We start from the raw sequence: 72,089 nt of genomic DNA on the forward strand, positions 1-72,089 counted from the left end.
TGAGTGGCTATGTTTATTTAGATTCAGAGAACCAAAATTAATTGATCCCAGAGTTACTGACCCCATAATTACTGACCCCAGCTAATTGGGGTTAATTAATTGATCCCAGAGTTATTGACCCCAAAATTATTGACCCCAGAGTTAAGAGTTATTTCCCAAGAGTGTGATTCTTGTGCTCTAAAAATCATTTCTGTGGGGGTGTCTTATTTCATTTTGTGTTGCTATAAAGGAATACCTGAAGCTGGATAATTCATAAAGAGGTTTATTTGGTTTTGCAGAGTATACAAGAAGCATGGAACCTGCATCTGCATGTGAGGCCCTTAGGCTGCTTCTACTCACTGCAGAAGGCAAAGGGAAGTTGGTGTATGTAGAGATCACACGGCAAGGGAGGAAGCAAGAGACAAGAGTGCGGAGGTGCCAGGCTCTTTATAAAAACCAGCTCTTACAAGAACCAACAGAGTAAGAATTCATTCGTGTCCCCCACCATGGGAGGGTATTAATCTATTCATGCATCCACTCCCATGACACAAACACCGGCCATTAGGTCTCACCTCTAACACTGGAATCAAATTTCAACATGTGATTTGGGGAGACAAACATCCAAACTATAGCATTCCTCCTCTGGCCCCCCAAAACTCATGTCTTCCTCATGTTGCAAAATATAATCATCCCTTCTCAATAGTTCCCAAGCTCTTAACTTGTTCCAGCATCAACTTGAAAACCCAAAGACCCATCTGAGACTCAAGGCAAATTCCTTCCAAGTATGAAACTCTAAAATCAAAAACAAGTTGTTTCTTTCCAAGATGTAATGTTGGTACATGTATTGGATAAACAGTCCCATCCCAAAAGGAAGAAATCCGTAAAAAAGGAGCAACAGTACCCATGCAAGTCCAAAACCCAGGAGGACAGATATTAAATCTTAAAGCTCCAAAATAGTCCTTGACTCCACGTCCTGCATCCTGGGTACACTGGTATGAGGAGTGGGCTCCCACGATCTCAAGGAGCCCTACTCCCAAGGCCACTGGCTGCTCTCACAGGCTCGAGTTGAATGTCTATAGCTTTTCCAGGCTGAGGTTGCACACTGCTGATGACTATGCTTCTTGGGTCCTTGTAGCATCAGCCCTAATCCCATGGCTCCACTAGGCATTGCCCCAGGGGGACTCTCTGCTGTGGCTCTGCCCCTGCAGCAGACTTCTGCCTGAGCATCCAGGATTTCCTATACATCCTCTGAAATCCAGGTGGAAGCTGCCAAGCCTCCATGACTTTTGTATTCTGGGCACCTGCAGACTTAATACCGTTTAGACACCAGCAAGACTTATGGCTTATGCCCTCCAGAGCTTCGACATGAGTCCTACCTGGGGCCATTGAGGTCATGTGAGCCATGGCTGTGCCATCTGGAGTGGTGGAGATATGGGGAGCAGCAGACTGGTCACAGGGCAGCAGTCTCCAGGCCTGTCCTCCCCCCAAACCATTCTGTCATCCTAGGATTCTGGGCCTGTGATGGGAGGGTCAGCCTCAAAGGCATTTGAGAAAAAGGCATTCTGAAGTGCCTTCAAGGCCTTTTTCTCATTTTCTTAACTAGTAACACCTGGCTCTGGTTTAGTCACAATAATCTCCTTAGCAATGGTTGCTCTGTAGCACCCTCAGATTCCTCACACCCTTGGATTCCTTGCCTAAAAATGTTCTTTCCTTCTCTATCACATGGCTAGTCCATGAAATTTCCAAATTTGTATATTTTCCTTCCCTTTTAATTACAAATTACACTTTTCAGTCATTCCTTAGCTCCCATAATTTAGCATAGGCTTTTAAAAGTAGCCACACCACTTCTTGAGTACTCTGCTACTGAAATTTCTTCTGCCAGATACCCTAGGTCATTATTCTTAAGTTTAGCCTTCTATAAAGTCATAGGGCCTGAACACAATGCAGCCAAATTCTTTATTACCGTTTAACAAGGTGATATTTGCTCCAGTTTCCAGTAAGTTCCTCATTTCCATCTGAGATTTCGTCAACATGACCTTTAGATTTCTATCAGCATTTTGGTCACAACCACTCAGTCAATCTCTAAGAAGTTCCAAACTTCTTCTCAGTCCTCCAAACTCTTCCAAACCTCTGCCTGTTACTCAGTTCAAGCCACTTTCACATTCACAAGTATCTTTATCGCAACCTCCCGTCCTCAGTGCCAATTTTCTGTCTTAGTCTGTGCTGTGTTGCTCAAAAGGAATATCCGAGGCTGGGTAATTTATAAACAATAGAGCTTTATTTTGCTCATGGTTCTGCAGACTACAAGAAGCATGACACTGGTGCCCGCATCTGATGAAGGCCTTAGGTTGCTTTGAGTTATGGAGGAAGGGGAAGGGAACCTGGCATATGCAGAGATCACATGGTGAGAGAGGAAGCAAGAGGGAGTGGGGAAGGCACCTGCCTTTAGCAACTAGCACTGTCAGAAACTAACAGAGTCAGTAAGCACTTACCTTTCCCACACCCAGAGGGTGCTAATCTATTCATGAGATCTGCCTCCATGACCCAAACACCTCACATTAGGTCCCACCTCCAACATTGGGATCAAATTTCAACCTGAGCTTTGGGGAGACAAACATCCAAACTATAGCAGAGGGCAATGAGGTTTTGTCAGAGGAGTCCTGGGGAGATCTGTTTAGTTAAAGATAAGGTGTGCTACATGAGCAGGAGATGCAATGGGAAGGGAATTTGGACCATGTTTTGACCAAATTCTACCCCAGGATATTTTTTTCTGCCTACTGTGACTTAGTCAATTCGGGCTGCTATAACAAAGTACCACAGACTGGGTGGCTTATAGAAAAAAAAAAAAAAAAAAAACAAGCAGATTATTTCTCACAGTTCTTGGGGCTGGGAGTCTAAAATCAGTCTGGTCTAGTTCTGCTGAGAGCCCTCTTCCAGGTTGCAGACTGTCAATTTCTCATTGTATTACAGGATGGAAAGACAGCTAGAGAGCTCTCCGAAGTCTCTTTTAGAAGGGCACTAATCCCATTCTTGAGGGCTCAGCCTCATGATCTAATCACCTCCCCAAAGCTCCACCTCCTACTACCATCACTCTGGGGACTAGCAATTCAACATACAAATTTTCAGAGGGGAACACAAACATTCAGTCGGTAACAAACTAGTGGCAAATAAGCAGTATTTAATGAAATTGAAACAAAACATAGATTTAGTTTCACTTCTCCTTTCACCCATCTCAGATCAATCACAGATATACATTTTGCTAATGACTTTTCAAATTTAAAAAATCACTTTAAGCACTTGTACTATGAATGCCTTCATCTGTAATAAATGCTGCAAGAAGGCCAATGAATTTCATCAAAAACTAAGGTAGCAAGAACCCTACCCCACCAAAGCATCATAAAAAACGAATATACCTCTGGCAAATTCAAAGGATTTTTCTTTAACTCCACAGTTCAGGAAGCCCATGCAACTCCCCACAGTAAAAGAAAAAGAATTAAAGGTCAAGCCATCCAAATACTCTGCTCTAGCAGTAGACAGAGAGTCCACACCATTTGGCCTCTGTGTGCACATACTCCAATATCTGACACAGAGTAAAGAAAGCTTTTTTCCAAATTGACTAGGAACATTTATTGATTTTGTTGATGTACTTTTGAAAGTCTGGCTAACTGACATATAATTTACATACAGTAAAATTCATCATTTTGTGTGTGTCAGCCTATGAATTCTGACAAACTCATATCGTTGTGTAACCACCACTATAAAGACAGAAGATTTCTACCAGAATACTCACAAAGGGGATGCCATAAAAACATGGGGAAGGACATTCTTTGTTTCTTTATAGTAAAGACAAGAAACAATTTTATGTAGCTTCATGTGTACACAGAGGGCTCTACTAAAATTGGATAATTTCACTCCCTACTTAAATTTTTGAATGATTCACGATGCTCTGCATTAGCAGTTCTTGTCTGCGGTGTGTGGACAGAATTCAAGGGGCTCATGAATCTAGATGGCAAAGTTACGGTTTTATTTCCACTAACTTCTAACTACAGTTAATTTCCTTCAGTTATAAGGGCAGCAAACCATAAACCATACCACATTTATAGCACAATTATTAAAGTTATCTCAAAATATTGTTTATGCTAAGCACAATTCTGAAATTGCATTAATTGAACCCACTGCTAGATCCTATTATTTAATGTCATTAGTAAATAAACATTTGGCCAGGTGAAGTGGCTCACACCTGTAATTCCAACATTGTAGGAGGCTGAGGTGAGAGGATCACTTGAGCCTCAGAGTTCAAGACCAATCTGGGCAACACAGTGAGACCCCATCTCTACTCAAAATACTTTCTTTTTTTAAATTAGCCAGGTGTGGTGGTATGTGCCTATGGTCCCTGCTACTCTGGAGGCTAAATGGGAAGTCCACCCAGGAGGTCGAGGCTACAGTGAACCGTGCTGCCACTTCATTCCAGCCTGGGTGACAGAGTGAGACCCTGTCTCAAAAAAAGAGAAAAAAAAATCATTTACATTATTATATCACAAAGTTGGTTTTAATATATCACAAAGTTGGCTTGATACCAGCATCTCAATATAATTGGTTTTCTTTTGAATCTTATGCATCTTATCTATTCAACTAAAAACATTATTTTTTGAAAAGCGTGTGGGTTTCATTGGACTGTTAAATGGGTCCATGGCACAAAAACTAGGTTAAGAATCCCAGGTAGGAGGCTGGGGCAGGAGAATTGCCTGAACCCGGGAGGCGGAGGTTGCGGTGAGCCGAGATCGCGCCATTGCACTCCAGCCTGGGTAACAAGAGCAAAACTCCGTCTCAAAAAAAAAAAATCCCAGGCTTGGATAAAGACCATAATTCTCAACAGATCTTTCCAAAGTCATGTATTACTTAGTCTTCTCTGAGTCTTCAGCGCGTCTCCCATCACTCCTCCCCAACAGCTTCTTATCCACTCAACATCTGCACACAATACTGACTGAACTACTTTCAGTTTCTATGATAATGTTCTCTCCACTTCACCTGCCACATCCTCTCAATTCTCCAACCCCATCCCATCTACCCCTGCACCTGGATAATGTTCATGCATTCTTCAGGCTCTGGAAAGCCTTTCTGCCAGACACACGTACACACACACACACACACACACAAACACACACACGTATGTGCATGCCTCAGGTCATGCCATGCCTCCTCCATAGCATCCTCTAGATCCCCAGCACAGTATACCTTTGGTATAAATGATATCATCTATTGTCCTCAACAGACTCCAAGCAAGCTCTGTTAGGCTTGAGACCAAGACAGCCCTGCTCACAGTTATATTCCTGGAATCTAGTACAATCTGGCCCTGAATAATTATTTATTAATGATTTGGTGTTTGAACACATTTGAGGATGGTGATTCATTCCTTCCTTTCCTTTGCTCTTTGGGCTGCCTGCAGAACTAAGCTAGAATTCTCTTCAACTCCAAAATCTAAAATCATGAAACAGTCCTCAGTGTTATGCTTCATCCTGATTAACCAAACCACACTTGCCTTTGATCACACAGAGGGGACTTCCTCTCTATCTCACCCTTAACCTCCAATAGACATTGTCTAGAATTACACTGTTTATCAGCTCACTCTCACTTCCCTTTGATTTAGGTATTATCTCAGGCATGCCTAACATCCTAGACATCTACCTACTCACAGATTAACCAAGTGTTCCTGAAATCTCCCCTAAACTGTCAATTAAACTCAAAGCCATTACTATTTCTGCCCCCAGTAAAAGTCCTCCACAACACTATTAGGTTAGGCTTGACAGTCATCCTCTTAGATGTCTCACAGACTGCTGCAGACGGAAAGAACTCTGCCATCCAGAGAGGGCAGAGAGAGAGGAGAGGTTGGAAGGGGTGTAGAGGAGTAGAGTTCTCATTAAAAATCCTTTAGGGAAGTTTTTCTGGACTATGCCTGCTCATTATTCTCTCCCCTGCTCAATTGTGGCTCGATAGGTCTTAGAGCCAGTGCTGAGATCTGAATGTCCGAATTAACCTGTGATTCCTGATTCTATTGCTGGTCAATGATGTTCTAATCATTCGTTCAAAAAATATTTTTGAAATATTTAAAAATGTGTATATCAGGCCTTGTCTTGCTTAACTAGGGTTTCTGAACCACAAGACACAGAAAGCGATTTGCTTGACGATTTTCTCAGTTCTCCCAGGGATTGTATACAGTGCTATTTTAGATATACAGGAGACCAGGGAATTCATTACACACATAGATGCCCTGGAAAATTAGACTGAATTGTTTCATGGAACCCTGGATGGAAAAGGCTATAACACAGAACAAAGTCCTTTCTATTGTGAACTTATACATTGGCAAGGAGAGATGAAAATAGACAAACAATAAACAGGGACAGATTTTACAAGTGTTAAGAGGATTGCAAATGTGACGCAGTCACTGGAGGAAGGAATCAATGAGGGTGTCTTTTAGGAGATGATGACTGAGCAGAGACCTAGAGAATGGGAAGGAGGCAGTCCATGAACACAGCCAGGAAAAGAGCATCCCAAAAGAGCAGTGTATGTATGCACAGGACTCAGGCAGGTAAAAACCTGGGGTATCTGAGGAACAGAAAGAGGCCAAAGGAATGAAGGGGAGCCTAGTGAAGTATGGGGAGAGTGAAATAAGATGAGTGAGAGGGGTAGGTAGGGAGACCAAATTGTCAGGCCCTATAGGGAACGCTAAGGGCTGTGGCTTTTATTGCAAATGCAACAGGAAGCCAGCAGAGGCTTTTACACAGGTGAGTGGTGTCATAAAATTTGTTTCTTCATTGAAGTGATCATCAAACCAGGTTCCTATAGAAGAAATGCCCCCCAATTCCCCACCTAGGTCTGGCTTGCACAGGGCAGGCCACTAAGAAGGGCTCCATGCTTGGCTTCATGCTCTCCTGTCGCTTTCTTGAAATTCTTAATTAGTTTTGAATAAAGGATCCCACATTTTCATTTTGCAACTGGCCCTGCAAATTATCTAGCTGGTCCTGTGTTCTAACAGGGGAAAACAAACGTCTATTTGCATAGCAGAACTCTGGACTTTAGGGTCGTTTGTGTGCAGCCAAGGGGGCTGGTCCTCCCTCACAAGAGGCTGGAAGTTGGGAGCCAATGCGGTCGTCCCTTTCACACACTGGAGGGTCTAGGTGGGTGCCGGGTTCACCCTAAGAAGGCAGAGCCCCTTAAGAGGCGAACAGAGCCCAAAGAAATCCAGTCTCGTGCCTCATAGAAGCATTAGGTAAGTCACAGACATTACACAAAAGTATGTTTCCTGGGCCAGTCGAACTTTCGAAATCATTGTCCAGTAACTAAGCATTCTCCATTACACTTCTCCCACTTTCCTTCTGTTATAATCACCATAACTGAGAAGGCACGGGGGCGAGAAGACCCCAGAAGAAAGAGGCAAGCCCCACGCAGACCGAGCCTAAGGATGCCTACAGAAACTGCCAGCCCACCACCTCTGGTTCAAGGGCAGCCACACAGGCTGGCTGAGTGTCAGAGCTTACCAGACAGGAAAAGATCTGAGTTAGTGCGAGTGCAAACTGTGTAGACAGCGAAGTGAAGCGGGTAAAAACACCTATTCAGGACAAGGAAAGAAATAAACGTTGGAAGTGGATGAGTAAGGTTTCCAGCACCCTAGGTGCGGAGATCAGCAGAGGTTCTCCTCCCTCTCTCTAAGGTGAATTGGCAGCCACCCGCGCCTCCAACTTCCGTCGTGTGCGGGGCTAACACTCGCGAGTCCGGCCCGCGTGGACCAGCCTCTCTGGGACCGCGTCCCGCAAGCCAATATGCAGCCCCAGGGGAGCGTGCTGACAAGGGGCCCCCCCGCCCGGGGGGAAACCACTGTAAGGAAGTGGGGCTGGCTGCCGGAAAACCCCGCTGCGCCTGCGTACTGCCCTCCGGCTCTGACTTTCGCTTTTCGGTTTCCTCTCAATCCTTCTCCTTCTCGCTCCCGGGCAGTTTCCCCGAAAGCACGTGGGGCGGCTCTTCCGAACAGTGGCGTCCCTCCCTCCGCGCGCGCCTGGCCAGCTGTTTCCTAAACCATTCAAACTGCACCACGCAAAGCCAGCAGCCGGGCCTGGGCCGGCTTGGGCTGCTTTCCCTAGGTTCTAAACAAAGGCTCCTAAGTGTTCCTGAGCGGGTTTTAACCACGTATGTAATAGTGCTCACGGTAAACATTAAAAAAAGTTATATAGAAGTAATATACTACCCAGGAACATTAGCATTTTAGACTGTTTTTCCTCCCTTTTTCTCTGTTTCCATTTATTTACATTTCTATATATTATTACAATAATAGGATAATACTATGTTTTCTTTCTGTCATTTTCATTTAATTTTATACGTGGATATTTTCCAATGTGAAATTAAATAGTCTTTGAAAGCCTAACTTTGATATTCTACTATATGAATTGTGCTTAACTGTCAGTTGAAAAATTAGGTGGTTTCTGATTTTTCACTATTATAAATGAAGCTGCTATGAACACCACTCTGCATAAATCTTTCATCTATATCTGATCGCTTCCTTATAGCAGATTTCTGTAAGTTCAAGAATATTATAAAAACTTCTAAAAAAATGATTATGTTCCCTACATTATGATCGTTAATAGAATTCTGGTCCATGTGTTATTTTTCCTTAACGTGAAGAACACAGCTTACTTGCATATGGCCATTTTCCTAAAAGTAATCATAGCTTTCTTCTATGTTGGGATGAAATATGCCATGTACATACTGCGATTTTGTTGAAACCATGATATGCATCCCTGCATTTTAATCAGCTGTTACGTAGAAGGTCTCCTGTACTTATTAACAGGGAAAAAAATACACACACCAAGACAAGTAAGTGATGGTACAAAACCCAAATCCAGAGAACTACAAGGAATGACAGAAATCCTTTATTTCAATTCTGTTATATTACAGATGAACGAATACAGTTTACACTGATGAAGTGACATTCACAGTATAACAGCAAGCCTTACAAAAGGAGGAGAGGTGAAGCGGCATTGACTGGAAGTTTTAGAAATTCCTACTATCAGATATTTAGCTTATAACATTATTACAAACATTGGGAAAATATAGATGAAATGCAAAATAGTAGCTGGAAGGAAAATCTCTTAACACATTACTGTAGATTGGTTCATCAGATTTGTAGCTGTCATTTTGAAATAGATCAAGGCTGTAAAGAATGAGCAAAGAGCCAGTAGGTTTTTTGTTTTGTTTTTTAAATAGGAATGTGGTAAGGACACAGATAAAGTATTCCTTGAGGATGAGAGATCCCAGGGTAAATTCCCAAGGTTGGGAACGACAATGGACCTGTCCCACTTAAGTAAGTTTCACTTACTTGTTTTAGAATTCAGTTGTAGGATATTTTGCTTCATCTCATAAATTCCTTATAAGTGATCTATTGCTATATAACAGATGAAACTACTCCCCAAACTTTGGTAAAACATCAACCATTTATCAATACTTGTGAGTCTAGGGTATGCCAGGGAGTTCAGTTCATCTGGGTGAGGCCCACTTGATCTTGCTTGGGTTCTCTCATAAATCTGAGGTCTATACTTGAACAACTGCTCTGACTCAACTGTGATATGTGCAGTCTCTCATGCTCCTGCAGGCCAGCTGGACTTCTCATGGAGGTTGGGCAGAGTTCTGAGAGTGGAGTATATAAGGCGTCTTGAGGCCTAGACTCCAAATGTCACAATGTCACATCTGCTGCAGGGTGGGTAAATAACAGAGCAAGGAATAATGTGGTCATTATTGAAAATAATTTATCAGGAGAGCCTTCTTACTTTCAATTTCATTTAATGAGAACAACATAACTGATATCTTTTTGCCTTGGTTTGCAGGGTCCACTGTATTCTTTATTTATCTAGTTATTGTAGATATTTCTGTCATAAGTTGCTTTAAATGCTTTGTGCCCCAAGGCAGGTATAACTAAGTAAATACAACTGGATGATTTGGGAATGAAAGGAACTGTGGTGAAGAATAGGAATGATACTGTGTTTTCTCCAAGCAAAAATGAATTTCCTCCTAATGGGAAGTGTGGAGTAGTTCTTAAGTCTTTCTACTGTAACATCATGTGAATTAAGTGACTTCAGTTACTCATCATATGATATAGTTTCTGAATTCCTCACTGTCCTTGATTCTCCTTTGTCTGTACACCAGTTCAAGGGTGGCAAATAGTAAATTTCACCTTACCTGTTGTTTCTGATTGATTGTTGGTGACAAAGTGTGCCCTGTCATTTGTTGCTCTTTTAAATCCAATACAAGTAATTGCATTTATTGTTTTAAAGTTACCCAGCTGATGGGAGGCTGAGACAGGAGAATCCTCTGACTCCAGGAGCGGGAGGTTGCAGTGAGCCAAGATCTCGCCACTGCACTTAAGCTTGGGCAACAGAAGGAGACTTGGTCTCAAAAAAAAAAATAAAAGTGATCCAGTTGAGGGCGGGCACAGTGGTCCACATCAGTAATCCCAGCACTTTGGGAGGTTGAGGCAGACAGATCACTGGATGCCAGGAGTGTGAGACCACCCTGGCCAACATGGCAAAACTCTGTCTCTACTAAAAACAAAAAATTAGCTGGGCTTGGTTCCGTAGGTCTGTAATCCCAGCTGCTTGGGAAGCTGAGGGACGAGAATTGCTTGAACTCACGAGGCGGCAGTTGCAGTGAGCCTAGATTGCACCAATGCACTCCAGCCTGGGCGACAGAGCGACACTCTGTCGTAAGTAAATAAATAATATCCAGTTGGTTTCAGACCAGCAGCAGCAGCCTGTTAGAATATTTAGGTAATTTAGAGTTTTGATTTAGCGTGGGTACCTGAGGTATGCTGTCTCCTAGCACAGGGAAGGAGAATACAAGAACAAGTTATCACAAAGAACATGCAGTTTCAGGTCAGATGGTGTATACATCACTCTGTCCGTATTCCTTTATCCTGAAAAGGTCACATGGTCCAGTGTTAGAGTTACAGCACACAGAGAGGTATACTCTACCCTTAGTGAACCATCCATGGCAAAGGGTGGGAAGGGACAGAAGAGACTCAATCTACAGATTGAATAATACAATCTACAGACATAGTGTTAGCTGTTTTTTCTAGTTTTGTGTCTTTTGCAAGTTTGACGTTGTTGATATAGAGATATAGCTTCCCAAGTTGACTGTTAGATGACTGTCACGTATTTGTATCTGTCCAATTCTGGATTTCTAGGTTTTGTTTGATTTTAGTTTCATTGCTTTTTGAAGCGGTCAATATGTTATGTAGTAACAAATAAAATATAAATAGTTTATCCTCCAGGAACTTTGACTCTTGGAGGCATAAGGATTGGACACTTCAAAAACTGTAATGTTAGGGAGTGTATAGTTATTGTCAAAGTAAATAGAGACACATGTATTATTTGGTCATTCAGAGACCCCAGATTGATTGCTACAGGTTGAGGTGGTTCTAGAAAGAGAATATAGTATTTGGGCTGGGCTTTAAAAGGTGGGTAAGAATTTGGTAAGCGAAGAGAGTAAGATTTGCCATTTAATGTGTGCAAAGGGGCAGAAGTCAGGAAATTAAAAGCATGGGTGGAGGGTTGGAGATAGACAAGGTTAGTTGGGAAATGGGACAATGACAGAAAAGTCTGGAAAGAAGAAAGGGACATTTTGTGGAGGATCCAGACGAGCAGACATTTGTGTTTATCATACATGCAAGGAGAGTTGTTAAGGCTTTTGAGCAGCGAATGACTATATCAAGGCAGTATTTTAAGAAATTTAATTTGGCAAATATAGTGAAGGAGAAAGAGATAAGAAAAAAGTAATATACCTAGAGGTTAGCATAGCATTCCAATTCTCGACTGATGAAGGCCTATGGTAGGATATTGTCAGGAATGCTAAAATAAAGGGGGTTAAGAAAGGAAGCATCCATAGATCTTGACGATTCAAATAGGGATTTGGAGTGCCTGATAATCCTATTTGCAGTTGTTAAGATTATTTAATTCATTCATCAATATTGAAGCCAGTATCTGTGCAAGTTTTATAGTAAAATAAAAAAATATTTTTAACAATGTAATCTACCCTTTCTAGAGTTAGCTTTTGATATGGGTTGGCTGTGTCCCCATCCAAATCTCATCTTGAATGGTAACTCCCACAGTTCCCACTTGTCATGGGAAGAAACTGGTGGGAGGTGATTACATTATGGGGCGGCGGGGGGTGGGGGGTCTTTCCTGTGCTGTTTTTGTGATAGTGAATGAATCTCACAGATCTGATCATTTTAAAAATGGGAGTTTCCCTGCACAAGCTTTCTCTTTGCCTGCCACCATCCATGTAAGATGTGACTTGTTCCTCCTTGCCTTCTGCCATGATTGTGAGGCCTCTCCAGCCATGTGGAACCGTAAGTCCATTAATCCTCTTTCTTTTGTAAATTGCCCAGTCTCGGGTATATCTTTGTTAGCATCGTTAAGATGATTAATACAGCTTTTTTCAGAGAACAGTAAGTCATTGTCTTAGTCCTTAGGTGAGTACCCTTTTGGTGCCCTAGCAACTCTTTGCAGAGAAATCTGGTTTCACTGCTAACTTGCTTTGTGAGGATGTATGTGTGACAAGAAGAGCAAACAGATGTGCAGAGAATAAAAAATTGTAACACACAGCGCATATAGGCATATCCATGGGAAATTATTCAGCCTTCTCCTACCCCAAAGCCCCTAATTATTTAAGGCCTGACTCAAATCCCATCTACTTGAACGAACCAATTGATTTCTTTTTTGAGACAGAGTCTGGCTCTGTGGAGTGCGGTGGCATGATCTTGGCTCACTGCAACCTCCACTTCCCGGGTTCAAGCAATTCTCCTGCCTCAGCCACCCAAGTAGCTGGGACTACAGTTGTATGCCAACATGCCCAGCTAATTTTTTTGTATTTTTAGTAGAGACAGGGTTTCACCAAGTTGGCCAGGATGGTTTCAATTTTCTGACCTCGTGATCCACACGCCGCGGCCTTCCAAAGTGCTGGGATTACAGGTGTAAGCCACCATGGGCAGCCAGAACCAACTGAGTCTATAAGCATATATTTGAAGGTTTAATTTGTCTGGCTTCAGCAGTGCCTACCTTGGGAAGTGACATTTAAGTCGAGATTTTAAACTAAGATCTCAGAGATGAGTTAGCCAACAAAGAAGTTGGATAAAGCAGATGTTGACTCAAGGGGTTTTCCAAATAGCCACTGGTGAGAAGGCCCTGAATTTGGGGAGTTTGGTTTATTTGAAGAACTAAATGCTGAAGTAAGCAAAACAGAGTGGTACATTATGGGGTTAGAGAAAGAGATCAGGAAACCAGGGCTTTATAATATGTATTAAGAAACTAAATTTTATAAGAGCCAAGAAAAGCCATGGTAGGATTTTCAGGTTGGCAAATAACATGATCTGCTTTTCAATTAAAAAAACAAACAAAAAACCCAAACGGCTATATGGAGAATGGATTAAAAGGGAGCTAAGGGCTGAAGTGATGCAGCCATTTGGGAATCTACTGCAGTAATGGGAATGAAAGAAAAGGGAGGCTGCCGAAGAGATGTAGCAGAGTAAATGAAACTTGGGAATTAGGAGGACGAATCAACAAGGTTGAGGATCAGATGTGGCAAGGTGAGGAAGAAGGCAATGTCAACCATGAATCCTAGCTATCTGACACGTGCCATTTCTAGAAAAAGAGCATGTTTCAAGAGAAAGGTGAGCTTGGTTCTGAACACAGTTTGCAGAGCTCACTGCACATACAAGTGGCGAGGCAAGTGTGGGTTGTAGGTGTGAAGCTCAGAGGAAAGGTGTGGACAAGATAAGCATGTAGGAGCCCTCCATCTAGAAGGAAATTGAAGCTGTGGGTGAGGTCTTCACAACAGTGTTGAGGAGAAGCCTACAAAAAGAAGCTGACCAAGGTCTGGACCCTGACAACCCTTAACATACAGTTTGTTAGTGGAGGTGGAGGTAGAAAGAATGCCAGAGAGGCAGGAAGAAGTAAGGACGATGTGTTGTCATCATGACCAAGGAAGAAACGTGCCCAATGCTTACGAGCGGTCAAGTAAAGTTAGGACAACGGAAAAGCGTCCCCTGGGTTTACCAACATGGAGGTCAGTTGCTGAAGGGAGGTTCTAGAGTGACGACGTGGCCAAATCTGTCCTCTGCCTGAATTCTAGGTGAGGAAGCTCAATACAGAGACCTCCAAGTTTGGGCTTCTGCAAACATAGCGCGTCCTTTTAGTCGTTCTCTAAGATATGTAAACACAACTCGTCCCCAGCGCGCAACGCGGGACTGTGTTGCAGCGCGCCCACGCAACGGCCCCGCCCAAAGCCGGAGGAACCACCAGGCGCGCCGGAGGAACAGCGGCCTGCAGAGGGAGGCGGTAGCGCCCGCGGAACAGCCGCGTCCAATTGGCTGAGCGCGGATTCGCACGGTGATTGGTGCTGGCGGAAGGGGGCCGGGGGTCGGGGGCCGGCGCTGCCTTTTCGCTTGCAGCGTCGTTTCGCTTTCCAGCGCAGTCTGCGGAGGGGCTTGGGTGCACCGGGGGACCGCGCCTGGCCTTCCCCAGACCCAACAGAGGCGACCCGGCGCGCCCGGAGAGGCTGCAACGCCGCGTCCCCGCCTAGCCCTTCCGGATCCTGCGCGCAGAGTGAGTGGCCGTGAGGTTCCGGGTGCCGGGGTGGGACTCGCCGGGACCGAGTCCTCGGGCCGTGCATTTGGACGCCGGGCGAGGACGGGCTGTCTGTGCTGACCGGCGAATCTGTGATCCCAGAGAAAGAACGCGTCACAGTATTCCAAGTGCGAGCAGTGCCATCTGTTTTCGGAGATGGCACTGCTCAGCACGATAGCCCTTGCTAGTCGTGCTCTGGCAGTAAAGAGGACTTGTGAAATAGAATTTTCCTCTAGAAGTCACCGCACCTTCCCGTCTACCCTCACTTTCTCCCGTTTCCGCCCCTTTCCATCAGTCACATTTTCTTCTTTTCGCAGGAAGTATCATTTGCTGTATGCCATCCTCGAGAGCTGTCTAGGTTAACGCTCGCACTCTGTGCATGCACCCTCAACAGTCTTGGCACCTAACGTGCTGTACATAGCTGATCTTTTGGTTGAATCCCCAGGCCCTTGTTGGGGCACAAGGTGGCAGGTCAGTAAATGTTCATGGGATCCAATGAATGAGTACATGACTTCGGAATCTTAATTATGTATCTATGTTTAAAGATGGAGGAGCTTAATGTCTTCCTGTAGTTTAAAAGTGATGTTTAGTTTTTGCAGACCACACCCCCACTCCAAATAATATAATTACTCTTAAAGAAAATTCTGACCAGTATTGAAGAGTTTTGGGGTAGGCATGCAGATGTGTGGTCGATTGTGCTTTGAATGTTGTTTGTATAGATAGGGAGTTGTTTTTATAGAACAGAAATAGGACTTGAGCCTCCGGCACCATCCATTGTGCAACTGTTGCTTAATGAGGATGCTGGACCCACACTTGTGAGATCCAAATATGGTTGCTTTTTATTTTCTAATTCCATCTGAAATATACAAGATTTCAATTCAACAAACTGTTTTGAGCATATAGTATATGCAGGGCACTGTTCAAGGTCCAGAAGAGGTTAAAAGGAAAATACCCCCACTACTCCACCCCACCCACCTTCCCCGCTGCAGGCTCTGGAGGCATCATAGAACTTTGCAAGAAAAACTGGAACCAATGCTCTAATAGAGGTACAGAATTCAGTGAGGCACAAGTCAAAGAAAGCTTAATTGTGAGTAAGTCTCAGACAACTTTATGAAAGAAGGGGCTTTTGTACATAGCTTTGAATGCTGTAGGATTTAAAGATGCAACAACTTGTAGAGAGGACGTTTGCAAGGGCGAGTAGCAGCTAGAGAAAAGCAGAAATATTGGGCACACTTGAAAAACAGTAAATGATTTGGTGACTGGGTTGCTTTGTTGATGGATGAAGATGGGGTGGGGTGGAAATCAGCCTAGGAATGGACAAATCATAAGATTTTTGCACAGGAGAGTGATGTGGTCCAATTTGTATGCAGCAGAGGCTGGATTGGGAAGGTGGAGTGTTGGAGACAGGGAGGCAGCAGGTCTTGGGACTGGAGAGGAAAGAATCACCCCTTAATTTTGGATTTGAACTAGGTGTTTGGGAGTTGGCCATGCACCTCCCTGAGTTGGTAACAGGTTTTGTTGGAAGATGAGATTGATTCCAGATTTGTGAGCATGAGCTTATTAATTTACCTGTTCTGTGCCAGGTGCTCCATATGTGCTAGCTCATCCAGCCTTAACAACTGCGGCAGGGCGCAGTGGCTCACACCTGTAATTCCAGCACTTTGGGAGGCTGAGGTGGAAAGATTGCCTGAGGTCAGGTGTTTGAAATCAGGCTCAGAAACAGACTCTATAGAGAATCTGTCTCCACAGAAAATTTAAAAATTAGGGAGACTGGGCACAGTGGCCCACGCCTGTAATCCCAGCACTTTGGGAGGCCAGGGCGGGTGGATCATCTGAGGTCAGGAGTTCTAGACTAGCCTGACCAACATGGAAAAACCCCGTTTTTTCCCAAAAAAAAAAAAAAAAAAAAAAATTAGCTGGGTGTGGTGGTGCATGCCTATAATCCCAGCTACTCAGGAGGGTGAGGGGGGAGAATCTTTTTTTTTTTTTTTTTTTTTTTTTTTTTTTTTTTTGAGATGGAGTTTCGCTCTTGTTACCCAGGCTGGAGTGCAATGGCACGATCTCGGCTCACCGCAACCTCCGCCTCCCGGGTTCAGGCAATTCTCCTGCCCCAGCCTCCTGAGTCGCTGGGATTACAGGCACACGCCACCATGCCCAGCTAATTTTTTGTATTTTTAGTAGAGACGGGGTTTCACCATGTTGACCAGGATGGTCTCGATCTCTTGACCTCGTGATCCACCTGCCTCGGCCTCCCACAGTGCTGGGATTACAGGCTTGAGCCACCGCGCCCGGCCGCAGGAGAATCTTTTGAACCTGGGAGGCAGAGGTTGTGGTGAGCCAAGATCGCACTATTGCACTCCAGCCTGGGCAACAAGAGTGAAACTCCATCTCAAAAAAAAAAAAGTTAACCAAGCATCTTGTTTCTTGTATTAGTCTGTTCTTATGCTGCTACAAAAAACTCCCCAACTCTGGGTAGTTTATAAAGAAAAGAAGTTTCATTGCCTCACAGTTCTGCATGGCAGAAGGAACCTCTTCACGGGGCAGGAGGAGAGAGAATGAATGCAAGCAGGGGAAATACAGATACTTATAAATCCATTGGATGTCATGAGACTCACTCATTATCATGAGAACTGCATGGGGGAAACTGCCCCCATGATTCAGTTACCTCCACTGGTCCTGCCCTTGACACGTGGGAATTATATTACAATTCGAGATTCGGGTGGGGACATAGAGGCAAACCATAACACTTATAGTCTGAGCTCCTTGGGAGGCTGAGGTGGAAGGATTGCTCAAGTCCAGGGATTGGAGGCTGCAGTGAACTATAATCATGTCACTGCACTCCAGCCTGGATGTCAGAGCAAGGTCCCATCTACTAAACACACACACACACATGCACACACGCACATGACCACCTTGTTTCTAGGGGAGTAAGTTACTTGGGTTCACTTGGCTAACGAGGCATTACAGCTCCCCTTGGCCGACAGTCCAGCATATATCCTTTAGGCACATCCTTATTAGTTACCAAGCAGGGAGGGAAAGAGCCACAAATTTTTCTACTCCGGTAAAATAAAATTGAAGTGAAAAATCGAATTGCTACAGCTGGAGTGCCAAGGGGCTGGGCTTGGGTCTATTTCTTCTGGTACATATGATGATAAGTAGCTTTATAGTCCAGACATTTCCTCATGCTCCTTTGGAAGGACATTTGTGGAATAGGCATGACTTCATGCCTCCATACATGTGCTTGGTTACAAGTATGTGCACACACTCTTCCATGCCCTACTTGAAAATCCAGATCCCCTTCCCCAGAGGTCTGGCAGGACAAGATTCACTTATGTCTACTCTGCATATTGCCAGCTGTGTGCTGACATAAATCCTGTTACATGATGGTCATGGAGACTCTTTGTTTTCCTTATGAATTTTAGAACTTCCTTATATCAAGTTTTTATTGTGATTTTTTAATCACAGTATAAAAATGTGATTTGATCACTATATAAAAATGGACTTAACAGTTACTCAAAGAGATGTGTTACTTTATCCTTTTAAAATACATTTAATGATGTTTTAATATTTAAAAATCATTACTGGTTTATGTCAGATTTATTGTTTGCAGTGGGCAAAGAAGAAAATACATCTTTTTAAATGTGTATAACAAAAATAATGAATTTTACCATATGCGTCATAAATATAAAATAGTTTAAAAACACTTAAATTAGAAATGTACTGTTATTTGTAGGAGAGCAATTTTGGGAGAGTCTTATGATTTAAAGCAAATCTAATTAAAATAATGTTTTTCGTGTATTTATTTGATAAAATAGCAAATTCATTTTAAAGGTGTATTTATTGGATACCTACTACGTGCTTAACATTGTTCTGGGGATACACCAGTGCACAAAATCCTCCATCCATCCTTCAGGTGGTGAAAATAGACAATAATCAAAATTAAAAATGTGGTAGGTCAGATGGTGGTGTAAGTACTATGACGAAAAATAAAAATACACCAGGGAAGGGAGATAGCATGTTTACAGGGCGAGTATTGCAATTTAAATAAGGAGGCCAGAGAAGGCTGCCCTGATATATTGACAACAAGCAAAGGCCTGAAGATGTGTTTCATGGAGGACAAAAAAGGTTGATCCCCAAACTCAATTAAAAACAGGTTTTAGACTATAAATGCCATTTAAATAAAATATTCCTAGAACAAACTATGTTTTGGATTAAGCAAGATATTTAAAAGTACAACCTGATGCTAGGAAGGCTTTCTTTGAAGCTAGGGTCTTCCATATACATACAAAGAATGTATATTCTTTTTCTCTGTAGGATGTCTCAGTGGTATGAACTTCAGCAGCTTGACTCAAAATTCCTGGAGCAGGTTCACCAGCTTTATGATGACAGCTTTCCCATGGAAATCCGACAATACTTGGCACAGTGGTTAGAAAAGCAAGACTGGTAAGGAACTAAACCTTGTTGATTAAGTGACTTGGAAACATGTTTACTGGAAGGTGAATTTCATCGGTGGTCACTGGGATTATTTGTTGTAGAAAAGTTTGTTGATTTAAAAATGACATGTGTCTTGACAAAGCTAAATATATTAGTCATTAAGCACTTTTATGTAGTTTTGTCAAATTTAACTTATGATAGGTATTCCTAAATGCTTTTGACAAGTTAGATAATACTGACACCAATTATTTTCCAACTTAGGATCCACACTATAGAAAGAAGTAATTTAAAAGAAATAAAGCCAAATTAATGGTTAAACATTGATTAGAAATAAGAAGGTAGTACAATTAAGGGGATTTTTTTTTTTAGGTATCCTACTTTAAAATGTATTATTTGCTAATTGCAAATATTTTAAACGTCCTGAAAGTGTTTGGCATAGAAAGTGAAGGGTCCCCTGTTGATTTTTCCCCGACCAGAGATAGTCATCATGAACAGTGTCATGTACAATCTCTTAGCATTCTAGAATTTTTCATGCTAATTGCATATAAGAGAAATACCACATATACTGCTGCTAAAAGCAGTATCAGTTTCAAAAGAAGAAAATAAACCTAAGAAAATGCTTAAATTATTTTTAATAATTTCGATAAGGAAAGCAACATTTGTTTTGTCTGTTTCATGTAGACGTTTATTTCGAGAATGAAATGTGTAAATGTTAAATCTCCTAGGGAGCATGCTGCCAATGATGTTTCATTTGCCACCATTTGTTTTCATGACCTCCTGTCGCAGCTGGATGACCAATATAGTCGCTTTTCTTTGGAGAATAACTTTTTGTTACAGCATAACATAAGGAAAAGCAAGCGTAATCTTCAGGTATGACCCAGTTTTTGTATTTTAGTTGAAATGTTCTCATGTTTATGTAAGGCAGTTTTCTTCTTTCAGCAGATACAATTAAGCACACACTTACTGGTATTTAGAGAAGTAACAAAGACTGTAAGTAAGTCCCTTTGTTATTTACAGCATCAGTATGTATTTATAGCATAAGTAAAATAAGATATTAATTTATTTTATAAACACAGAAGGAATTTTCAGAGTTAAATGTATCACCTCTTAGGTGTCAGTAATTCTGAGAAAAATGTGATGCTATAATCTTGTTTTACTAAAAATTGTCAATATTTAAACCAATGAAAAGAGGCTACAGTTTAGGAGCAGTGATCTATAGCAATACATTAAAGCTGCAAGGAATGTTAGTGGTTAGGTTCAGGTCCTTGCCATACAAATGAGGAATAAGCCCGGAAAGGTTTGACCTTCACCTGAGGAAGTCAGGTGACTTCAGGAACCAGACTCCATCTTGCCTTGCTTCTGGTGGAGTTGCCCTCTCCTGGAAGCGGAAGTCAAAGATCCAGGCATGAGAGGACATGCTACAAAGTTTTAGGGGTTCTTCAGATGTGCTTCCAGCATGCCGTTAGCCTGGCTACCATATTTGTGTCCTGTAATAATGGAACTTTTCTGTTTTAATGGAGATAAAAGCTATCATTTTCTTCTTTTATACAATACAACCAAACTTTTCAGCTTATGTAATTGGAAGGTTTTTTTTTTCCTTTGTGAATGTATTTATGATTTTATATACCAGTGAGTGGGGAAATCAAATTAATTTTACAGAAATTTGCTGTCGTACAGACTTTGCTTGAATGTACCTGTATAAAGAGCCATTATTGCCAGTGTTTTGCAAACTAGCTTTGATAATGGCAACAGAAAACCCTAGATGAATATCTTTGGTGTAGTTCAAAGCTTAGACCAACAGATACACTCATTGAGGAATGTCATGTTTAGTTTATACATCATTTGCATTGTCTCGGAATCCTACCAAAAGATAATTGGCCTCAAGAAATATGGAAAGATATTAAAGTAAAAATATATGAACCATACATGAAAATACTTGTTTTTTAATCAAAAAGTACTTTAGGTACCTGCCCCTTATTAGAAAGTTAAAGCAATTTTTATCATAATTTGTGAAAGAAATATTTTGATTTTAACAAACATAGCTTAAGGCCGTGCGCAGTGGCTCAAGCCTGTAATCCCAGCACTTTGGGAGGCCGAGGCGGGTGGATCACGAGGTCAAGAGATCGAGACCATCCTGGTCAACACGGTGAAACCCCGTCTCTACTAAAAATACAAAAAAAAATTAGCTGGGCATGGTGGTGCGTGCCTGTAATCCCAGCTACTCAGGAGGCTGAGGTTGCGGTGAGCCGAGATCGTGCCATTGCACTCCAGCCTGGGTAACAAGAGCGAAACTCTGTCTCAAAAAAAAAAAAAAAAAACATAGCTTATATAGAATTTAATCGATGAAAGATGAGGTTTCTCAGAATATAAACAAATTCATATCAACTTATAACACAAAATAATTTAAACATTCTGAATTTTAATTTATTTTTGTTCTAACCACTTAAATCTAGGATAATTTTCAGGAAGACCCGATCCAGATGTCTATGATCATTTATAACTGTCTGAAGGAGGAAAGGAAAATTTTGGAAAACGCCCAGAGATTTAATCAGGTACTTTTTTCTCACTGAACACTAAAAATTGTAATAAAATAAGAATGTATTCATTCACCAAATATTATTGGGGGCCATGTCACAGCAATGGTGAATATCTCTCTATTTTCTAGCCCCAAGAAGTGGGGAGAATCAGATTTAGAGATTTTATAGAACCAGGCTTTAAGAAAAATCCTGATTTAATGGAATTCAGTTATAACAAGGAGAGAGACAAACAAGATACTTCCAGGTAGCATAAGGTGCTGAGAAGATAACATGCTGAGTCCATGGAGTGGCTGGCAGTGGGTTTGTTCCTTTAGGGCCAGGAAAGGCCTCTGAGTTGCTGGAGCAGGAATGGAAAGTCAGATAGAGGGTTCTTGCAGCTGTCCAAGGAAGAGGCAGTGGAATCTGGTACTCAGTAGAATCAGTGGAGGTAGGAAGGGGTGGGCAGATTCAGATTATGCTTTGGATGTGGTGCCAATATAGAAGGATCCTTATATTAAAGAATTAGATGTGGGAGTGAGAGAAAGCAGAAAGCCAGGGATGGCTCTATAGCGGCTATTAGAGGCCCTTGAAAACTGGAGTACTGTTCACGGAGCTGGGAAGGCAAGGAGGGGGCAGGGCCAGGAGTTTTGCAGGACACAATAGATTTGTGGAGAGAAGAGGAGGCTGATGGGAAAATCAAGGCCTTTGTTTTGAGCAAGATCAAGATACCTATTAAATATTCAAGACATCAAACAGTAAATGAGTCAGAGTTGTACTGGTATCAAGATTTTTGATCATTGTGTTATTAATCCTAATAAAAACCTTCCTAGCTGTCAGGTTCTGCAGTGTTTTGAAGTTGCTATGGCATTTACTATTCCTTCCTTGAGCAGTGGGGTGGTGGCAACAAGTCAGCAGGCAGTCAGTGTGAAGCCATCATGACTGGTTGTTCTGGAGAAGCCCATTCCAGTATGGATGCTAGAAGACACAGTATGCGTCCCGTGTGCATTTCACCAACAAATAACTACCAAAGTGAACTGTGGGACAGTGAAGAGGGAGAGAATTGAAATGTAGTAGAGGATGCTGTTCTCCACGCACTGCCTGAGCATTTGTCCCAGTCCTGTGATCCTGTCACTTCCTTAGGCATGTAGTTCCCATCTTCCTGTCATACGGATAGCCCCTTGCTGAACTGAGCATGTAAAGATACATATTGCTTATGCTAAATTCAAGATGGCTAGCTCATCTGGTACCCAGCCTAGGGACAAAGGTGGAGGAGAAGCAGTGTTGGGGGAAAAGCTGGCCAGGTGGTCTCCACTGAAAGAGGTATGCCTATCTCTAACCTGGCACATACCTGGGAGATTTTCAGCAGGCAGTTTTGATTATATGGGGCTTCCATCCTAAAAGCAGTATGCGTAGCCCTCCTCTGTATTTCTAATAGTCTCGAAAGGACAGACAGCCTGAAGAAAAGATGGGCAGAAGTACAACCTGTTTCCCCCAGCCACAAGTGTATCCTCCTCACATTTGGCCCCTTGGCCCAGAGTTGGCACTGGCAGCAGAGTAAGTGGCCTCTGCCCTCCCAGATGAACCCCATCCCCTGACTTTGGATCTTGAAGTTTTACCAGCTTTCGAGCTACTTCCCCATTAAAAATGTAGGTAACCTGGGGGTTGTTTTGAGCCTCTCAGAGGACACCTGACTCTGTGAACACCTTTGCAAGACCTTCTTAGCGTATGAGGGAAGTTCCTGGGTGCCTGGGGATGCCAGGGAAAGAGAAAAGGCACAATAGGTGCCGATTTTCCAAAGTTATCCAGTCAACTCTTGGCTAGGTAAGTCAGAAACATTTCTTTGCCATTTCCTTATTTATACAGTCATACATCACTTAATGATGCAGATACATTCTGAGAAATGCATCACTAGGTGATTGCATTTTTTGTGCGAACATTATAGAGTGTACTTACACAAACCTAGGCGGTATAACCTACTACACACCTACGCTATATGGTAAAGCCTGTTGCTTCTAGGATACAAACATGTAAAATATGAAGTTGTACTGAATACTATGAGCAATTGTAACACAATGTTGTTTGTATATATAAACATAGAAAAGGTACAGTAAAAATAGTGTATAAAAGATAAAATTGGGTACCCCCATATGGGGCAGCTCCATTCTAATCTTATGGGGCCACTGTCATATATGCAGTCCATCATTGACTGATCCATTATTATGTGGGACATGACTGTGTATATTCTGTTCATGCTAAAGTATCCGTGTATGGAATGATGTCATGTCTGGTATTTGCTTCAAATAATCCAGTTTGGGGACTAGAAGAGTAGGGAGAATATGGATAAAACAAAGGTGTCCATGAATGCTAATTGTTGAAGCTGTGTGATAGGTACATGGGAATTCAACAGATTCAATAAGTTAAAAACGTGCAAAATTCCAAGTCAGTTCAGAGCATTGAGAGAGCACAGAATTCTGCAGACCTGCCAAGATGGGAAATTATTGTTACCATTATTTTTTGTTTTAATATAAGAGGTTTTTAGAAAACACATTTAAGAGAATATTATGTAATACACACTCTAGTAGACTATAAATGTTTCGTGTGCTATCTTATAGCACACTAAATTTTTCTCTTTTTTTTCTTTGTGGTGAAAAAGCTAATTGCATGTCTGGACAAAAGTTAGGTCCATAGGGTCTGCAGGGATGGGAGAATTTCTTTCAGGTGGGAGAAGACGTGAGGTGGATTCTAAGCTTCTCTTTGCTGTTCCATCTCTGTGCTCTTAAGGACTAATAGTTACCATATGCTGAGTGCTTATCATGTTTCAGTCCCTGTGCTAAGCACTTTATAAACATTATTTCATTTACGTAAATACTTTAAAAACTAACATGAAGGTAGGTATTCTTATCCCCATTTTAAAGATCAGAAAACTAAGGTTTAGAAGTTAGTTACTTTGCTCAAGATGACAGAGCTAATGAGAAGTGGGTTTGGAATTTAAACCCATTATTGTCCAACTCTAAAACTAGTTCACTGGAGAAGTCACTCTTCAGTTTTCTAATCTGTGGAATGGGATGTGAGGGTATTCTGTCTGGAACTTCTCACACCCATGGAGTGCCTATTCCCTTACTTGGACAACTGCTTGTTCCATTGTAAAGGACCTCCTTTCTGAGCAGAAGACTTTTCTGTGGTCTGGGGTCTGTGAGTAACCAAGGTCCCATCCAAACAAGGTCTCTAGAGGTGCAGTAGTGAAATGAGAAAATAAGAGTCAGTGACAGCTAAAGTCCCTTCCAACTTCAGTGTTTGATGTTCTTGTGGTTTCAGTGCTCCTGGTTTCTTAGAAAGTTAAAAAGTTAAGGACTCACTGTGAAAGTGGTATCACTACCAGAGTGTACAGGAGCAGCCAAGGCAGCTGCTTAGCAGGAGATGGGGCAGGGTTCAGGGAAGCAGGGAGGGATGAAAGGAAGGGGTAAGAGAACACCAAGGGTTTGAGTGACTTGGAGCGACCACTGCCCAAGTTGGAAGCAGAAGGTTTTTTAGGCTCTGCCACAGTCCCCAGGTATTTCCACCAAGCCTCTCCCAGCAAGTCAGTAGAAAGTGGATGTAGAAGCTGGGGATGTAGTTGCACTCTTACAGCCATTGTTTATATCCCTCTTCTCTAAACCAAGCCTTGGTCATTTGGGAGGAAGCCTGGGAAGTTAGAATTCTCCATCGACCTGGCCCCTCTCTCTAGGTCTAGTGTCCTAACTGTTACAAAGCCCACAGGACACAGTGCCCACATCCTGCTGGCTTAGAAGTTGTATTAGTCGGTTCTTGGCTGGCTATAAAGAAATACCCGAGACTGGGAAATTTATAAGAAAAGAGGTTTCATTAGCTTGTGGTTCTGCAGGCTGTACAGGAAGGATGGTGCTGCATCTGCAGGCTGTACAGGAAGGATGGTACTGGCATCTGCTCAGTTTCTGGGTAGGCCTCAGGAAACTTACAGTTATAGCAGAAGGTGAAGGGTTAGCACACACATCACATGGCCAGAGCAGGAGGAAGCCGGGCGGAGGTGCTCCACACTTAACCAGATCTCATGAGAACTCAAGATCACGAGGACAGTACCAAGAGGATGGTGCTAAACTGTTCATGAGAAACCATTCCCATGATCCAATCGCCTTCCACCAGGCCCCACCTCCAACGTTGAGGATTACGATTCTCGAGATTTGGGTGGGGACACAGATCAAACCATATCAGAATTAGACAACAGCAAAGATTTCCCTGCGCAGGCATAAAGCTATATGGAACTGCTCAAAGTGACAGCTCATTCCGACTGCCCAGAGAAACCACTTTTGTCAGTTAGTGATATGTGGCACCTTGGACTTCCAAAGGATACCAGTAACGTTCATGTATTTCTAATACACACTTTACAGCTGATACAATTCACGTGCTTTGAACTTCTGCTATTGGAGGATATATAAAATGAAGGAAAACTTCTTATGAAGAGAGAATAACTTTGATGGCATATACCTGATAAACATAGAACAAAAAAATTGTGGACCAATTTTATTTATGAGTATCAATTTAAAAGTCCTCAATAAGATATTAAAGATCAGAATTTTACTATATTAAGAAAGTCATATACCATGACCAAATATGATTTATTGTAGGTTACAAGGGTAGACCATGACTGGGCAACCCATTAATGCAATTCACTGAATTAATAGCTACAAGGAGAAAAAAGCATTTACTTCCCTCCACAGAAGCTGAAAGGGTCTGACAGAATTTAATACTCATTCCTGACAAAAACATTCAATAAAGTAGGAATTGATGGATACCTCTTTAACATACACAAATATATATCTCTCCATTCTACAGACAGTACCTTTCTTAACTAGGAAAACTCTAGCAAGTCAGAAACACAGCAAGGATGCTCGCTGTGCTGCCACTGCTATTTAACATCACATTCGTGGTATTGGCCAGGGCAGTTAGAGAAAACCATTAGAAGCATAAGAATTTAAAACAACAACATAAAGATATTAGCTCTCCCCGAGTTAATTTGTAATTTTAATGTGATCCTAATAAAAATACCAAGTTGTTTTCTGGAGCTATGCAAATTGATTCTGAAATTTATAAAAATAAACATGGAAAAATAGGAAACTTGTAAAAAAGTAGAGCAATTAAATGGGACCGGCCCTATTAGAGAGACTATAAATCCTCTGTAATCAAACATCCTTCAAGGGTTCAGGCTTATGAATAAACAGGCCAATGGGAAAGAAGAGAAAAACCTAGGAGGAAACTCATGTGCATATGGAAATTTATTTGATAAAGCTGGCAGCTCAGAGCACTGGGGAAAATAATGAACTTTTCACTGAATGTTGTTAAGACAAATGGAAAGCTAATTGGAAAAAAGTGAGAGCCAAAAGTGGACCCACACTTCACACTGATCATAGGAATGAGCAACAAATATATCAGCGATCTAAAAGTTAAAAAGAAAAGAAGGAAACCTTGCAAGTGCTAGGGAAAAAATGAGTGAATGCCATAATGTCAATAGGGAAAGGCTTTCTAATATAAGGAAAAGTCTAGACATAATGAAGAAAAGATTGATACAATTAAATATGTAAAAAACACCCCTGTAGAATCTGTGCTGTATAGGGCACTATGTAAGAAGGGTTGACAAGCACAGTTTTTGCTGTGTGGGGGATTTAACTCTAAGAAAAATCACGTCTTCTAGAATTTAATCTCTGTGAGAACAGGAACCATCGGTTACCACTGTAATACCTGGGCCTAGAACATTGCCTCATATTTACTTAGTACCTAGTAAGTATGTGCAGGGCACATCTGGTGTTCTGCCACATCCAAGTGTTCTGATTATCAGAAATAGGACTGAATACTCCCAGGCATGTTTGGGTTTATATTCATTATTGACTTTATAGTAGCAGATTTTCACTGATGCTCTTAATGGAATGCCTTTATATTTCAGTACACCTCTGAATCACCCAAGATTGTGTTAAAATAGGGTTTTCTGATTCCATAATCGAATTAGCCCTTGAGATTTTGCATTTCCAACAAGATCATAGGTGGTGAGATGCTGCTGGTATGAGGACACACTTTGAATCAGAAAGCTTTAAGATAAATAAGGACAGGGTTAATAAGAGTAATCTTGTGTACAGTATTTGAGAAAAACTCTGAACTGAATTCTAGTGTGATACTGTGCAATTGTGTAAATTAATGGAAACTCCCAGAAATAATTATAGATGTGAATTGAGCCTATTTATTTTGCAGCCTTGTTAATGGTTTGCCAGCATTTTCCAGGACCTTGGGAAAAAATTCTTATTGACACATAAGTGGGAATCCTATCGTATGTGTCAGAGGATCTGGGAGGCAGGTGGGGACTTTGGAGTGTAACTAGCAAGGACACACCCTGGAGAAAATGATGTCTGTAATCATGCCCTTCCCATTACAGGCTCAGTTGGGGAGTATTCAGACCACAGTGATGTTAGACAAACAGAAAGAGCTTGACAGCAAAGTCAGAAACGTGAAGGACAAGGTTATGGTAAGTACTGAGTAAACACCTGCATTTATTCTGGAACTTTCTGTAGGGAAAAAATTGTTTCAGTCCCTTTGGGTGTAAGCCTAGTAATTGAGTTCAGTCTTTTAAGTAGTTGGGAAGAAAAATGTTGCAGAAGTCTCAGGCTATAAGTAAACAAATTGGTAAAATCAATGACCAGATAGACTTTTTAATAAAATGGCCCCTTATTATAACTGCCAAACATTGAGCTTATCTTTATCTTCCTTGAAAGATCATGCAGTAAATGTTGACTTTGTCCCAGTACCCAGTAAATGAGATGTTGTTGCTCTAAATAGGCCTTTAAGTCCACACCTTTCAAATCACAGTGCCCAGGATAAACATGGCCCATCTTTCTCAATCGCCTGTTTTATCCCAAGACTTGGAAGAGGAACAAAAATACATGTTATTGAAATAAATTTTGTTACATTTCTGATTAAGACATCCACAGCAATTTTAGTATAAAACTTCCAAGTCAATTTATGGCAGCAAAGGGCTGCTCTGGCACCCTCTGTGGTGTACATTTATTCCTTTCCACTGTTAAGGCTGGTGCGGGGAGAGGTTGAGGAGTTCTTCACAAAAGCGTCTATTTGTGGAAAAGGCCTTCCGACTAAGGGGTATGGTCCTCTGCAGATCTCTGGGTAGCACCAGTATGGCCTTGACTTACATGCTTCAGACAGCATCTTTCCAAACTCCACATTCTTTAGAGTAACTTTATCCATTCTTTGGAGCAAATTCTCCTAGGGAAACATTTCATTAAAGTAGAAACTAAGAGAGCCCAGTCCAGAAATAGCCATGGAAATCCAGAGAAGAATATGTGGAAATGTGACGAAATCCCAAACAAATGAGGCTTATTTGTAGAATGAACATACAATTTATTGTCCAGATGGAGTTGCATTTGAGCCACCAGGAGGCCACTGTTTATAGCAAGTATGAAACTAGGTCTATCCCAGTAAAGCAGGGATGTATGGTCACTTTTCTTATTGGAAAGGAATGAGAAGATTTTCCATGAGCTTTTTACCCCTGTGAGTTCTTAAATCGTGTCTCAGAGGTACTTAAATCGAGTTACTTAAGTATTTAAGTAACTCAGTTTACTGAGTTAAGTATTCAGAGGTACTTAACTCAGAGTTCTTAAATCGTATCTCTCAAAAATGATGAGGAAGAATCAAAATTTAGGCCCTGGAACCAGGTTAAGGACATAAAAATCAGTTTGAGAATTATTACACATTTGCTTTTTTTTTTTTTTTTTAAATGTTATTACATACTTGTTAATGAAATAGAAGTTATTTCATGTATGTGATTAGACTTCTCCAAGTCAGATCTCTTTTTGAGGGAGCTGGAACTGTTTTCACGTTTCCCTGGGTTCCATAGGAGCAAAACCCTGTTCTCTAAAGTCTTTGGAAGTTGCTGATCAGTAGAAAACATGTTTACGTCTTCATTTGTAGTGTATAGAGCATGAAATCAAGAACCTGGAAGATTTACAAGATGAATATGACTTTAAATGCAAAACCTTGCAGAACAGAGGTAAGGGTTCACATTTGAAGTGGTGCCCATTGGCTGTAAATTTTTCTGTTCACACTAGATAACAAAGATGATTGCTGCTTTTTATTTGCCAAGTATTTTTTGACTCTGAATTGTTCCTTGATAACCCAAGCCAGGGTTCCTTAACATCCGGTACTGGTGATGTTTTAGGCTAGATAATTTGTTACGGGGCTGTCCTGGCATTGTAGAGTGTTCAACAGCATCCCTGACTTCTACCCACCAGATGCCAGTGGCACTACCCAGGAACCCTCACTAGTGACAACCAAAACTCTTCAGACAATGCCAAAAGTCCCTAGGGGTCAGTGACCCATACTTGATAACCACTGGTTACGTGTTATTCACCTGATGAATTGCGCATAGCCCACTGATTGATACAGAGTGATAGAATGAGGAGTTCCCCTGCCCTAATATCTGAAGTTTCTTCAAACATTGCAGGTCCATTGTATACAAAGCAGATAAGCTCAGTATTTTTCACATGTTTTAAAGCAGTATTACTCTATTTTGTTACTGTTGCTTTTTTAATGAGAGTAGCAACCAAAAATAACTCAAGATTGTGTATTGTACAGAATATGTAGGGTACTGCTGTTACTGTATTCATCATCTGACCTATACCATGGTTCATAGGCAGAGATTATCAGTATGATTTGGGTAAAAAGTATGAGAGACAGCGACTTCAACTACCACTTTATAATCATCTACTTCTTTTCAAAAGCTATAGATATGCTTTGCATACATTTTTTTTAACTGAAGTTTTGAATTTTGTTATGTATGTTTATTTAGGAAATTATCTGCCAGTGACTTCAGTGGCAGATACTACTATGTCTGATTTACATGGGTCACTGAAAACAAGTGTTTTGTTTCAGTGTGTCTAGTTGTTATCCTTAGGACTTTTTTTCATGTTTAATAAAGATGAAAAGATGAAATAAAGATGAAAGCCAAACTTTGACCTGTCCCTTGGCGACATTTGTATCTATTTATCGTAAGTTTATATTGATCTTGGCTTTTGTTGGTTTTGTCTTGTTTATGTAAATACATTTACTGGCTGTCTCTCAATTTATAGAACACGAGACCAATGGTGTGGCAAAGAGTGATCAGAAACAAGAACAGCTGTTACTCAAGAAGATGTATTTAATGCTTGACAATAAAAGAAAGGTAGTTATTTACTTTCCAGAATAGCATGCTGCTTTTGTTATAGACTATGAATAATGTATTCAATGTTCAGAAGAGAGGAAACATTATTTTTATAACCCCCTTGCTTAGAGCCCCAGTTGAGAATGAAATACTTGCTTTTCTTTTAAAAATATTTTAAGATTCAATGATTAAAAATGAATATATTTCACTTTATTTCTTCTTTTATAACCACTTGGCTTAGAGCCCCAGTTGAGAACGAAATGATACTTGCTTTTCTTTTAAAAAATATTTTAAAATTCAGTGATTAAAAATGAATTTATTTCACTGTTTCTTCCGCTGCCTTTAGGAAGTAGTTCACAAAATAATAGAGTTGTTGAATGTCACTGAACTTACCCAGAACGCCCTGATTAACGAAGAACTAGTGGAGTGGAAGCAGAGACAGCAGAGTGCCTGTATTGGGGGGCCACCCAATGCTTGCCTGGATCAACTGCAGAACTGGTAAGATTCTCCAAAGTGGAAAACCAGCAGCTGACTGGCTAACCACATAAGCTCATCAGTGCACCTTTGAGCTGTGTTGAATGGACCTTGTCAAAACGTTGATACAGAGTTTGATGTAGTCCAGCTTCTGCTTACCCTGGAAGCAGTCTCTTGGAAAGCACAGTGTTATTCATGACTCTTGCCACATTCAGCCACGTCTGCTTGGTTTGGAGCACTCCTGTGCCATGGGATGTGTCGTTTGACTGTACAACACATTAGTGACATGGTTGTTATAGAACACATTTAACAACTTGACTCCTAATGTTTCATTCAAAACAAGATAACTTGAGGCATTTTTCTAGGCTTACGTGCATAGATTGTCGGGAGCCATTCATTCAGTCATCCATCCAGCAATACTTATTGAATGCCTACCATGTGCCAGGCACTGTACTGGGACCTGGGCACACAAGGATGAATGATTCTTGGCCCTTGGCAACAAGGACTTGTCAGTGTGGAGGAGGGATGTAGACATGGTAATAATTCTGTGCAGTAGAAGTTTCCAGGTGCCCTAACAAAAGGCTATCAGAGTTCTGAGGAGGACAAAGGAAAGCATCTCCAGAGAAGGTTTCATAGAGGAAATGGCCTTGCACGGACTCAAGAGTGACTAGGCTTTTTTGACATAGAGGAGAAGTGCTTTCTGGCACAGAGAACAGCATGTGCAAAGGCACACATGTGGGAGCCTGAAGGGGCTGTCTGTATTGGGTGGCTGGAGAGTGATGTCAGGTGAGACGGGAAGGAAAGTGGACCTGGCAGGAGATGCTGGAACCTAATGGCGGAGGTTCTCACACCATGCTAGGAACGGAATGGGGGCCGTGTGTACCCATACTGCTGAGGAAAGGCAGGCTTTTTTCGTAAGCAGGATGTTTCTCTGATCTTTGATTTAGAAAGGGCACTCTAGCTACAGCCTGTAGGATAGGACAGAGACAGAAAGACCAGTTGGAATACTATTCGCATATTAGTGTGGTCCAGGTAAGAGGCAACAGCAGTTGCACTTGGGATCACAGAGTGAATATGAGGGAATGGTGGCCTCGGACCATTGCAAAGGGTCCAAGGATCAGAGACCTCACGAGGTTATTTTCTGTATTGCTAATTTTTTTTTTAAATCACAATTAATATTCAGCCATTTATTTTTATTCTGTGAATTGCCTGTAGGTGCCTCAGATTTCTTGTGGGTTAGAGCAGAGCTTCTGAGCCCAGTACACCCCATGTGTCTTGAGGAATGCTGACACCCCTAAGCCTTCTGGGTGGCCAGAGAGGCCCTGGGGTATGTAGAGCCCCCTAGTGGTCTTCTTAGACCACAGGAGCCTCTTCTAGGGGACACACCTGCCCTCTAGTTTTCCCACTGTGCTGTGTAAGGATTGTCGTTTTCTCTGTGTGCAGAGTTAGGGACACTGGTTTAGCGTCTCCTCTGGAACTCAGGCAACCGTTATCCTGCCTTCTCTTTTCCTGACGAATGGCTGCTGTCCCAGGGCTTTGAACTGGAATCGAGTAGAACCAGAAAGTGAAGTAGATACTTTTCCCAGCGAAGAAGACACTTGTAAAAAGTTTTCTTCTGTCATTACTGCAAGCAAATAAAACTGTGTTTCCCCTGCCTGTTTTACTGTTAGCAGTTGACTGAAAGGAAGGAAGACTAAGAGCAATCACTAGGTGTACTCACTGGCTTTATATTTTTAGGATCGAGGCTGAGCATATTGCCTTCTCCTTTCAGTTGAGTGAAACCAGAATCGTTGTTCCTTCCTCTCCTCCTGTCCTCGGCCTTGCCTCCCCTATCTCCTGCCCTGTTCCGCGTCTCTGACTGGTCCTGCCAAGACACTGTTTGCTGATGCTACTCTCTGGACAGAACCTGCAGTGGCTCCTCGCTGCCTCTTGCATCACCTAGAAGCATCTGCTTTACTGTTTTCCCTGCCTCTGGCCTCTTCTTTCCCCTGCCTCAGTCACACATCACCCAGAAGCCCAGCCCACACTCACCTCTCCTTACTTAGACCTCAGTGGTGTGCAGAAGTTTTTGATCTAGGCTGTAATCATTCAGTCATGTTAGATTTTCTCCTCAAATAACAAAGCTGCTAGCACTGGCACAAGCCTCATTTCCCTTGTTTCTCCCTAGAGCGCAGAGCACAATATCCTGGTAACATTTTGTGTTGCACATAACAACTTGTTGGTTTCTATGGGATATGGTTTGGCCATGTCCCCACCTAAATCTCACCTTAAATCGTAATAATCCCCATGTGTCAAGGGCAGGGCCAGGTAGAGATAATTGAATCGAGAGGGGTGGTTTCCTTCATACTGTTCTTGTGGGAGTGAGTAAGCCTCATGATGGTTTTATAAAAGGGAGTTTTCCTGCACAAGCCCTCTTGCCTGCCTCCATAAAAGATGTGACTTTGCTCCTTATTTGCCTTCCGCTGTGATTTGGGGGCCTCCCCCAGCCATGTGGAACTATGCGTCAATTAAACCGCTTCCTTTATAAATGTCCTAGTCTCAGGCATGTCTTTATTAGCAGCATAAGAACGGACTAATACACCATGATTCCCTTTAATCCAGGCTGCTTCTGGACTATTTCTCATAAAGACATCTGTGTCTTGTACCTTCCCAGGTTCACCATAGTTGCGGAGAGTCTGCAGCAAGTTCGGCAGCAGCTTAAAAAGCTGGAGGAATTGGAACAGAAATACACCTATGAACACGACCCTATCACAAAAAACAAACAAGTGTTATGGGACCGCACCTTCAGTCTTTTCCAGCAACTCATTCAGAGGTAACTGGAGGGACATTTATTTGTACCTTCTGTAATCACTTTATACAGAGGAACGTTTTACTGTAATTCGGATGATTTAGAAAGGTTTAGTAGGTTATATAAAATTTTCTTAATGACAGTGACTCTTCCTGAATTATTTGGTTATGCCAGTGGCCTTTCACTCTTGTGGCCACCTAGGCTGGAATCTGTAGACACCTTTCACTCCTCCTTCCCCTGTGACCAGGTCTCTGCCATAACCCCAGCATGCCTCACCTCCTCCCCTGTCCTCCTCATGTCTCAGGCTCTTAAATCCTCTTTTCTGGACTCTTCCCCAGCCTCCCTACCCTTCCCCAGTTCCCCATCCCTGTGACCAGTGCTGTCCCTGAGCAGAGTTCCATTCTGGTTCCTCATCACCCTCTGATCCAAGCGAAGCCCCTCAGGTGGGCATTCATGGACCTCCTTCTGCAGCGTGGACCTGGCTGACCACTCCATGCTTCATGTCCACAAACGCCCCTTTCTAGGCAAACGACCTCTTGCTGATTCCTATAGGGGCCATGCTGCAAAGAAAGGAAAGAAGATTTTGAACAGTCATCTCCAGTTATTACAAAGGAGCCAGTGGCATCCTGGGTGTGTATAATGTGACAGATCAGGAGTCCTTCAATAATGTTAAACAGTGGCTGCAGAAAATAGATCGTTATGCCAGTGAAAACGTCGACAAATTGTTGGTAGAGAACAAGTGTGATCTGCCCACAAAGAAAGTAGTAGAATACACAACAGCAAAGGAATTTGCTGATTCCCTTGGAATTTCATTTTTGGAAGCCAGTGCTAAGAATGCAACGAATGTGGAACAGTCTTTCATGATGATTGCAGCTGAGACTGAAAAGCTAACGAGTCGTGGAACAACAGCTGGTGGTGCTGCGACCAGTGTTAAAATTCAGAGCACTCTGGTCAAGCAGCCAGGTGGAGGTTGCTGCTAAAATTTGCCTCCATCCTTTTCTCACAGCAATGAATTTGCAATCTGAACCCAAGTGAAAAAACAAAATTGCCTAAATTGTTCTGTATGTAGCTGCAGTACAACAGATTCTTAACGTCTCCCCAAAGGTCAGAGATTGTAAATGGTCAATACTGACTTTTTTTTATTCCCTTGACTCAAGACAGCTAACTTCATTTTCAAAACTTTTAAACCTTTGTGTGCTGGTTTATAAAATAATGTATTTTCCTGATACCACACTTTCTCATGGTTGGTTAGAATATATTTTGTTTTGAGGTTTATATTGGTGTGTTTAGATGCCAGGTTCAGTCTTCTGAAGGTGAAGTTCAGCCGTTTTGTGTGAAACAGCACAAGCGGCATCGGTCACTTTCCATGCATGAAGTTTAGTGAGATGTTATATGTAAGATCTGATTTGTTAATTCTTCCTTATAGAGTTATAAATGAAAAGATTACACTATTTGATCAATAGTTTCTTCGTACTCTACATATAATTTGTGGCTGCAGAATATTGTAATTTGTTACACACTATGTAAAAAAACAACTGAAGATATGTTTAATAAATATCGTACTTATTGGAAGTAATATTCAAAAACAACATACTTGGTTCCCTGTAGCTAATGTTCAAACAAGAAGACCTGTATGTTGGGTTTTTTAAAAATTAAAAACATTACTTATACTTTGAGTACACATTTTTTTCTTAATGCTGACTTGTAAATGAACATAATTAAATACAGGGTTTTTATTTATTTATTTATTTATTTATTGAGACAGGGCCCTACTCTGTCATCCAGGCTGGAGCGCAGCTGTGTGATCATGGCTCACATCAGCCTCTACCTCCTGGGCACAAGTGATCTTCCTGCTTCAGCCCTCCAGTAGCTGGGACTAATTAGCCATACCTGGCTAATTTTTTTTGAGACGGAGTTTTTTGCTTTTGTTGCCCTGGCTGGAGTGCAATGGCGTGATCTCAGCTTACCGCAACCTCCACCTCCTGGGTTCAAGTGATTCTCCTGCCTTAGCCTCCTGAGTAACTGAGATTACAGGCATGTGCCACGATGCCTGGCTAATTTTGTATTTTTAGTAGAGACAGGGTTTCTCCATGTTGGTCAGGCTGGTCTCGAACTCCTGACCTCATGTGATCCACCCGCTTCAGCCTCCCAAAGTGCTGGGATTACAAGTGTGAGCCACCATGCCTGTGCCTGGCTAATTTAAAAAAAAAAAAAAAAGTTGTAAAGATAGGGTCTCACTGTGTTGCCTAGGCTGCTCTTGAACTCCTGGGCTCAAGTAGTCCTCCTGCCTCAGCTTCTTAAAGTGCTGGGCTTACAGACATGAACCACTGTGCCTAGCCTTCATTGTTGAATAGTTTCACAGATCATTACAATTACTGTTTCTGTTAAGTGCCAATTAGGTTTTGGGATTTCTTTACTGATTAGAAAATACCACTTTATTCATCCAACTTATCAGAATCTTTCAAACTATTTTTTGCGTTGTACTCTCTAACTACCTTTTTTCTTTAGGGAAAGTCATTGGGACTGCCTCAGCCTTCATGGAAATGCTAACTTATCTATCCTTTGCTGGGTATTTGCAGCTCGTTTGTGGTGGAAAGACAGCCCTGCATGCCTACGCACCCTCAGAGGCCGCTGGTCTTGAAGACTGGGGTCCAGTTCACTGTGAAGTTGAGGTAACCAGGGAAACGTCATCCCATACCTCGCCTGTCATGTACTTTGTGGTTTGTCCCCCTAGCATTCTTTTATAAAAAACTGTTATATATGGTGCTTTTGAGGAAATAATTTTTCAGGGGGCATTTTAATATGAACTCTTACTGAGAATATCTGAGAGTCTTTTGTTAATATATTCATAGTAGAAATGTAACTGATACACATATAGGTACACACTCCTGATTTTTCTTCAATCATAGATGTAATGCATGTTCACAGTAAAACAGAATTCCAAATTGCAGAAATGTGTGTAATAGTAAAAGTTCCTGGCTCCCTTACCTCTCTTGGGCATATGCTCATAACCTGAGCCTTATGAACAGAAACTGTGTGAATATGGATTTATAACGTGCACATTTTTCTGATGACTGAATGGTTTAATAATTTTCATCAGATTCTCAAAGTAGTCCATGATATAAATATCTGTGGACACCACAGTAAATGGCCTAGTGTCTGTCCTCCCAGGATTCTGTCCATGTCAACCCAAAAATGTATTTCATACAGAAACACACACAAATATGACATATTTCCTTTTTAAAAACCTAGGGTTCCATGTCTACACAAATATGTATTTCATGCAGAAGCGCACACACACACACACACACACACACACAAATAAGATGTATTTCCTTTTTTAAAAACTAGGCTTATGCTGCATATGTTGTTTTGTAGGCTTTCTCCTCGATAATAATTGTAGAAGTGTTTCCAGGAACATGTGGCTCTAGTTGAATGACCACATTGCCTTGAGTGTTCTTCTTATGATGAGTAGCTAGACTCTGAAGAACTGGACTGACCTTTGGAGTTGGCTCTGGTTCTTTTTCTTGGGTGCTGCTGATTTAAGTCTGGATATTCCTCCCTGGCTGGTAGTGTACAATGCCACACTCAAGCCCTTGTGGAATTCTGGAACTCACAGCTGGAAGGGACAGTAGAAATCTGATCCCATCTACCTGCTCCACTGAATGGAGTGGACAGAGCCCTGGGGTCTCCTTCCCAAGGTCTCCAGCTCCATGGAACAGAGGTACACCCTCTCACCTGCCTTCCATCTTTCCACGCTACCCTGGTGTGACTATATGTGTGACACTAATTTTTCTGATTATAGGCAATAGTTTTTATTGTCTCCCAACAGGACAAAGATTAGATACAAGTTTTAGTAGAAAGTAATGTTTGCTATTTTTCACCCATATACATTGGCCAAAGGTAGAAATTTTGATGAAACCCAATATTGGCAAGGTTATAGAGGGAAACAGTTACTCTCATTAACTGTGGGTGGGAATGTAAAATCAGGACAGCATCCTGTCAGAATTAGTGTTAGAATTTTGCCTAAGCAATTCTGTAGCTAGGAGTTTATTCTTCCAAATACACTTAAAAAAAATTGAAGTAGATCCACAAAACTGCCAGTTTTGTTGTGGGTAACACTCTAAAACTGGAGGGAGAGTGGTTTATCTAAACGTTAATAGGGAATTGGCATAATAAATAAATTGTAACAGGTAATTTTTTTAAGTAATGGCTTTTATGTTTCTTTCCAGACTGTTGGTGAAATTGCAAGAGCTGAATTATAATTTGAAAGTCAAAGTCTTATTTGATAAGTAAGATATCTTTAATAATATGTAACACGTACTATTGAAATGTTGATTTTGTTACGCAAGTACAGACTCCTCCAGTAAATGAGCAGATTCACCAGCTGTGGAAGGGTCTACACTGGGGAGACATTTCCCTTCCTGGGGCCCCAGGGCTGAACCCAGAGCCTTGATGATGCTGCGCATGAGCAGAGGCTACTAGTCAGATCTACCAGGGCCATCACAAATTATCCCAGCAGATTTAAATCAGCAGCTCCCTTGCTGGATGTTGGGAGCTTCCCCTAGAGCCGATATCAACATTCCTGTGCCTTTTTAGACTGTAAATGAACAGGAAAGTGAGTGTCTCTTTATGCATATGAGATTGTAATCAGCAAGTCTGAAGTGGCTGGACTTGGCATGCCACCCCTTCCTTCAAGGTCAGCCCTGGAGGAAGAGGCCCCTGATCAAATCCAAGGCTGAACATTCAGGCTGCCCTGATTCCGTGGTCATTTGGGGGTTTGTTTGTAGAGTGAGGTCAGCAGCATCTTGAAGAGACTGTGTGGAGCCTGTGGGATTCACCCTTGTCTCTTCTGGGCAGTGGGACTCGGGAATAGGCATCTCTCATGGGAGTCCAAGTGGAGGAGCCACATCCTGTTTTGTCCTGAGATCCTAGACCTAGACTGGCACTGACCCGGCCACTCACATTTAGGAACAAGATGGCTCCTCCCCCCTGCCATATTTAATGTTTTTGTTAGCTTGTGTCACATACTGGTATGGCAAGTTTCAAAAATGATTTATGGTCATTCAAATCATTTTCCTCTGGCTTTGTGCTTCTTCCCACTCCTATAAAAATATTCTTCCTTATAGCCTGGTCTGTGACTTGTCTTCCCTGCCGTCATCTTTGATGTATCAGTTAGCTTTTGCTCCCTAACAAACTATTCCCAAAACGTAGTGACTAGGCCAGGCGCAGTAGCTCACACCTGTAATCCCAGCACTTTGGGAGGCCGAGGCAGGCAGATCACATGAGGCTGGGAGTTTTAAAACAGCCTGGCCAACATGGCAAAACTCTGTCTCTACAAAAAATACAAAAAAATTAGCTGGACATGGTGGTGCGCACCTGTAATCCCAGCTACTTGGGAGGCTAAAGCACGAGAATCACTTGAACTCGGGAGGTGGAGGTTTCAGTGAGCTGAGATCATGCCACTGCACTCCAGCCTGGGTGATGGAGTGAGACTTTGTCTTAAAAAAAAAGTAGTGGCTGAAAAACCCAAAAACAGTATTTGTCATATTCTGCGAGCTGTAGGTCGTCCTGGTCTGGCTGGCGTGGTTGTAGCCAGGTGGTCTAGCAAGGCCTCATCACATGTCTGGGACTCAGCTGGGATAACCAGGACCTAGTATGGGTAGATGGAGTCAGGGAGTGAATGGAAGACCACAAACCTACAGGGGTAGATTCATTTTTTATTTATCATTCACTTACACTCTTACATTCTTTTATAATTTTGTTAAAGCTTATTTCAAATTTTAAATATCTAATTATATATATAGATATATATAGATATATATATTTTTTTTTTTGCAGAGATGTGAATGAGAGAAATACAGTAAAAGGGTACGTGATGTACTTTGCACTATACTGTGCTGTATTTTTGCTTATTTGTTTGGTAGTTGGAAGCCTTTTCAGTATTTCTTTCCTGTATCATATAGATTTAGGAAGTTCAACATTTTGGGCACACATACAAAAGTGATGAACATGGAGGAGTCCACGAACGGCAGTCTGGCGGCTGAATTTCGGCACCTGGTAGGAACATCAGTTTCCTCTCTTTATGTTGTCTGTTTTTTTTAGGGCTTTTGACAACACAGCGGCCCTTTTTGGCACTTTGTCATGTGGATGACACCCCACCTCCCTGGGCTTTCCAGACTTTGTGGCTGGTGACTTCCTGTCACCAGCACTTGAGGCATTTTGGTTTCTCCTCCTTATCCCAGCACTGTTCACTGTTTCCTGGGCTGTATCACAGTAAAAATATTTCATAAGCCCGTGTTCATGTAAACGATTTGCACTTGCTGCCTGCATGATCTCCACGGTCACTCACTGTAGATGCTTGCAGTTTTCTCAAACGTTTTGGCTCCTACGTCCTGACTCTGATTTCTCCTGCCCTCCAGGTGTGGTCCTGTACTCTGGGGTTCACTCCTCAGGCCCTGTATTCTCCTTCCTGGTGGCCTTGCCCACAGTCCCTGCCTCCACAGGAAGCTGACTCTACCACCTTCTCTCCAGAGCAATAGCGCTCATTCCCCAGGCAGTAGAGACCCAGTGGGGTGCTCTTTGTGGGCTGTCCCTTATTTCCTCCTCTGTGATCACAGGGGCTGCCAGTTGGGAGGCTCTGTGGGTGCCGAGTCCGAAGCTCTCTCTGGGCCCAGAACCTGTAGGAGGTTAAAGGCATCCTTTTTCACCAGAGACCACTTTGCAATCCAGCAAGCCTCATAGCTGGGAAGCTCTACATGACTCAAAAGCTCAGCCCAACTCGGATGCCTGAGGGTATTCAGATCCCCCCTGTCAGGGCCCCAGCCTGCTCCCTTGACGGCTCCAGGATCGATGTCCACTTGAGGGCCGTTGGGCCTGGAGTCACTGGGCCCAGCCTGGGGGAGTCTGCTGAGGGAAGGGGGAGGGAGAAGCTGTCCATTGAGCTTTGGGGCATGAAACAGCTAATGAAGGTGCATAGGGAATCATTCAGGGAAAGTTGGAACGCAGGAGAGGAGCCGGTTGTGACTCTAAGAGATCCCTCCAGACTGTGGCATCTGCACCGTCAGGCTGCTGGGGACGTGTGCTTCTGCTCATGGAGCCAGAACGAGGGCCATTTTGTTTCCTGTATTCTAAAGATAATGTCACGTCTGTCATTCTTCTTAGTCCTAACTTTGTTCTAATTTGTAAATGAAGATAGCAACTTTGACCATTACCATGGTGTTTACTAAGATGATTATTTGTTTTATAGCAATTGAAAGAACAGAAAAATGCCGGCACTAGAACGAATGAGGTAAGAGTCTTGTTATGTGGTGAATGGGCCCGAATCAGGCAGGTCTATCCAGCAAGGGCGGTTCAGTTGGTGTCTGGGGACACCTCACAGAGGAGCTCAGACCCAGCAGGGAAGAGTAGCAAAGGAGCTGGGTCTATCTGTGACAACAGTAAAAACACCACGTTTGTGCTTTACTGTTGTCAGATGATTTTGTACATAAATTCATTAGACACTCATGGACAACCCAGTCGAGCAGCTATGTTGGGCTTTTGTATTCTGCGCATCTGACAGGTGAAGAAATTGAGTCACAGGAAGTTTGCAGGATTTAGCTAAGAGTGCACAGAGTACTGTCATAGTTGGAATGAGAGGCCACTTTTATGACTGCTTTGCTGTGTGCCAAGAGGGCTTTTCGGCCATGGCATCCCCTACTGGAAGCATTGCCTTTGCATCAGTTTCCTTCTTACAACGTGATCCTTAGAGTTGGGTTTGTGATGTGTTCAGAGATGAACTACGGACAACAGATAAAATAACTGGAGGTGTTTCGGTTTAGAACATTTTCGTTCTCTATGCACACACAGCATGCATTTCTACCACACCAGGACAGTGGAGGTCACGTGGAGCAGCGGGACAAACACAGGCCTAGGCGGTGCAAATATGCCTTCTAGCCCTGGTTTTGCCTGGACTGTTTCAACCTCCCTGGGTCTAGCAGTTGCACCTCTCTAGTTCTAAGTTATGAGGTTCACGTCTATGAAGGTACTTTGAAATCTATACATTTCTACCAAAACCAAGACACTTCGTGACCTGCCAGGTTTACACGAGTCAGCCCTTCCCGTAGGCAGTAGCCGATCACAAGTGTGCACTTAACTCCCGGCGCTCTCACCGCCCCCCCGACCCACCTTCACCGAGATGTGCAGCCACACTGGGCAGGCAGGCAGAGCTGAGGATCGAGGAGCCTTAGGTCACAAAGCCATTAGTCGCTATTTTCCCATTGACATTTAGTGCTCTGAATCTGTACCCCTTGCCATAACTTCAGACATTTATCTTTCAGAGCACACTGAGATACTCAGAATCATTAAATCTGGGAGAGATTGAATGTTGAGTCTTTGGACTTGCCGCTGGTTGCGTCCAGGATCTCTTGTGGCCTGTTGTAATGTTAATTGGGCTTTTGGAAAGTTTCAGGATCTGTGAATAAGTGGTTATATTCTTTTCTTCTTTCCTTTTCTTTTCCAAGGGTCCTCTCATCGTTACTGAAGAGCTTCACTCCCTTAGTTTTGAAACCCAGTTGTGCCAGCCTGGTTTGGTGATTGATCTCGAGGTAAGACGTTTTTGCTCCTGAGTTGGAAAACTTCATTATTTTTACTTTTAATTGTTACATGTATTTTTATTTCTCAGCTTTTGTTTGAGAGGTATTTACCTAATTGTTTTGAAAATGATCTTTTTCAGCTGATACTATCTTAACCTTAATTTATGGTCCAGAGAGCTAGAGAATTGAATTAACCTTCAGATTCTATTACTTAAACATTCCAGTTGAGATAGCTGATTTTAATTTTATAACATTAAGCACTGAACTTATTTATTTTACTCTGCCCTCCCCTTACATTTTGTATTTTCAATGTGACAATTTTTATCTTCTTGTATTGCATATCCCTTAAGGAATTATTGTAGCTGTTATTATTTTTGGGGACTTATTTCTTAACTGAAAGATACGTCAAAGGCAAATTAAACTGGACAAAAAATCAGAACTTTACATTTCTCATTTTCAAGTATTAAATATGTGCAAATTTACAAATAATCCCCTGCTTTTAGTTGAGGCTAAGCAGTTACCTGAAGGTGATGTTTCTGTGATTCGGAGGATTTCAAGGTCTCTGTCATCCTTTAGACGACCTCTCTGCCTGTTGTGGTGATCTCCAACGTCAGCCAGCTCCCGAGTGGTTGGGCCTCCATCCTTTGGTACAACATGCTGGTGGCAGAACCCAGGGTATGGAAAACACATTTGCTTTGGTCCCAGGGTTAAGCAGAGACCCCTGTGCTCTCACTGCTGCATCTTTGAAATAGTCCCAATTGCCAGGTGTTGAGGGAGTAGTGACAAAGCTCCTATGGTGTTTCTAAGGCTCTCGAGTAAATCTGGGAATGTGAAGCCTGGCAATGTGTTCGAAATGAGAATTATGATTTTTCTCCCATGTGAGTAAGCTAGGGCAGTCAGGGATTCCATATCACTTTATTGTGATTCTTTAAAAATGTATACATCTACTAAACAAGCATGCTCCATTCTTAGAGTGTGGGTACTCACTATTAATTAGTTATAGTCAATTATCATTATTTGAAGTACTTTTTTAAGGTCACCAGGAACACTTAATCAGCAAATAATGAATTGTTGCCCCAAAGGTAACTACAAGCCTAGGTTCCTGCAAGCCTCTGGTCACAATATTTATGTCAACCCATCAATACATAACCTTGTTTATGTGTGTTTCTGTTTAAAGACACCTTATCTAATATACTTGCTGATGCATTAACATTACACCTACAGTCAGATCACTGTAACTCATGCCTGAGTGAAGCTTACCCCACACATGTATTTTCTCCATAAGGTACATCCCAGCCTTCCCATGCTTAGGGACAGTAGACCACACTGTGGCACTATGCTTGGGCACCATTTTAAACAGTGATGACCAACAGCAGTCACAAAGTGCAAAGAACATGGTACTAAATAGACTTCAAAAAGGACACATTTTTGTATGAGAGCTGAAAGAGGAAGCCAGCATGTTATTTTGCTTGTCTTCAGTTGGAAACATAAGTGTTAAGAGACTTGAATTCTTTGCTGCTGTGTGCATGGGTGTGTCTTCAAATGACCGCAAAGACACCATGTGTTTAGATTTTGGAGTTATAAGTAAATTTTAGTGAGTAAACAGGTTCACAAATGTGCATCTGTGAATAATGAAAATTGACTGTATTTCTCTTCCCCTACTGTGAAAGCATCTGTGTGTCATATAAACTAGGACTGAACATTGGGATGGACATATGTTCTAGTGTCTCACTTGTGACTTGTGTCTCTGTAGTAACCCATAGATTTTGGATATTTTCTCTCTAGAATCTGTCCTTCTTCCTGAATCCACCATGTGCACGATGGGCTCAGCTTTCAGAGGTGCTGAGTTGGCAGTTTTCTTCTGTCACCAAAAGAGGTCTCAATGTGGACCAGCTGAACATGTTGGGAGAGAAGCTTCTTGGTATTTGCATATTAACTTCTTATTAACGTTTATAAAAATTGAAATTCATAAAAATATCTCTAATTGCTCTTTTCTCCTTTTTGCTGTCACTTTTGTTAAAGGTAAAAAAGTATTAAAATCTGTCAGCTTTTCAAGCTACAGTTTATTGTAGCTAAGTGAGAATCATATATCACCTTAAAAAGAAATACAGACCTGATAACATTTAAATGAATCCTTTCCTCATTGTCTCATATTAAGATTTCTGAGATGCATTCCTAAGGGAAAGTTTTTTTGTTTTTGTTGTTGTTGTTGTTGTTTGAGATGGAATCTCACTCTGTCACCCAGGCTGGAGTGTAGTGGCACGATCTTGGCTCATTGCAACCTCCGCCTCCCAGGTTTAAGCAATTCTCCACCTCAGCCTCCCGAGTAGCTGGGATTACAGGCATGTGCCACCATGCCTGGCTAACTTTTTGTATTTTTAGTAGAGATGGGGTTTCACCATCTTGGCCAGGCTTGTCTTGAACTCCTGACCTTGTGATCCACCCACATCGGCCTCCCAAAGTGCTGGGATTATAGGCATGAGCCACTGTGCCCAGCCCCCTATGAGAAAGTTGTATGAATGATGTAAAATAGATTATTTGTAGCTGAAATAATTTCCTGGATGAGAAAGATGAAGGCCTGTTAACCTTGGGGAGCAAAAAAGGAAGTCCCTGACATGATAAGAATAAAGTTTTTGGGCCTGCCCACTGCAGCATAAATCCAGGGCACTTGCCTCAGGTGGGCCCAGGTGGCAGGGGATGCTGTTCCTACAAGAGGATGCCTCTTTGGATCTGCAGTTTTGCCTGACTGGGCAGAGTGTAGATGGTGGTAGATAATTCCCTTTCGGTGGTTAATGTCAGTGCATTTATTAGTCTTCCATACTAAGCAAATCAAAGATCCACTAGTCTCAAGGTCAGATCTTTCAGTGAATGGGGCTATCTGAACCATTTCTTTAAAAACCCGTGGACAGCTTGTTTCCAGATTTGCTTTCTGTAGAGCAGCACTGCATTTACTACAAATAGCAGTAGGCTCTTCCTAACCCAGTGGCTTTGAACAATGCCTCCCCTTGGCCATGCAGCTGTCACAGTGGTGGTCTTGTGCTATTTAATAAAAAGTGTAAAATCACCTTATTCCATTTTCTTATTTGGGGAGCGTTAAGAAGGGTATCTTTCCTGCCTGTAGTGGCTTATTTATAGTTCTCTTTGAAGACAGATCATGGGCTTATCACCTCTTCTCACCCGGGCTGCTTTAATTTGTATACCTAATAAGCTCTGGGCTTCTTTCATTTCTCTCACTTGGCTTTTGATTCACATCAAACTCTGAGCCCATGTCCTCTTTGGAGGAGCGCTGAGGGAAATGTATAAATAATGTCTAAAATAAATTTGTAAAGTCAAGTATCAGTTACACTGAAGATCTAAGAGTGATCTTGGGCACAGGTTGAACTTTGACAAAAATTCTTTAGGGTCCTTGGAAGAGGGGGCTCTGCTGAACAGTAGGGGAAGGCAGTGGGGAGAGGCATTGGATGGGGAGGCTTCTCTAGGAGGCCCAGCAGAGCACCTTTGGTTTTGTGCAAAAGACAAAGTCAGCTGATGGTCTTGGAAGGAAGTATAACATGAACAGTGCATTAAACAGACTCTCCTCTCAGAAAAGAGGGAGGGGAAAGGGGCTGCTGGGCAGGGAGAGAGCAGATGGTAAGGCTTTTTGATGTTTCTGCTTTCCCTAAAAACTCTCATATCATAGTGCCCAGGAATCTGGCATGGATTCCTCCCTGCCATTAAACTCAAACCAATATACACATATTTTAGACTATTTAAATTCTGCCCTTTTCCAGCACGTGATAATTGCTCAGTTAATTTGGCATTAAGGTCTCCAAAAATGCCAACTGTGTACATACAATCTTTGTTGGGCGTTTGGCTCTGTTCCTTGAGAGCAAATACAAGAGCCATCCTCCAACCAAAGCTTCAGAATCAGTTTCTGTTTGCTGAAAAATCTGGTTTTTATTTGTTTAGGTCCTAACGCCAGCCCCGATGGTCTCATTCCATGGACGAGGTTTTGTAAGGTGAGGACTGTCTGGGTTTTGTGCTCTCTGAGTCCTTTCTGCTGTTGGTTGAGGTTCTCGTATTTCTTACTGTGATAGTTACCTGTTTGCTTATCTTGGCACGTTCTCTGACCAAGGAGCCTCTCGGGCAAGTTGTTTACGTTTCTTCAGTGCAGGAGGTTGGTCTCTGAGCGGGAGTCTGACAGGAAGCACCTGCCTGAGTGATAACATTCTTTTATATCTGAAATGAGTCTTCTCACGCTGGCTGGACCCCTGCCCAGCAGTGTCTCAGCCATTTCTGTGTGAAATGTATGTTCTACGCCAGGTGGCACAGCCTGATCACCCAGAAGAGCTTCATGGCCTGCTCAAGCAGAGAGGCCCACTGCGAAGAACATTTAGATCCTGCCAGGGTCACCAGACAGTGCGGATCAGCTCGCACTGCTGGATTTTGTTAGTGTGGGCAGCTGTGTTTCCGTGATTCACACTGGAGGTCATCCCCGGGCTGGCTTGCTACTGTTTGGAAAGGGAAGCAGAGCCCGGCCCAGGGAAATGGAAAGCTCTTGGTCTGAATGGTGATAAGAGGAGGGAGGGATCTTGATATTCCCCACCAAAGAAGGGATCCCACTGCTGCGCTGAATGGGACAGTTCCATCCTGGCACCTGGGGACTTGTTACAAATTAAAACCTGATGGCGGGAAGGGGCCATGGTAAGTCACTGTTTTAGATTTTTGTTCATAATATGTGCATTTGTTTACTTTCAGGAGAATATAAATGATAAAAATTTTCCCTTCTGGCTTTGGATTGAAAGCATCCTAGAACTCATTAAAAAACACCTGCTCCCTCTCTGGAATGATGGGTAAGGGCCACCGGTGGATGTATTTTGAAACTTATTTTTAGTGCTTCAATGTTGAGACAAGGCCTGAGTCCAGCTGCAGTATTTGACTAGATGTGTATGAATCTCACAAAGGTGCACATTTACAGGAGAGTGGAACCTCATAACATTAATAACCTTACGCTTTCTTAGTTACGTGTATAAGTACTGGCAAAGCTAAATAAAAAGCAAAAACAAACAAAAAACTCTGAGTGCCATGCATGCATTCATTCACTCAACAAAAATTTTTTGAGCACCTACTATGTGGCCCCTAGGAAGGAAGAAAAACCCTTTTAACTGGGCAAATCATTTCTCTCTGACTTATTGCCAGAATCAGCTGATATTTCAACAAAAGCTTTAACTCCATCAGAAGGGCTAGAATATGAACATATTCCTCTCCAGTAAAAAAGATGTGTAAATTCAGACATTTTCATGGCCTTTAAAATAATCAAGGAACAATAAAAGGCTAATTAATCTAACACATATTTATTGAGCATCTGTAGCATCCTACTGACACCATGTTCATATTGGTTTTTTTAAACCTTAGTATGTACATGTAGAAGTGAAAAGCTTCCCTAAGTGTCAACTGAATAGATTTTAAAATGATGTATGTTTAACATAGGTTCTTTGTCATATTCCAGCCATTTTCTTGGTAAGTTAGCATGAAAATGGAAATCACAATTGATCTAATAAAAGCCCCTCTGCCCATCTCTTCAATATCCAGGTGCATCATGGGCTTCATCAGCAAGGAACGAGAGCGCGCCCTGTTGAAGGACCAGCAGCCGGGGACCTTCCTGCTGCGGTTCAGTGAGAGCTCCCGGGAAGGGGCAATCACATTCACATGGGTGGAGCGGTCCCAGAATGGAGGCGGTAAGTGGGAGATTGAGCACATGGTCCCACCATTCCATGTGCGTGAAGTCCCTCTTCATCGCCGCCAGTGAGCTCATACAGATGATGTTTGGGACATGAAATTGCAGATCTCATACTTCCCCTGAATGAGCCCCTGATAGGATTTCACAAAGCACCATGAATGTTTGTGGTTCACTCTCTGGAACATATCATGGAAATGGTGGTTTTGAAAAGACAAGGCCAGATTCTTTCCTTTGCGTCAGGTTCGTTATCTGCAGATCAAGGATGTGAGTCAATATAATCTGCAACCCATTCTTGGAAGGAATCACATTTCCCACAGGTGTAAGCATCCAGACTGTCTTAGGGTAATCCCAGAGTAGAATATGTGGATGGGAACAGGCTTTGGGAGAAGACTTCATATACATCGTTAGCCAGGGAGCGGGTGCAGGGCCTATTGGGACAAGTGGCAGCCTCTGCCCTGCCTTCAGACAGAGCAACTGCAAGTTTATCTTTGTCGTATATTGGGTTTCTATTTAATCAAATGAGTCCATGGCTGAAAGACTCTGGAAACCTTGGCGTTATGAAGCAGGTTTCTGAGGATAAAGCTCAACAGCGTACATGAAAAAATCATAAAGACAAACTGATTACTTTTTGCTGTTGTTTAGAGTTTGGTCTATTTGAAGGGCAGGAGGAAAAACTGATTTGTTTTAGTAATTTTTACACTTTCTATGGGTAGACACAAAGTGGAATACTCTTCATATTCTATTTATTTTTCTGGAATACTCTTGTGCTATTTTTCTGGATTCCTCTTGTTCTATTTTTCTGGCATACTCTTCTTGTTTCATTTTTCTAGAATACTGTTCTTGTTCTATTTATTTTTCTGGAATACTCTTGTTCTATTTATTTTTCTGGAATATTCTTGTTTATTTTTCTGAAATACTCTTGTTCTATTTTTCTGGAATAGTCTTCTATTTATTTTTCTGGAATAGTCTTTCTTATTCTATTTATTTTTTCTGGAATACTCTTCTTGTTCTATTTGCTTTTCTGGAATATTCTTCTTCTGTTTTTCTCCTGAAGAAAACTCAGCGGGGCTGAGATGAGAGTCTGGCATGGGCAGTAGTCACTGGAGCCTGCCCTTTTCCTCTTATCCCTTTCCCTTCTTGAACCAGCTGAGGGACAGAGCTACCAGACCAAGCAGAGATGAAGAAGGCCCTTGGCAACCAGGAAAGGTCAAGTAGGGCAGTACCAGCCAAGAAGGGTTACAATGGCAGTGTAGTCTCATGTTCCAGAGCAGGCTCCCCAGAGCACCTGAACCGTGGCCTCTGGAAAGTGGACACCCGAAGATTCTGTATCAGCTAGGAAAAAGGATCTGAATTCAGTCTGGGAATAAGAACAGGAGTGAATTAAACCATGGTTTATTACATTAAGGGTTAGAGGGAAATGTAGCAAGTAGGATCTTTTTTTATTTCAAAAGCTGTTTTCTATATATCATCATCATCATTTATTTTAATACAAAATCAGATTTTTCAATATGAAAAGAAAACCAAAGTGAATTTAGCTTTAGTACTTTAAATCTATGGCTTGAGCCAAGATAACCCACTTAGTAGAGAGTTATTTATCTGCCTCTTGGCAGCATATCATTAAAGATGCAAGCTTTTAAATGTTTTTAATAAATCATTTTTGGCCAGATTTATAAATCTAAGCAAATAATGTCAAATGCAATGTTATTGAGAATAATGCCTCCTTTTATTTTTCTTAAGACAGGATTATAATTTATTTAGAAATAAAGCAGTCTACTACATATGTTATAACTCTTAGATTGTGATTAGTTCTTATGAGGTTCACTCAAATCTGTCAACTCTGCAGTGTTTTATTTCTCCATCCTCTTTCATTTTGGGATATTCTGTGGGATTCACTTTTCTTTTCTTTTTTTTTTAGAACCTTACTTCCATGCAGTTGAACCCTACACAAAGAAAGAACTTTCTGCTGTTACTTTCCCTGACATCATTCGCAATTACAAAGTCATGGCTGCTGAGAATATTCCTGAGAATCCCCTGAAGTATCTGTATCCAAATATTGACAAAGACCATGCCTTTGGAAAGTATTACTCCAGGCCAAAGGAAGGTAAGTAGGGCGAGCAGGTGGTAGTCACATGGCACAGTCCTTCCTGATGAGGGGGTGATTGTTCTCAAACTCTCCACCCATGCAGTGGCATTAACCCACCACTTGCTTTTGAATTGGTAAGTTCAGGCTTTTGAAAGATGGTATAAACTCAGAGCAGTTGAAACATAATGCATTATTTGACCTGATATAGCTATAAAAAATGAATGGATAATTTCCTATTTTAGGAGTGTTGGAAAAATCCATTGCTGGTCTTCTGTATTTGTTACTATCACTGTTTCCACATGAAAAGGGGTAAAGAATAAGGAACTGTGGCCAACCAACAGAAGGCATCTTGCTCATGTTAAAGTTGAGGAAACCAAGGTGCAGAAGCAGTCAAGTGGTTCATTTAGGGTGGCCCAATTACTTACTAGATCCTATTTTTATTAGATAATTATTAAGAGGAGGCCTCATCTGAGAACACAGGTCTCTTGCTTCTCAGTTGTCAGTGAACTGCATTTGAGAAAGCTCAAATTAGACCTGTTTTGTTTGGAACACAACAACAAAGCTGTTTTTCAGAATCAGAAATCTCAATATTAGGAAAATTACTTTGGAATGAAAATGCCTCCAGCTTACCCTGAGAGCTGTGAATATTCATTAGCCAGGCTAATGCCAATAAACCAGATAGAACTTCACATATTTTGGGCTCCAACTCCCTGTAAAATTTCAAGTTGTGTAAAGAGAAAGCTCCTAGCTAGAGTCCTGCTGAAATCTCCTCCTCCTTCTAGTTGCTTCTGCATTCCCATTAGAATTTTAGGTAACTCGGGGAGGGAGGTTATAGCCCCTTAAAGTTTTAGGACACTAAGCTGTCTAGAAACACAGTATAACTTTAATCCCCCTGAAAACTTGATGTTCTATTCTTAAGTAATTTCTGTTGATTGACAGTGTGCATGATGTGTTTTTTCTAGCACCAGAGCCAATGGAACTTGATGGCCCTAAAGGAACAGGATATATCAAGACTGAATTGATTTCTGTGTCTGAAGTGTAAGTGAACACAGAAGAGTGACATGTTTGCAAACCTCAGGCCAGCTTGTTCCTGGCTGGGGCCTGTTGAAGATGCTTGTATCTTACTTTTCCATTGTAATTGCTGTCGCCATCACAGTTGAACTTGTTGAGATCCCTTGTTACCCGCTATCAGCATTTCACTACCTTTTTTAAAAAAAAAAAAAAAAAAAAGCCAAAAACTAAATTTGTATTTAAAGTATATACATTTTCCCAAAACTGATACTTTGAAAAAGTATAAATAAAATGAGCAAAAATTGATCAGAGTGGGAAAGTAGTTCTTTTCAATCTAGAAAAGGCCAAAGTAATGATTGAGATACATTGTCTCCACTTGCTTTGATTTTGTTGTTTCATTTTATAAAAGGTAGAAAAAATTTTGGAAATGTCATTGTCAGTTATTTGGCCTGCAGCACTGTCTTGGGGTGAATGGATGTAGCCTTCATGTAAAAACACTCTGTGGAGCAGCTTTATCTGCATTCAAACCTCAAGGTAGGGATGAGGGACTCCCCAGACTTCTCTGGTGCTTTTCTGTCCAGGGTAAGCCAGGAGGCATCGTCATCTCAGGGTAGTGCACTGCACACACTCACACCTAGGCTTACCCAGGCAGAAGCGGCGCAGATTCGTCTGGCTATTGCCCATCATATCCCTGGAGTGTGAAACGTTTCGCAAGGGGCTGGGCTGGGGACATGAGCCTCCCATGAGCTATGCTTTTAAAAATGTATTTTATAAGTGTATGCACTTACCCAAAATAAAAATGTAATGATTATTCATACAGACAAAAGATAAAGTATGTAAGTATGCACTAGTGCTTTCATCACTCAGATGTTGACTTCCCCTTTTCTTTTTCCCCATTTTAGTCACCCTTCTAGACTTCAGTCCACAGACAACCTGCTCCCTATGTCTCCTGAGGAGTTTGACGAGGTGTCTCGGATAGTGGGCTCCGTAGAATTCGACAGTATGGTAAGTACCACGGCTGGCATGTGTGTAGCTCTCAGTAAATACGTGTGCTCAGAGACAGAGGGCACCATGGCAGATCCTGGGCCTGTCTGCAGGAGATAACCCTGGCAGAGCCAAGGGGAGTGCAGTGTTCAGATGAGCTGTGACGTATTGGAGCTGCTGTATTTAAACCACCTACATCATCAACAGGATTTTTATTCCTGGCATTCAGCACCTTCCACAAAACAAGTGACGTTTCAAATATTCAAGTTTCCTCCTCTGCCTTTGAAGTTGTCCATGTAGAAATTTCATATATTAAGGAACTAAGATTTCTTTGATAAGCAAATGTTTTTCTTCAGTATGCTGCTTCGTCACTGTGTCTAGGGGAGGGAGTGTTATTTTTAGAAAGGGAGGGACTAATGCTTGGTAGTTACAATAATTAGAGAATTATACTTTAGTTAGCAGCAATGAAATTACTTCATCTGCTTTATATTTGAGAGCTAATTTGTACAACTAGTTCCTGGGGCTGTGAAGGGCTTGCCAAAAGTAAAAGGTTCAAGGAATGAAATAGTTAATGAGATTCATGATAGAAATAGGAAGATAATTGTCCACAAAAGATAGCATCTTCCTTTGGGAGGGTGTTTTTTAATATGTCAACTAGTATTGTTTGCCTTTCAGCCTGAAATCTTTCCTCTTAAAGATTGTGCTTGCTTGGCCGAATTTTTGCTGATGCTGTTTAATTTTAAGCTCTTTTCCACATGGAGCTATTCCAGCTCATACTTAAAAATTTGTTTAATGCTTCTAAAAAATATCCTCAGTCTTTACTGGCCTTTCTTCCTTACTGTGTACCTGGTGCCTGGCAAAAAGTATGTGCTTAACAAAGAGAAGAAGGCAGGGAGGGGAAAGGTGAGAGAGAATGAGAGGGCGTCACTCTTCAGACCTTTGGGAAATGCGTTGATAAGGCCTCAGTAAGATCTGCCTGGCTTCAAGTTTCTCATGTGTAACTTTTTGACTTTTTTCCTCACCTTAAGCACGGGCTCAATCATTAGAGATTGTACCTTCTTATACCTTCCTGATTGTCGATGATGAAATAGGCCATTTAGAAAAAAACTTAGCTAGTGTGGCAGCAAAATAGTTCCATTCCTATTGGCAAATGTAAAATGAGCCTTTTCTGGGTGTAAGGGAGATCCTGTTAGAATGTAGCTCCCAACACTGCTATGAAGGTATAAAGGGCATTATAGGCCTGGGACAAGAATGGAGCAGATACAAACCCCTATTCAGAAAATATGTTATATCGCAGGAACTGTAAAATGGGGGGATCTTCTTTTATATACCTCCTTTGTCGTTCCTGAGCAAATTACATCATCACCACCACCATTAATAGGTGACATTAAGCACCTACTATATACCATGTACTTCACAGGTAGTAAGTCATTCAGTTCTCACAGCCACCTTCTGAGTTAGGTATTATTGTTACTGCTCTTTTGACAGATGTGAGAACAGAGCTCCTCATCCCCCCATAGCCCCTTTTATGTAACTTGACTAAGATCAAGCAGTTAGTAAATGATAGAAAGAATATTTGAATCTACCTAATGAGTCCCTAGTTCATGCTTTTGTCCAGTATCCTGGAAAGCCTCCCACAAAAAGCTAATCTTTGCCCCATTCAAAACATGTACCCTGAAGAAGCTGTTTGTACAGGATTATGTTTATTCTGTTATTAAGACAAAGGCAGCATGGCCTTTGGGTGAGAGGCCTGTGTGTGTTTGGGATTTGGCAATCAGTATTCCGTCTCTGTCGTCACCATTATTTCCCGTGACATTGAGAAAATAGATGGATTGGTTCCCTCTCTGCAGTCCTGTGCAAGCAGTTGGACTGCTTTCTCTGTGCTCTCAGGACGATACTGTGAGAGCAATTTAAATATGCTGAACACATGTCAGGAAACAGTTTTGTGGTCTTTGGATGCCTGCTTGTAGCCATTCCATTCCATTTCAGATGATTTCATTCATTTCATTTGTAGAATAAAATAAATCCATTTTACACACACACACACCCTCTGCACACCACTGAAGTCTCTCATTAAACCCATAGAAGACATAAAGAGCTAAAGAGTCTATAATTTAAAAAAGAAAAAAGAAAAAAAGCATCTATAATACAGGCAGTTGAATAGTCTAGACAAAAGTTGAATCAGTCTCTAAATTCGGTTGACTCCACAGTGGTTTGCTATTCTGCCCCTTGGCCATGACTTCCATCCAGCATCCACTCTTAGAATCAGGGTGTACACTCTGAAACAGAAGCAGCTCTCCCCAAGCTGGCTGTCTTCTGCCAAGTCTGGAGGTTGCAGCTCTGGAAGAGGGTGGCATCAGGGACCTACGCCTGGTGTAGCCTCAGGAGCAACAGGACCATAGGCTCCTGAGGAAATTGTCCAAGAGAGCCAGAGCACCGGTGTTTTCTGCAGTGTGACTTGGGCATTTGTTTAGTCTGGATTTCCTATGTAATCAGTGTTTTCCTCCGGGACTATAATAGAACCAGTCTACTCTGCTAGAGGCTTTAGCCAAAGTTCGTAATGATAGGACTGTCAATAGACAGTCTACTACTTTTCATCTACTATAGTGAACACTTTACATATGCCATCTAATTTAACAAGCCTATCTGCTAGGTACTATTAATCATCTTTTGATAGATGAAGACTTTGAGGTTTAGAGAGGGTAAGTCATATGCCTTGGCCACACAGTGACAGGATCTGAATCCAGGCTTTCTCCTTTCCTCTATCTTTCCCTCCCTCCCTCTCTTTACCCCCATAGTCCACCATATTAACCACACATTTGAAACATCAGCCAGACTGAAACATAAGGGCAACACTTTCACTGTGCTTTTCAATCCAGAATAATTTTCCTAAGAGCCCACTATGTACCACACACTATTGAGCACCTGGGATTTAAAAAATGTTCTCATGAGGCTTTCCAGTCTAGTGCCGTGTGTCTCAGTCTTGGTGCTACTGGTATTTGGGGATGCAGAAGTATTTGTTGGGGATGGGAGGTCTTTACTGTGCTTCATGGGAAGTTCAGCAGCACCTCTGGCCTCTACCAAATAGATGCCAGTAAGCACATGCACTCTCACAGCCAGATGAGACAATCAGAAATGTCTTCAGACATTGCCAGGGGACAGAATCATCTTTAATTAAAAGTATCTGGTCTAAGGGGAAAGACCAGTGTGGAAGTCAGACAGAAAGTGACTGGCAGGCTAGTATTCTTTGGATGAGCAATTTACCACCATGAGTTATCCTGGTCAAGGCAGCTGGGCAGAATGTACCGGTGGGGAGGGTGAAAGGATTCTTGGTAATTCTGCTTCTCTAGCCTGTACCTGAAACAGTCACTGATTTTACCCACTGAGTGGCCTTTAGGGGAAATGTATCCTTATCCTTCCTCTCTCCCTCTGGCATATGGCTCAGCATTTCCTCACTCTTGTTTCACATGAGCAGATTTGCCACGTTGCTCTCTGTCCCCAGACCTGCATAACAGCAAAAAGCTTTATGTAGTCTGGATGGATTCACAAAATTAAGCCAGTGGGCTGCAGAGTAATAATCCATCAGCTTAGGTAATATAAAAGGTCTTGGTTAGCCCAGGATAATAGACAGTACATGCTGAAGGCCCTCTTATTCCATGGTAGTTATTTCCCATTGGAAGTATCTTCCTACTATTTCATTCTAGAATAGACAGTAATGTTTAATGTATGAATCTGCATTTCACAACATCAGTATAATAAACTTAACCACATTTTGTCTTTTTACAGATGAACGCAGTATAGAACATGAATTTTTTTCGTCTTCTCTGGCGACAGTTTTCCTTCTCATCTGTGATTCCCTCCTGCTACTCTGTTCCTTCCCATCCTGTGTTTCTAGGGAAATGAAAGAAAGGCCAACAAATTTGCTGCAACCTGTTGATAGCAAGTGAATTTTTCTCTAACTCAGAAACATCAGTTACTCTGAAGGGCATCATGCATCTTACTGAAGGTAAAATTGAAAGGCATTTTCTGAAGAGTAGGCCTCACAAATGAAAAACATCCAGATACATCCAAAGTATCGGACTAGAATGAGGGTCCTTTGGGAAAGGAGAAGTTTAGCAACATCTAGCAAATGCTGTGCATAAAGTTAGTGCCCAACTGTTATAGGTTGTTGGATAAGTCAATGGTTATTTAGAAAACTGCTTGATATAGAAATGGTAAATTTCTATTGGAGAATTCTTAGGTGTTCTCTCTGCTTTAAGTATGGCTGGCAGTTTTCCTTTGCTTTACCTGTGAAATAGTTCAAAGCCAAGTTTATATACAATGATATCAGTCCTCTTTCAAAGGTACCCATAGTGCATCTGGTGGGGGAAAGGTGTATTTTACTACATGTTTCACATTGGCCATTTAAAGACAAAGATGAATTCAAATTCTGTCTCTTGAGAGAATATTAGCTTTACTGTTTGTCATGGCTTAAGGATACTGGCTAATATCAATAGAAGGATGTACATTTTCCAAATTCACAAGTAGTGTTCTGTGTTTAATATCCAAAGCTGAAAACATTCTGCTTTCATCTTGGTCACATACAGTTATTTTTACAGTTCTACCAAAGGGGTTAGGCTGTGCACAGCCATTCATTCCAGGCAAGTCATCTTATTTTTTTTTCCAAGTTGAAATTAATCATAGATGAACATAAACTCAGAAATTGAATTCATGTTTCTTAAATGGGCTACTTTGTCTTTTTGTTATCAGGTGATATTTAGTCTATTAGCCACAAAATTGGGAAAGGAGTAGAAAAAGTAGTAACTGACAACTTGAATCATTAACCAGAGATAATATGAGAATCAGGTCATTTCAAAATTCATTTCCTATGTAACTGCATTGAGAACTTAATATGTTTCGTTGATATACGTGTTTTTCTGACAATTACATTTACGAATGGTTCCATTCTCTCTCCTGTGCGTTTTCTAGACACTTTTTTGAATGGATGATGTTTCATGAAGTATACTGTATTTTTGTACTTTTTTCCTTCCTTAGCACTGACACAAAAGTAGATGAGGAGATGGGTTTGACAAGGTTCTTCCCTTTCACATACTGCTGTCTATGTGGCTGTATCTTGTTTTTTCCCTGTTGCTACCACAACTATATTATCGTGCAAATGCTGTATTTTTCTTTGGTGGAGATAAAGTTGTCTTGTGTTTTGTTTTAAAATTAAAGCGAACTTACGTGTATTGCATTAAATATAATATGCACAGTGCTTTCCGTGGCACCACACACAATTCAAGGCCTCCTCTCTCCGTTTTTATATAGATGGTGAGAACCTAAGCTTCAGTTGACTTTTCCAATTGAAATGGCCAAAAGACAAAGAAGACAACATTAAAAAAAATATTGTTTTTAATTGCTGAGGTTTAGCTATCAGTTACCTTTTTGCCCTTTGGGAATTTGGCATGGTTTCATTTTACTGCACTAGACAAGAGACTTTACTTTTAAGAAGTATTAAAATTCTAACTTCTTATTAATAGTATTTAATATAAAGATTTTTTTAGTTACTGACATTATGAATTGGTTTGATGCTTTTCTCATGTACATCAATCCTTATTTTAAAATAAGATCAATAACACTATTTTCCTAAGTGTTGTCCTTACCTGCCCTACTCGTATTCGAAATTGCCATGGCAGATTAAGATGTGTCAATGGAAGAGGTCAGAGGACTAATATTATTGGAAAGAGCTATGGTAGGTACCATAAAAAGCAAACAAGAAGTACTTTGGTTCTTTGCAACCACAGCTGTCTCCAAATATACAAATAATTCAGCACTTATTTTAAAATGAATCTGGGTATTGTTAATACCCCAAATTAGCAGTTTTTAACTTTAAAATACTTGAGAAATGGGACTTTGTCTTGCCCCCAAAGCAGCCATCTAAAATCCACACCCCCATGATTAGATGACTTATTACTGAGAAGTTATTGCACACACATAAAAAGCTGCCATTTTTTTCCAAAGATGTCAAAGGCTAGAAAGCCATGCCTTCTCAAAGTAAAATATACTATGTACTAGGGGGAAAAAAGTGTGAGAAGAGGCATAATCACCAAGCTAAACATAGTCTGGCAAGTTGTATTTAACTATTATCGTGGAATAGTGTTATTCCCTGATAACGAATGCTGGCATCAGAACCAGAAGGATTATTCTCATCTCCATATCTGTCGTATTTGCATCTAGGAAATATAAAGTTTATTTATAATGAACACTGAGAGTGATATCTCTCCAGGGAGTAAAGTAAGTATGCCCTGGCTAATAGTGTAAGTTTGTATTCTTACATAATTAACCATTGTAAGAAGTCAATGAGTAGATCCTAACTTAAGAGGTATCTGTGTGTGTTTGAGTATTTCTAGTATGGTGTTAGTAAGTTTGAAAAGTGTTTTATAAGCATAGAGCTTATGGGTGTTACTGGGGACAAATGTCTCATTTTAAAGGAAGAGTTTTCTGAGATGGCATTAAATGACTAAAATCTATTTATTGCCTAAAGCTAAAGTGGAATATGAAGACAAGTCTTACTGAACAAAGCAGTTCTCTGTCACATCTGACTAACCCAGGGGAAGGACAGGGAAAAGCTGGAGAGTGTTTTGAAAACTCTTCTGCCTACCTTTTGAATTTGGACATTAACAAAGTAAGGACCATTTATGTGAATGGCTTCCTTTGGTTAGTTACAATTCATTCATTCATTCATCAGATTTATACAGAGCGCCTGTCATGAGCCAGGTATTATTCTAGATGTTAGGGAAACACTGGTAAACAAAAGCTAAGATCCCTGCTTTTACGGAACATAAGACATTCTGAGACACTGGATCATACATTCTAGTGCAATCACCTTATTAAAACTTAAGATTTTGTGATGTAAACAGCCAGAAGCTATAGATAATGTAAATGTTATATTTAAAAAATACAATTTCAAAGAAATGACATTTAAACCAGTTTTAGGAAAGCTGAAGAGAAACAATATTGTTTTTAGTGCTTTTAAAGATGAGCTTATATTGCTCTTGAATGATACTGACTCAATAATCCTCAGCGTCCCAGTTCTTGTGAACTCACTTTGGGTTATGCATTTGCTATACTAACTGAGAAATGAAGCACCTTGCTTGATTTATTGTAAAAAGGAAAAAACAACAACAAAGCCATATTTAAGCAGTCTTAAACTTGTTTATTAATGTTATCTTGAGTCTACAGAGAACATAAAGCTATCTAAGAGGTAGAAAGCTGTCAAATACCTAATATGAAACTCTGAACTCTCCTATATTTCACAAAGCTGTTACAACACTTCAATACCTTACTGTCAGTGTCTGTTTGCAGCCTTTCCACATTTCTTGTACATAACTGAAACAGTCTTGATATTCTTTTGCCATTGGAACTGCTTGTCTGACACACTTCATAGCCATCTTTTTATTGGCTATTTGGAGAGGAAGCGAGGGGCGCACACAGTCCTGGCGTCTGGTTCATTCTCCAGAATAGAAATAAAACCCCCCCGTCTCCCCCTTTAACACATTCCATCCAATTGTTGTACAATATCTCACACCTCCTTTTTAAAAAACTGCCTTAATTTTCTAATCTTTCTCATCCCCAAACACATATAATCTAGTTAATTACATCCTTTCCTTGCATAACTATAAAATTATCCTTTCCCAAAAAGCCTTTTTTATAAGTGCCATCTAACACATTCATGGGCTGCTTCCCTGGGCCATCTGGTATATGATTTATGAATTTACTCATTTTTACTATGAGGATTAGCAAGTAAAATTAGGAAGGTTCCTCAGACTCCTAAAAAAAGTCCTATAAAAATAAAATGATCTTGTATCAAGAACAAAAATAGCTATTCACTATTTAGGATTATTCATAAATTTGTTGCGCCTGCACTGATGTCCTGCTCCTATCTATGGATGTATATATGTATAGCTGAAGTTGACTATATGTTACAGGACTTACTATTGTAGGTAGCACTTCAGCCTCCCTAAAACTCAGCAGAGAGAGAGGCCTTAGCTAATAGGAGATAGTGCATATGAATAAGCTAATATGCATATTCTTTTTTTTCCCACCCTTCCACCCCAATATGCATATTCTATCCATACTGGGCATAATCAGTGTTGGAGGACGTAGAATAACAGCACAGGACTAAGAGTTCTGTATCATAGCCAATCCTGGGTCTCAGCTTCATCTATGAGTGAGTTAGATTAGAGAATTTCTGATATCTCTTCTAATCACTGTGATAACCCCACTTGACACCTTGCATAGTACCTGGCTCATTGCAGTTCTAAAATGCCAGTAATGCAGTGACTCATCTAGCAAAAACTTACTTTATGACAGATAACTTTGATAAATGAAAATGTAACAATCATGGTGTTGATGCCATGTACTTTCTCTGTGGTTGGAAAACTATACACTAACCTTTCCCAGCCTGAAGGAAAAGAGTGCTCTAAAGACCTGGGATTTCTGGCATTGGAAGCAAATGCTGTTCCCACAGAGTAAATTAGGAGCTGAGGTTTGCCCGCTGGTCACACTCAGATTCTAGTGTGGCAGTACTAGGTTCAACTCACTAAATAAATTTCAAGGCTTTGTGAAAATAACCTCTCCTCTCATTCAAGGGTACGTTTAGTGGTTCCATTCAACAGATTTACTGAGCACTTTCTAACTGTAAAAGGATAGTGTTTGCTTCAAGGGGACTAGAGACATGCCGACACATCCCTCATCTTCAAAGATGAACTCTATCCAGGATTCTTGTCCTAATCATTGTGGCAACGCCATCTGACACCTTGCATAGTACTTAGCTTTACGGCAGGCATTAGAAATGGATTGGAACCAAACCAGACATGGTCTGTATGCTCAGTAGTGTTCCTGGATCTTGTTTTAAGAAAGTTCATTTTTCACACATTTTTTTTTTTGGATACATATATTTATTATGCTGTAAAAAGCAACACTACCTGATTGCATTTAAAATAAATGTTTCCCAATTTCAGAATACTTACAACTCGTAGTTTTAAGATTAGATTCACTTTGGGAGGTTTTAGAAGCAAATACATTCATAGCTGTGTAATCCCCAGGAAGAATCTAAATCTGACATCAGGTCATTCAGTCCCTGCCAGACAGACAACAGCATCAAATGGTCAATAGCTAATCCAGCTCTGCAGCTAAAGGGCAGTGTTGGGCAGCAGTGGGGTATAGCATATTACCAAAGATGAGACCAGCAAAAACAACAAAGTATATAAAGCTTTAAATTAACATGACCATATACAGCTCTCATGATACAGAAAAGCACGTATGATACTAAAGCCAAAACAAAAAGATCTTTGGAGTTTACTGACGGCAGCAGTTAATAGCACAGTCAACAGCATTTAAAACAAATGTATTATTACCAGCCAACAGCAAACAGCCCAAGCAGGAATTGGCGCATAGTCATAAATAACATCAGGAGTAAATAAGGGCACATTTAATTAAACAAAAAAGATTTTACAGACAATTTTGATCTGAAAAAAGATGAAAACTCTCCTTGTTCCCAAATAATGGTTAGAACCTCTTTTTATTATAGAAAAACCTCAAAATCATTGGTAATCTTCAAGTCACACAATTGAACTGTCTTAATGTTTCATTTTAATCACACAAAGCAGGCTCCTATTTGAGCAAAGTTATCTCAGTTGATTTCAATTAAAATATGTCTACCCTGTAATATCTTTGGGGATAATGCTGCTCCTGTGCCGCATCTTAAAAATGCTACCTTGTCTTCACGGCTTGCTAGATCCATGGGGTAGGCAGCTGCTTACCCACCATCCTCCCCGCGAAAGCTCAAGCATGGGAACAGCTTCATGCCTGGTGCAGCTAAGGAACACTGGCCGTGGTTTCACCAAAGGAGGTGCCATCTAGGTAATGGGAGGGCAGTAGCTATAGCCACTGGCTTAGACTGGAAGTAAAATGAAAGCACCTGGAGGCTGCTGGAGTAAGGTGCCATCAATCTTGGTAAAGCTTGGAAGCAGCAGTGTGTGCTCACAGAAAAAAAAAAAAAAAAAAAAAAAGGAAATTGCTGTATGTGGTAATGACTAGCATTCATGTACTTGAGAATTCTGCTCATTTCACTAAACACAGCTTCAAAGAAGTCCATTTGTGTGCATGTGTGTGTGCTTAATATCAGAAGTCCTCACTAACATGCCACTTTATCTCCTTGAAGTTTGACAGGATGAAATGTATGTGCAATTCCTAGAAAATCCTGTTCTTTCAGTTTTTTGAAGCCCATTTTACTTACTTTCCAAATGAATCCTGAATTACCAACCCAAGACAAAGAAATTATAGGTCACAATTTAAAATGAAATGGCCCTTTTTCTTAATAAACTACAGAGCCCACCAAGAATTACACAATAGAGAATCACAAGAAATCTGGAATGATCCAGTAGTCCCCCAAGGAGGACAAATCTCTTGATGCAGACTCTTAATGACAGGCTTGGAAACAAACATTAGTTGTAGCAGTTCCCATACTATCAGGATAACTTTGGTAGCTTAGAATATTTCTGAATTTATATTTACCCTAGAAGCTAAAAAAAAAAAAAAAATCTTAAAGATCTGCAGTTGCACATCCCTACATTTTTTAAACTGATAAATTTGACTAATTTATACTTAGTAATTTTGTCTCTGGTTCATCTTTTGTAGACAAATGGCAAAGTTCTGATGCCAGAAATAGGAGGCATTTTCAGACTTACTATGGAAAACATGAAAACTGCATAGTATTCCAGCACTCACTTTCCCAGCTAAAGGAAAGAGGCAGATAGCTTAATGTCTGAGAAGAGAGGCTGGACTAAGGGGATATAGAAAAAGGAAAATTTTTTTAAAGTATTATAACTACATTCACACATATGTTTTGGTCACCAAACATCTTAAACAGATTCCCTGATAAAGTCTAATCAGAATTGGTATCTTACTAACAGTTGTTAACTATTATAGTTTTTTAAGAGTCACATCGTGAAGCTAGGGTGAGAGAGAGAGACACTTTAAACACACAACCATAAGTGCATATAGTTGTTCAAACACTCAAACTAAATCTGTATTTGAAGTCTTGAAAATCACACTATTTGCTTCTAAAGGCAAACTTGACCCATTTGAACGACTGTACAACAGAGCTTAATTTATAAATGCATATCAGCAGATCATCACCATAAACTGAAAATTCACAAAACACAAATCATGGAAGACCACACAATTAAGCTAGCATTGGTAACTATTTCTTTTACATCAAATTATACAATGCACGAGGTAATATTGCTCACATTATGGAGGGAGATTGTTTTATTTCTATTTTTTCCCAAAGAGATCAGATTTGTCCTGTGCGCACAATGAAGAAAACTCCAGTAACACTGAAATGACAAATGTAAAATGTACATCACTACCAGATAGAAATACACATGTTCTTCATAATCATTTTCCACAATTAAATAGGTAAGTGATTTAAATCTTGGGATTTAAGACCATTACAACAATCCATCAAGATTCTTATGGACGGTTTGATTCTCCTTCCCGTTGTCAGAATCTCCTTGAGGTGTGTACTGGACTTGGTATTCTTGGAGAATTTTAAATACATCATGATGTCCAAAGTGCAGTGCTTCATCCATGGGAGTGTTGTTCCACCTAAGCAAGTAGCACAGCATGGGCAGGGTCATTAGGTAACTTCTGTACAAAAATGACCACCCCACATTGCTAGATTTTAAATGCGGGTTAAATAGCCAATCAAATTTAGCCATTTTAGCGATTTTACAAATAAAAATTAATAATAAAAATGCAGAAAGGGACTTATAATTCAAAAAGCAGTCTCCAAGACAAGCTGGGATGTGGAGAGGAAGAAAAGATCTGTGAAAGGATGTTGACACATTCAAGTGCTTATGGACAGAGCTTTTTAAGGAAAGTCCTTGTGTTAACAGATATAATAGCTCTAGGGTTCCAGAATTTTAACTTCACGAAAAGCCAAACATATCTCTTTTTAAATAAAATGTTCAAAGAAAATTCAGGTATATAACATCCATCACTCTAGCCTTTGACTGAAGATTTGTGTTTGTGTCAATTCAAAGCTACAGTAAGTCTCAGAAGTCTAGAAATAACCATGACCTTATTAGGGCTAAAACACACATTGGCAGATCAAGGTTGGCCCCAGAGGAACTGGCGTTTTCATCACCTCTGGTAAGGATGGGAAGCCATGGACTCCGTTGGACCACTACACCACCAGAAGAATAACTCCCCTCTCCATGCTTCTGGGGCTGTACTATTTAGAGTGATGGAGATGAAGATTCGAGAATAAGAAGAAATGAAGAGTTGCCAGAAGTGGTTAATCACTTGTCAGAAGGGGTAAATCTTTTGCAAGAGGAGACAGAACTACATAACCCACAGCCCTAGTCAATGACGGTATGATAGATAGTTCCCTTACACTTCACAAACTGTGAAGCCTATCTTCCTACCCCATCTCTCTCTACTTACGTTACAAAATTCTCCATGGCTGCTGATCTCTCTTTCTCCCTCTATCCATGTGCCACTGTCACCACCTTCCTAGTTTCACTTCCTGTTTCCTTCTTTCCTTTCCATCTCTGTCCTGAACTTTCTGCCCTCTTAATGGGGTCACAATATGGAAACAAAGGTTTTTAAAACAGTCTCATTTTTAAAATACTTTTTGGTAAATTTTGGTAGCCTGTTTTTAAAATCAGGTAAGTAAAACTTTACGTGTATCTTTGTGTTTCTCTAACAGCTGAATTCAGTGACTTTGAATAGGCCTTCATTAGTTTAGGGAGTCAGCGGTTTCAAACAGACGTTTGAGTTATCCTCTACAGTATGTAATTATCTGTTTTACAACTCTTCTTCCATGAATTAATGAAAAATATAAACTTAAAAGAATACACTAATCCCAGCACTTTGGGAGGCCAAGGCGGGAGGATCACCTGAGGCCAGGAGTTCAAGACCAGAATGGCCAACATAGTGAAACCCCTCTCTACTAAAAATACAAAAATTAGCATAGCGTGGTGGCACATTGCCTATAGTCCAGGTACTCAGGTGGCTGAGGCAGAAGAATTGCTTGAACCTAGGAGGTGGAGGTTACCATAAGTGGACTCGAGCCACTGCACTCCAGAACAAGATTCTGCCTCAAAAAAAAGAATATACGAATTTTGCTCAAAGCAATTTTATAATTTAAGGCAACACTGATTCTATGAAATAGAGAAGAAGACTTGTTGAATACAGCTAGTGCTCGACTTACGACCATGGTCAGGACCGCGGACCGGTCGTTACACGATTTGGTTGTAAGTTGAGTAGGCTATATGTACAGTTGAAATGGTGCACGCGGAGATAGTAGGGCTGCCGGAAGCTGGTCCGCGCTGTCATACGCCCAGCTGGGCAATGTTTGTGCTGCCAGATGCGGAGCAGTCGTGGCTAGCGATTGTGGTCGTAAAGTCGAATGGTAGTAAGTTGCATAGGTGGTAAGTCGATCAATACCTGTATCTAGTTATCAGGCTAGTTACTTAGCTCACTTTTTCTTATCAGACAGGTACATCTACTACTACATTTCTAGAGGCCAATTTAGGGCAAAAAAAAATGAACACATATACAAAGCACAGTAATATTTCCAACATGTATACATAGTGTTATAGTATTTTAGTTGGGATTGTAAACGCAGAAAGAAAACACTCTTCAATTTCATACTCTAGAAAGCTGGGATGGGTATTAAATTGGGAGAAAGGGAGGACTGTCATCCTACATGAGGTTTTAGAATACTGCCAATAAAGTTCATTTTAATCATGGTGTTTTTTTTACTATAGAAATAAAGTCAAGTAATCAGAGTGTTAGCACACTTACAAAACTGCTAACATTTGTCAGACATTGACATAACTTTTCTGCGTTTCTTGCAAGCTGAGAGTTTAACCAACAAAACCCAAGCCCTAATTTTAAAAAAGATTGTTGGCCAGGCTCAATGGCTCACACCTGTAATCCCTACCACTTTGGAGACTGAGGTGGGAGGACTGAGCCCAGGATTTGGAGGCCAGCCGGGGCAACATACTAAGACTCTATCTCTACAAAAAATTTAAAAATTAGCCAGGCGTGGTGTGTGCCTGTGATTGCAGCCACTCAGGAGGTTGAGGTGGGAGAATCGCTTGAACCTGGGAAGTTAAGGCTGCAGTGATCTGTGATCATGCCACTTGCACTTCAGCCTGAGTGGCAAGGCAAGACCCAGTCTCAAAAACCAAAAAAACAAAACGCTTAATAAACAGACAATATAGCTAAAGAGTAATCAACTTGCTCCACACTGGATTGTGGCTCCCAGTTCTCAAATGAATCCAAACTCCTTATACATATCAAACCACCATCAAGTATGTTTTTCCCCATTCTTCTAAACTTTTATTCTCATTACTCACCAATTTATCCACTCTACTCCAGTACATAATGTTCAAGGATATGAATATAGAGTTTACTGTACCATGTATGTGTGCAAGCTGTGTTCTTATTTCCCTGACCACTTTGTTGACAGCATTTGCTGATGGATGAGTAGCAGTTTGCTATGTAGACCAGGAGAAAGAGGAGAAGAGTGGAATATATTCTAGGCATATTTCTCCCCCTACAGATAGAGTGGCCCCTCTTTTCATTCTGTGCCTTCAATCTCATCTCTTCCCCAAGCACTGATTAAAATTTAACTTCCACGAAGCCTTCTAAAACTGATCCCAACCACATCCAGAAATTGTAACACATTATTTCACATTATTATTATTTCACATTATTATTAAAAACGAAATCATGCTATATAAATGTTGAATCTCTGCCAACAATCACTGGCTTCTTTGCAAATTTTGAGAGAGAACATTCAGTATTAATTATCATCTTAAAATTTATGCTTCTCTAAAGGTTTATCTTGTCTATGCTGTATAGTTAAAAACTCCATGAGGACAAAATTCCAATTTTCATTTCCAAAATGCCAAAAAAAAATTGTTTTCTTCATACAGTGTATTGACTGATAGTCAAACTAACCTGAAAATTTCTAAATAAGTGTATTGACTGATAAACTAACCTGAAAATTTCTAAAAATTTTTAGATAAGAAACAGGATATGGGAGACAGAATTACCTATCTAGCAGTAACAAGGTGTATTAACTTTATAAGCTATCACAGCAGGTTCAAGAATGTCTTCGTGGGTTTAAATCACTTGACTATTATAGTCCTACATATTAAAATACTGACATATTTAGAAAGTAACGTAAGTGCTCACCTGTCCTTGGGGAAAGGGTTTACTTTGCAGGCTTCCAGCAAAAATTTAACAACTTCAACATGACCTATACCGTCCCACCCCAGAAAAAGAAAAGCAGATTTTAGTACAAAGTAGAAATTAAATCTGGAAAGAAAATAGATAGGAGTAGTTTCTGTGTTACCCTCTGCAGCAGCTACATGGAGTGCTGTTCTGGAATCATAGTCCCGCTGTTCCATGTCCATAGCCGACAAAGCAAATCTGAAAATTGTACAAACAGCTATTCATTGTATATAAAACAAATTTAATTCACATTGGATTTATAAAACTAATTTAACATTCATTGCATCAGTTTATCTAAGGCCCCATCTTTCCTCAGGCTCATTGATGGGAACTACAGACCTTATGACCAGTACGCAGGTGTTTTGGGTAAATGCCACTTCACCTCTCTTCCTCAGCTTTGCTCTTTTTAGGTAAGATTAAATGTTAACCACCTCTTACAGAATTGAGCTTTATTACATTATTGTTCAAAAATCAAGAATTATACAACTGGATCAAGGTTTATATCTCAGAATGGCAAGAAACTAATCACTATAATAAAGTTGTATTTTTACTAAGACTCCCATTCTTGAACATTTCACAGTCTACAAGTATAATATTAGTCAGACTTTAAAACAAGGAGGGGATGCATAGACAGTTTTCCACTTTGAAAATCAGCTGTTTGAGGCCTTAATGGGAGCAAAAAGAAAAGGAAAGAGAAAATCAGTTACAGCTCTACACAAAAGGCCTTAAGTATACAGCAGTATATGGCCTTGCTAATCCTGGTGATCTGCAGGACACCAAACACCCCAGTTGCTTCCCCCACTGCACACATACACGCGCGTGCACACACACACACACACACACACACATACACATCAAAGATAGGGAATGGAGGGTAGACAGGGAGAAGGCATCATCCAATTCCAGTAAGCCACTGATACTAATTAGCCAGATTAGCTGAACAGTCACTACTTGAGGAAACAGATACTTTTTTTTAGGAGGCAGAAAAGGACAAGATTGGACAGCAGGCGTGCTGATTTAATAAAAATTTTGTTGGGGTCATTTTTATTCAAGGGAAAAAGAAGTGAGGCTTTAACCTTAAAATGGCTGCTGGCCCGGAAGCAACTTCATAAAATATCTGTAAAGCGCATGCTAATCCATCCTGTAAACATACCTTCGAAGTGCAGACACATCTCCAGTATACGCAGCAAACAAAAGATTTATCACTGACTTTACCTGTGAAGAAAAGACAGTTTAGGTATCCGTAGGGCAAAACACATACAATGTCCACCTGTCACTGGTAAGTGATTTTCAGGTGCTGTGAACACCTCAGCTGAATCGTGCAGAAAGTTATCTCAAGTACACCTCTATAGTCCAAGAATGCACATGTGTGGTATTTTCTTCTTTTAACAGTGGATTGTGAGGGAAATTTCAATAATAAAGATATACGAGGGAAGGAATGGAATAATATTGATTGGCACAAAAGTGGAATTTTGTGAAACATATCATTGGAGTAACTGAAAACTGTTTAGAAGCCTTCTGTATATCTCAATATTGTGAGCAAGTTTGTATGTTGATAAAATTTACATTATTAAAAACTAAATCATGCTGTATAAATGTCTATTCCCTGCCAACAATCTCTGTCCTCACCAATCACTGGCTTCTTTGCATATCTTAAGAGAGAACATTCAGTGTTAATTATCATCTTAAACTTTACTTCACTGTAAAGATAGCCTTTAGCTCAATGCCCAGGTGGTACAAATTGGGTTATTCACAGAACTTACGACACTGATCTGTTTAAAAGGTTTCTAAACTCCGAAAATATTAAGTCACCTCTATTATCTGCTCCAAGATTTCAGAGTGTATCTACTTTTGACAGTTATCCACTTTCCTTTTCTTATAGGTAAGAGAAAAAGGCTAGTTATCCAAAAAGCCATTGGATTTTGGTCTGCTTTCCTAAGGACTTTATCCATCCCTATCTATGAGAAATTAAACTATTGGTCATAGAATATTTGTTAATACTTCATAAATTCCCCATTTTCTCTTATACTTTGCAACTTTGACATTCATATTGATGACTCAACTGATCTGGACTCAATGGTAGAAAACAGAAGTTTAACAGGAGGAATGGAAAGTAATCCAGCTCTCCATCAACAAAACCACAGCCCTGAACTGTGCTTCAAGACCTTAGTCTGGACTTTCTCCCTTTCCACCATGGCCTCCTCCTTCCACAACCCATGAACTTTCCAAATTAACTGGAACTAACCATTGCTGCAGCTCTCTCATTCAGCATTTTCAAAGTGTAATCTGCAGAACTAGTCCTCAAAATGGTCCACGAAAATAAGGGTCCTGTGGTTGGATATGATCTTAAAATGTTAAATCCCTCTTTTGGAGATTCGTGAGCATATGAAAGGCTCTGTCAAGGTCTACAGTAAAGGAACCTAACTAGCTGAGCATACCCCCAAAATACTACTATTACTATTTGTGTTGATATGAAAAAACCCTAACCCCTTACTCCTTCAGTCATTTAGCTTCCCTCCCAGCCATCCTTTCCTACTCCTGCCCAGCCTGTACCTATAGTTAGTCCCTACAGTCCAGAACAGTTTTCTCAATGGGGAATGGGGGTGGAGCAAAGAACTAAAAAGCATCACCCAGAATGTTCTAAAAGCATACATAAACATCTCTCCTATTTCTTGTTGTCCTACTCCTATACCTCAATTTGATACATTTTAGGGAAAGGAAGTAAATGCATATAGTTTCTTTTTTATAGAGATGAGGGCTCACTATGTTGGCCAGGCTGGTCTTGAACTCCTGGCCTTAAGCAGTCCTTCTGCCTTGGCCTCCCAAAGTGTTAGGATTATAGGCATGATAATGCCCAGCTAAAATTTTGTTTAAAGTCTTCTGGTGACTTTGATATGCAAACTCTTCTGGGTTATGACCCATTATTTCCCTTAATATCTTTCTTTTTTAATGGGGTCAACTCTGAATTCTCAATCCCCTTTTTTCTCTTGGGTCACAGAATACTGACTGGCTATTAGAGATTATCCTCCATATTTCCACCTGGTCTCTCATTACTGTTCGACAATTTTTCTTCTTGGTTCCCGCCATACTTTCTTCCGTCCTTTAATATCAGTGGAGACCCCTAAAAACAGAAGATCCTAACTACAACTTTGCTGAAAAGATAAAAAGCTGTTTTCATCTCTCAAAGCAAAAAGCTTCCTCATTTCTGAGACTCATTTTTTATCTATTCCTTCAAACACGTACTCTCCAGATCCCCTGCTCTTGTTCCCTTACCGATCCCCTTTGTTGCTAGCATCTTTAACTTTTCCTCTTCCCTGGTTCCCTTAGTTTACCTTAAAACAGACACAACTTCACCCTATTTTGAAAAACCAACACTTGACCCTACTGTTCTCCCTTCAGTGCATATTTCCTGAAAGTATATTTTTAATTCCCTGAAAATTACCTACACACTCATTGTTAACTCTAAATAGTGCTCTCCCAAGCTCCAGCAGCTTCCTAAGCCCCAATTCCTTCAGATCTCCCCAGCACCCTCCACCCTGTCACGACTTGCCTTCCATGCTGCTGCATCAACCTGATCTTCCTCCTGTTTCCTGCTTTGCAGATTCATTACCCACTTTCCACTGTCTAATAATACTCCCAAGGCAGTTCCAATCTTCTTGTTTTTCAATATAATGTCCCTCAAAGGATTTCTATTCCTCTGCGCAGATTGACTTCCCCAACTTTAATCTAAATCTTTGCTCCTAAGCTCCAGTCCTACAGCTCCACTTAATAGTCATTTCAAACTCAAAAACAGCAAGAGCCCTGCCAGCTTCCCACCTGGCTCCAGTTCAGAACTGTCTGCCTACTTGCCATTGCTTCCAGGACTTTTAACAGGCATCTCAGACTTATACCCAAAACAGAATTTGCTTTGTTCTGTCACCACTCACAGTCAGCAACTCTTCTAGTCTCCCCAGTTTGGGGATGACGCTACGATTCATCCACTTGCTCAGGCCACAAACTCAGAGGTCATCCACTGCTGCATTTGCTTGTACAGGCTGAATCCTTCACAGGGATGCCGGGCCACAGAGCCAATACAGGTTACCACCCACGCTCTTTCCACCAAGGTGTCCTAGCACCCAGGTACATCTACTGGGAGGAAGAGTTTCTTTACCAAGTCGTACTGAAAAGTACTTCTGACCAGAGACAGAGTTAGCTTTTTCTAATTCACACAAATTCACCATACAGACCCTGGGGGTATTCCTTGATCCTGTTATTTCTCTCACAACCCATATCTAGCTCATCAATAAATCCTCTTTGCTTTACCTGCAAAATATGTTTGTAATCATATCACTACCTCTGTCACTACTGCCTTAAG

At 41.0% G+C, this 72,089-nt stretch overlaps 2 protein-coding genes and 1 pseudogene across 7 annotated transcripts in view; 2 read left to right on the forward strand and 1 right to left on the reverse strand.

Annotated features, from left to right (window-relative positions):
* The first annotated feature begins 14,388 nt into the window (after window positions 1–14,388).
* On the forward strand, window positions 14,389–57,829 carry STAT1 (signal transducer and activator of transcription 1). 2 transcript variants are annotated; one of them, XM_032292611.1, is made up of 25 exons: window positions 14,389–14,624; window positions 14,963–15,116; window positions 18,960–19,088; window positions 19,805–19,949; window positions 21,533–21,631; window positions 28,032–28,121; window positions 29,579–29,657; window positions 30,736–30,827; window positions 31,153–31,304; window positions 33,934–34,092; window positions 36,648–36,740; window positions 38,301–38,360; window positions 39,910–39,939; window positions 40,035–40,128; window positions 41,318–41,359; window positions 42,570–42,653; window positions 43,218–43,316; window positions 44,427–44,562; window positions 46,590–46,639; window positions 47,379–47,473; window positions 48,213–48,358; window positions 50,276–50,461; window positions 51,406–51,481; window positions 52,357–52,459; window positions 56,225–57,829. In XM_032292611.1, the coding sequence occupies exons 3-25, from the start codon at window positions 18,961–18,963 to the stop codon at window positions 56,237–56,239; spliced, it is 2,253 nt and encodes a 750-aa protein (XP_032148502.1). In that variant the 5' UTR covers window positions 14,389–14,624; window positions 14,963–15,116; window position 18,960; the 3' UTR covers window positions 56,240–57,829. The 2 variants fall into 2 exon arrangements, with proteins under 2 accessions (XP_032148502.1, XP_032148503.1); XM_032292612.1 differs by lacking the exon at window positions 14,963–15,116 and having other exon boundaries at window positions 14,416–14,624.
* LOC116561015 lies at window positions 34,099–35,644 on the forward strand (annotated as a pseudogene).
* Window positions 57,830–61,365: 3,536 nt separating the features above from the next.
* GLS (glutaminase) overlaps window positions 61,366–72,089 on the reverse strand; it is a 74,600-nt gene continuing 63,876 nt past the window's right edge. For 4 of the 5 annotated variants that reach the window (XM_032292613.1, XM_032292619.1, XM_032292617.1 and 1 more), the window contains 4 exons: window positions 68,889–68,950; window positions 67,857–67,933; window positions 67,697–67,760; window positions 61,366–64,090 (listed from right to left, as the gene is read on the reverse strand). In XM_032292613.1, the coding sequence (XP_032148504.1) occupies window positions 63,934–64,090; window positions 67,697–67,760; window positions 67,857–67,933; window positions 68,889–68,950 (360 nt within the window). In that variant the 3' untranslated portion in view covers window positions 61,366–63,933. The remainder of the gene's footprint in view (window positions 64,091–67,696; window positions 67,761–67,856; window positions 67,934–68,888; window positions 68,951–72,089) is intronic. The other variant, XM_032292615.1, reaches the window with a different exon arrangement.

This window comes from Sapajus apella, unplaced genomic scaffold, assembly GCF_009761245.1.
Source record: "Sapajus apella isolate SASKATOON/1434 unplaced genomic scaffold, GSC_monkey_1.0 scaffold28, whole genome shotgun sequence".
Lineage (NCBI taxonomy): Eukaryota > Metazoa > Chordata > Mammalia > Primates > Cebidae > Sapajus > Sapajus apella.

What these genes read in the sequence shown, in the direction of transcription:
- STAT1 (XM_032292611.1), top strand. Translation starts at nt 18,961, where the DNA reads ATGTCTCAGTGGTATGAACTTCAGCAGCTTGACTCAAAATTCCTGGAG. An exon ending in TGGTTAGAAAAGCAAGACTG is followed by an intron (nt 19,089 to 19,804) that starts GTAAGGAACTAA and finishes TAAATCTCCTAG; the next exon opens with GGAGCATGCTGCCAATGATG. An exon ending in GTCAAAGTCTTATTTGATAA is followed by an intron (nt 38,361 to 39,909) that starts GTAAGATATCTT and finishes TTTTTTTTGCAG; the next exon opens with AGATGTGAATGAGAGAAATA.